Source organism: Lissotriton helveticus, chromosome 7 (genome assembly GCF_964261635.1).
Source record: "Lissotriton helveticus chromosome 7, aLisHel1.1, whole genome shotgun sequence".
NCBI lineage: Eukaryota > Metazoa > Chordata > Amphibia > Caudata > Salamandridae > Lissotriton > Lissotriton helveticus.
Window position 1 is genome coordinate 1,871,722,871 of NC_136068.1, and position 72,089 is coordinate 1,871,794,959.

General features: G+C 44.9%; 1 protein-coding gene across 1 annotated transcript; it reads left to right on the forward strand.

The window, feature by feature from the left end:
- The first annotated feature begins 15,282 nt into the window (after positions 1-15,282).
- LOC144767808 (olfactory receptor 1G1-like) lies at positions 15,283-16,209 on the forward strand. The gene has a single exon (XM_078651185.1). It carries the CDS (start codon positions 15,283-15,285, stop codon positions 16,207-16,209), a length of 927 nt encoding a protein of 308 aa, XP_078507311.1.
- The last annotated feature ends 55,880 nt before the right edge of the window (positions 16,210-72,089 follow it).

Sequence of the window (72,089 nt, forward strand, 5' to 3'; positions counted from 1 at the left end):
ACTTGCTGGGGAGGATAAGGTGATAGCAGCAACAGGCTGGTGAAGGAATACGAGGATATCTTCTAGACTTACTCAGCTTCAGTACTATATCTTCTAGTAGTAGTAGCCAATGTCAAATAAATTCAACGCAAGTACTAGTTATACTTGCAATACTTTACCATTTGTTAGGCTACATTATGGCACTGTTCTAGTGTACTGTCACCTGCTATTTTCTCGATCGTACCGTAACCGTTGTAATGCTACAGTAAGGAGTACAAACAAGGTTTCGTTTTCTTTTTTTCCATAGGCATGCAACTGCCACTGTGTCACACCACTAGTAACACCGCAATGAGGAAATGTCACCCGCCCAGGAATGACAACGTTAATCCCCATTTCACCTGGAGCCAGCCCTGGGCCTAGCCCTAATTTCTAACACAAATTACAGGTAAGATAAGCGTTTGGTGGGAGGTAGTATAATGGAGTATTATTTCGGAGTAGACAAGAGTTGGACGGTTGTACTACTAAAGTCCTACGACTGTTCAGGAAAACAAAGTTACTGTTACACCCCCGCCCCCCACCCACCAGACTGAAAAGCAGTAAAAAACAGGTATGGTCAGATAAAGTAGTTGAAAAATATATTTATTTATCCCTAACAAAATAATCTCCCTCACCCACCCTAACCCCAACGATTGTCTCTGAAACGTCCCAAAACGATCCCAACTCCCAAATCCCACCCCCCAAAAGTCTATAAAAAAAGGGCAAGGGACACTCCACTACTGGAGGGTGCTGGTGCTGGTGCATGATGCGGCATGGGCATCATACTCCTTGCGGAGGGTGGCAAGCTCGGAGCGGAGGCCCTTAACCAAGGTCTTATACCTCAGGACCTCCTGCTCCAGGTTGGACATGCGGACTCGTAGGCGGTGTTGGCGTTCCTTGCAGCTCCTGTGGGGGGCAGCTGGTGTTTCGGGTGCTTGGCGGTGGCGGTCGGCTTTCTTAGCCCGGCTCGGTCCCGCTGGTTTAGTCACGGAGGAGGATGCAGTGGTCACAGTCGAAGATGTTGCCCCGCTCGACTGCGTGTCCTCCTCCTCCTCCAGGGCCACCAGCCGCCGATACTCGGCGACTGTGGCCTCCAGCCTCCGTTGCCGGGCCAATCTAGCCTGCTCCCTCCTTGTTGTTGATTTGGAAGGAGCAACTATATGAAGAAAGAAAGACATAGTCTGTAACCAATGCTCCTTATTAATAACACAAAGTGATTGAGCCGAAAGTTGGGTCACAGAGTACAAGTAGCAAATTGAAAGCACAGTACATAACTATTGAGGACAGTATCTATGTAACCCTCCCACTTCTGCATCCTTGCTCTAACAGTAGTGGTAGTTTAATGAACTAATTCTACGACCACTATGGACTTCCATTACAGTCGACTATGACAGTACACCAGTCTTATTCTTCTTCTTCTCTCTTGTTTAGGGAAATGGGTACGTTATCTTATGCAAGCCGGCAGAATGACATGGACACAGCACAGTGAAGTTGCACCCGAGAAAAAAAGTTGCACACCATGATGATGGAGACAGACTTGCGTTACTGTACCGGTCCAGTACATGCAGGTGGTGAAGCTATTACTTTTCTATTACTGGTGGCACTGAGAATACTCTGTTACAAGGGCTACTGCTTAATTAATTTACCTTTCACCCTACAGTGCAAATGAGTACTAGAAAAGGAAACTGAAGAAGCTAACTAATTTGATTATCTATCACTTCACATGGGACGTATTTAATGACAGATGAGATGACTTTAGGTGCTTTGCTTAATATTGAGTGAACACAGTGATACACCCACACATGAATGACGTACTACAAGTAAACTAAAGTTATTAAGAGAGGTACGGAGTGTCCACCGTAATAACCAGATATATGCTGTGAATGCAAACGCAATACAAAGTACTGCTACTATTCATGGTAGTATTGGACACATTTACAATTTCTTTTCCTTGCCTTCCCTGCACTGGGACGGACGTGCGGGTGCGGTGGTACATGCTCTTCAAGGTAACACTTACTTCACCTGGCGACCATCTACTCTCTCTAGATACACATTTGCTATGTAAGAGTCAGAGAATACCATGCTCCAGGCATCCATTCATTCAAAGTATACGCACACATACAGTTTCTGTTTCACCCACCCAGGCTGCTGTCCTTCCACCCATCCTTGCTTCATCATTGACCCAGCCATGCACCATACCATATTCTTTCCTTCCCAGCCACCTCTGGGTCCAAGCAAACACATATCGTTCTTCTTTGCCAGCCATCATACAAGTTCGCGTCCCACTTACTAACACCCTTCTTTCGCTTTTCGTTCATCCCATCCATCACGTTCGTCTAAGAACTTATTGGGATTCTTCTCACCAAAAACTTCACAGCTAAGTCGAAGTACATTTCGAGGAGGCTACTACCTGGTTGATTTGTAATTGTAATACACCCGTGCAGAAAGCACACTATGCAGTCTTCAATCTCAATAAGTAAGGAATATATAGCTTACCTGTTTCCGCCACCACCGTTTGATCCCCCACAGGAACGGCCACCAGCTCTTCTACCGCCGCATCCTCCCCAGAGGCCTCCGAGTCCAAGTCCAACACATCAGCCACCTCCGCGCTGGCCCCGTCACCAGATGTTACACCTACAAAGTACATTTAAGAAAGTTAGAATACACCACTCACTACTATATAATATTTGGTCTAGGAGAAATGTTAAAAAAACAGAATACAATGTAATAATTTGTGACTGTCTACTCCATAGTAAAAATGTCCCATTTTCCAGGGAAGGCTGTTGTCTTGCTGCACTTTTATGCACAACTGATGAATGCTTGCTTTTGATTTTTAACACGCACCACTTTTTCTCCTAACAGACAGAAGCTTGACTCCTGAGTCCTAAGAACACGACCAGGATCAAGTTCAAAGTAGGTGAGAGTTCGGCTCGACCACAAGAAATGTGTCCAATTAATCGTCAGCACTAACCACTTTTCCGTTTACAGTTAAATAGTTTTATGACAAAGTAGATTTCAATAAATGTGTTTACTTTTAATAAAGCTTTTACACTTAAATAGACTCTGTGGTTTTTGTTCCTCTAGACTAGAGTGGATGAGCTAAAGGTTTTGGAATTTTTGCAAGCATGAGTGCCTCTGACACTTCTTGACTGTGCTGTGACTCCGTACTACTCTCTTGTCCTGCGTACGATAATCTAGAGATCATTGGGGATCTATAATCGGTGACTTCGGGAGCTGAATGACTCTGCCACACTATCTAGTCAGTAAGGAGACAGTGCATAGAGGTATTGCTGAATATAATGGGAGTCCAATGGAATTGCCAAATGTCCAATCTTAGTTAGCTACACAGACAGACTAATAAGAATAGTCTAGTAATACCACAGGGAGTCATATTCGAGGCAGGATAAGAATTTATATCCAGTCTACAAGAAGATCAAAGACGATTTAGAAAAAATCGAATGAGGAACGCTAGGAAAAAATAGGTACTGTTTAGTAAAATGTAAACTTACTGGGGCCAGCAAAGGAGCCCTCGCCTGCCCGATCCTGGCCTGCATCCTCAGCACCCTCCTCCTGTGTCCTCTTGCCCTTGGGGGGAGCTGATGTACAACATGAAAGAAAGAAAAACCATAAAACATGGATGAGATTTTTCAACCAAATCAAACATTTCAAAAGAACAATAACAACATATTTTGGAAAAATAGCAAATAGATAGACAACTATTCCACGGGATCTATCTCATGTGGTATACTACGTTATTCGTATTGCCTGATTTGCGGAACGTTGACTTAGAAAGTTCCTATGTAACTCAATAAACAGACTACTAAAGAGGTTTGCCTAGGCCTGGCACTGCAGGCAGTAGTGCACAACACGTGACAGACAAAGTCCATCCTGCTTGCAGATCAGTGAATACTCAAACTATCAATCCACCCGCCACCACCGCCACTATTTCTTCTGATAGCCATGTGACTGTCTAAAGGAAGGACACTGGACTTCAGTCTGTTGGGGCTGATTTATAAGTCCCTTGCGGAAGTTGCGGCTGATTTTCCTCCATTGTTGCGTGCCTTTTCTGACGCAGCGGCAGAACAAAAGACTCGCCATGGTGTTGGTGCGGCGTATATATTAAAAAAAAAACACATATGGGCATATGGGCGATGCATCACGTTGTAAAGCCCTGCGCCATCAGGGGGCGTTCCAGCGCAAGGGAGGGCGTACCTGCGCAGGAACGAATCCTAAAAGTGGCTGAGGGAAATCTACAAGATGTCAATCAGTCATTTTTATGACAATGATGCATGACTCAAACCCTGCGCGCTTGAAGCCGACGTACGGCTTGATGCAGCATTGGGGAGATAGGGTACCCCAGAGCATTGCTGGAGCTGCGCCATCGTTGGCACGCAACTCCAGCAATGCGCTGCCTTTACGGCACAGATGCGTAAGGCTTCTGTGACGTTTTGGGCCAATGGGTGGTGGTGGCATGGCACACAATTACTGCCGCATCCCTGCTACTTTGCAGGGATGCGCCGGTAATTGAAAATATGACCCTTACTGTCTAGCATTACGCAGTTCTTTTCTTTACAGTACACTGATACATAATTTCTCAGGCCAATGAAATGCTTCTGAACACAACATACAAAACAAAGAAGCATAGTAGCAAGCAAGGCTACTGAGAAGGAGAGCAGTGCACCTGAAAATGAAATGCATAGAAGATTTTGAAATATAATTTACCTCAATGTAATCGGCAGCATTATTGCTCTTGGTAAAGAACAAAGATTTGCAAATAACAGAGCAGGATAAAACAGAGTAGTAAATGTACTACTACTACTACTCACCAAGCCCGGGGACCTCTACGCCGAGCGCGTCCAGCAAGTCCCGCTCCCGGTCCATGACATCGGTCCAGCGGTGGGTGGCCTGGTTATATGTGCGCCGGACCCCAGAGATCTTGTACATGGCCCGGCACACCTTCTCCCACCGCTGGCGGCGCTCCCGGATGCCATAGCCGGTCGCGATCTTGCCGCCTCCCAGGATCGTCTTGGGGAGGCGGCGCTGGACATGGAAGATCAGTGCCGCCACTTCCTCCGCGCTAAAGATCTCCCTCGGGACCACTTGCTCCCCCCTTAAACGCCCGCACGGGAGCCGGGCACGGGGTGCGGGACCCTTCCCCTTCTCAGGGTGCTTCCCGGCTCCCTTTACCATGGTCTGGGCAGAAATAAACTTAAATGATAAAGAAGAAATAGAATAGTGAAGAAGAAAATAAAAGAGTTTAAAAAAGTAGTTTAAAAGTAACTAAAAGCTGCAGAAAACACAAAAATATAGAGCTAGAAAAATAGAGGGTTAGATAATAAGTAAAATTAGATCAAAAAAACGTCAAACAAGCAAAGGATGGCAGAGATTGAGAGAGGATAGAGAAAGCATGCCCAGAACCATAGCAATGAATGAGAAACAAGATGGCCGCGCCCGTTCACGACCGCGTGGGTAAGTTCGCGCGAGATTTTCCTTGCGAGTACGCGCGAACTTGTACTCGCGAGCAGCACATTTTGCGAGATTACACATAGCGGGCGGAAACGGAATTACGTCACGCCAACAAGATGGCCGCGCCCGTGTACGACCGATAGGGTAACTTGGCAAACGAATAGCTAGAAGCGCCTCGCGAACACGCGCAAGATCACGCGAATATACACGTCGCAACAAAAACAATTTTGTATTCGCACGTATTCGCGGCTTCCGAAATCGATCTCGCACGGATTCGCGCCCCAAATAACGCGCGAAATTGCAAAAAAAACGATTTTAGCTAAAATGAAAGCAATGAGCAGGTGCAAAAGTTCAAACTTAACATTAGTAACATTCAAGGTAGTGCTTCCTGATGGGCCCCTCCAGAGTTTGCAACAATTCTATGACCCTGCTATGACCCAAACAGCAGGCTCATAGAATAGCACCATAAAGGTCCTGTAAAAAAAAAATTTCACTGCAACAAAAAGCAAATTACAGATAAGGAAGGAAGCAGGTGCCAGCCAGACTGGAACTTTCAAAATTACTGACACATTAATGAAACACAAATTAATTGATGGCAGTTGAAGAAGGGCAGGTGTGCTAGCTTTTTTCAACCACCATAATCTACAGTAATAAATAAACCTAATAGGTGCCTGTGAGGATGTACTAGAGGGTGGCATGGGTGTCCCAGAGGGTGGCAGTGGTGAAACAGAGGGTGCTGTGAACCTGTGATGATAAACCAGACGTAGAAACAACATAGTCGCGGCCGTTGCAAGCCGAAAAGTAAGTTCGCAATTGCGAACTTGTCCCAAAATCGGCGCGAACACGCGCCAACACAAAAAACGGAAAAATCCGCAAGTCCGCTAGAGTTCGCGGATCTTCGCGGATTGCGAATCCGTAAATACGCAAGTTCGCGGATTGCCAATCCGCAAAATCCGCCCATGCTTATATGCCACACATTGCCCATCCTGCTAAGAAATTTGATTTCACTTCTCTTTGAACATGTTGCAGTTAGAATGTCCTGGTTTATAAAAAGTCTAGAACTATTGTGTATTACATAGTCTTCTACAAGCAAATAATTATTTTGGCTTTACTAAATTTAAAACGTAACCCTTTTCCAATCTTAAACCATGAATCTTATTGACATAGAACATTTTCAGTTGTGGCACTGAAATGACTGCTTTAAAACATGTTTTTAATGTCCTTGAAATGTCCATTCTGTCTATTTTTTCATGCCATTGGTATTACAGACACTTCAAATGCACCTGATGTCTCATTTTATCCCCATATACTGTTGCTATGTAAGCCCCCCTTGCTAGGCCTATGCTTTGCTCACCTTCCAAATGAAACAAATCTAAACTAAATTAAACTTTCAGTCCACCGTTCATTAGTTTTGTATGTATTAGAGCACACTGAACAGTTAAAAAAAGTTTACAGTTGCCCTGGAAGGAAAATGGGCACCTGGTTAATAAGCATGTTTAAAGTTAAATACAGTAGTGAGAGTATTTGAGAGAAGTGGTTAATCTTTACTTTTTTTCTGTGGGTTACTATGACAGTGAAAAAATTTTCAGTTAATAAAAACCATACAATATCAAAAGAACTTATATTCTATTTCTCTTAAACTTATTATTATTTTTTTTTAAAAGATTTCAAGATTATATAAAAGTGATTTCATACAAAAGTATACAGTGTTGCTGACTTTTTAACTAAAAACAATACATAACTCCTTTTAAAACCTATCTAACCTATTAAAATCGGCATACCTAGACCAATTTATATGCAGGGCTTCCGTTGCTATTTATTTTTGTTGCAATATTATGGTCAATAATACAGTCCCTACTACCAGTTCATATTTGTTTTTGCTAATGGACACTACCTGATCAATGGCATGGTGGGGTTGTTATCCTTTTTCATTATTATCTGTTCGTATCATATCATAAATTTCGCCATCTTGCAATTTAAATGGGAATCTGTTGCGTCCAAACCCTTGATTATTGCGGTTCTACAAGACCTAATGCCTCTCTCATTAAATACCTTTTTCAAAAACCACACCTGAGTCAACCTTAAGCCAGGACATATACAAATAAGATGAACTGAACATCAAGTATGGGGTCCCACAAGGGGCCTCATTGAGCCCAACCCTATTTAATGTGTTTGTCTCATCATTAGCCGATATAGGGAGAAAGTGGGGTGTTGGGATCTGCTCTTATGCAGACGACACCCAACTAATGATTTCATTAGATGAAGAAGACGACCCTAAGAATAGGCTACTGAACTGCCTGACCGAACTAGCCAATTGGATGCATAGCCATTGTCTCAAATTAACCGCATACAAATCTGAGATTCTGCTGTTTGGTAGACATACACACCTATGGGATAACAGCTGGTGGCCCACAACTCTGGGCACCGCTCCTATCCCAGCATCAACGGCCAAAAATGTAGGTGTGACTCTAGATAATACCCTGAGTATGAAAACCCATGTATCCACAATCTGTGGCAAAGGCTTTGCAATACTCAAAATGGTCCGGCGAGTTTTTCCATGGATCCCCACTGAATGTAGGAAGATACTGGTCCAGTCTTTATTAATGAGTAGGCTGGATTACGGAATGTCCCTGTTTGTGGGAATGGCGGACTATCTGTTCACGAAACTACAAGTCGTACAGAACGCTGCAGCAAAGCCAATTTGCAATAAAAGAAAGTATGACCCAGCCAAAAGCTGCCTGCATGAGCTTCACTGGCTACCAATGAGACAGAGAGCTATCTTCAAGCTAATGTGCATAACGCATAAATAATTTCACAATACGGGCCCTCGCATCTTAAAAAATAAAATCAGATTCTATGCTCCAACGAGGAACCTGCGTTCCTGTACGGCTGCTAGAGCAAGCAACACTCGTGTGAAAACAGCTAGGATGGGTGGACGTGCGTTCTCCCACCTGGCCCCAAACAACTGGAACAAGCTGCCGCAGGAACTCAGACTAACAGACTGTTATTTGTCCTTCAGGAAGCAACTAAAAACATTTCTTTTTCCAAAATCTGACTAAACATAATCCCCACTCTATTATCTGTTAACTACTCACTATTGTCAGGACAGCGCTGTGATATCCCATTGGGGATGATTGTTTGCGCTCTATAAATACCATAAACATAAACATAAACATGAATTCGGTCTTGCTTCTCAGTGCCACACAGTGCGCATGATGTAGGCCCATTGTATCTCCATTCGGACCGATCCGCTAAACTTGGTAATAACCGAAACATTGTGGCCATGAGTTTCCGTTTTAGATAGTATGAATATTTTGTACTCAAATATTCAGCCGGATGTAATTTTGTATAGGTCTGTATTACCATCCATGCGTGAGACCTCTTTGAAAATGTATTTGTATCCTCTATTAATGCATGTAGTTTTTTCATTTTGTTTACCACTTTACAAAAAACGGGAAAAGAGGGGGACTGTGCCCAACGTTCTTTGGACTTTGTTTCTTCCATGGCCAATTTAAAAAACTTGCCATAAATGGAGTGCTAATCTTCTTCCTGGGCTCGCCACAAGGCATCATGTAAAAAGTTGGCTCGATTCAACCAGATATTATACCAGCTCTTGACATGCCTGCCGGTTGCTCTGAGTGTTTGTTTAAATTATTTCCCTTGACTTTGTGCTTTCTCCTTTTTGCCTGTCTCTCTTTGTAATTGTGCCCGTGTTTTTTGCTCTCTCCTTCCTGTCTGCCCGCCTACCTCGCCGACCTCCGCTCTCCCTCCCCGCTTCCCGCCACCGCCGCTAAGCCCCGCCCCTTTTGCCTTCTGTATCCCTCCCCGCTCCCGCCTCCCAGCTGCCCCGCCCACCCGCGCACTTGGCCTTATATGGCGACCGTGCGACGCAGGTGAGTGTGACCCACTTGTGGGACACCCCCGCGCCGCACGGCCACCAGCTGCTGCGTGTGCCCCTCTGCCCTGCCTAGCTGCCTCGCTGCCTGTCGCACTGCCGCTGACCACGCCCCTCCTCCGAGAGGCGCGGTCCGTGCCTGCCTGCCGGTTGCTCTGAGTGTTTGTTTAAATTATTTCCCTTGACTTTGTGCTTTCTCCTTTTTGCCTGTCTCTCTTTGTAATTGTGCCCGTGTTTTTTGCTCTCTCCTTCCTGTCTGCCCGCCTACCTCGCCGACCTCCGCTCTCCCTCCCCGCTTCCCGCCACCGCCGCTAAGCCCCGCCCCTTTTGCCTTCTGTATCCCTCCCCGCTCCCGCCTCCCAGCTGCCCCGCCCACCCGCGCACTTGGCCTTATATGGCGACCGTGCGACGCAGGTGAGTGTGACCCACTTGTGGGACACCCCCGCGCCGCACGGCCACCAGCTGCTGCGTGTGCCCCTCTGCCCTGCCTAGCTGCCTGTCGCACTGCCGCTGACCACGCCCCCTCCTCCGAGAGGCGCGGTCCGTGACTGCCTGCCGGTTGCTCTGAGTGTTTGTTTAAATTATTTCCCTTGACTTTGTGCTTTCTCCTTTTTGCCTGTCTCTCTTTGTAATTGTGCCCATGTTTTTTGCTCTCTCCTTCCTGTCTGCCCGCCTACCTCGCCGACCTCCGCTCTCCCTCCCCGCTTCCCGCCACCGCCGCTAAGCCCCGCCCCTTTTTGCCTTCTGTATCCCTCCCCGCTCCCGCCTCCCAGCTGCCCCGCCCACCCGCGCACTTGGCCTTATATGGCGACCGGATCACCGACCGACCCCTGCCCTCACCACGTCTTCAACAAGGCCGACGCTGTCATCGCACCCCACCTGCGAGACATCATCAACACATCCTTCGACACCGCCACCTTCCCTGAGAGCTGGAAGCACGCCGAACTCAGCGCTCTACTCAAGAAACCAACAGCGGACCCCACCGAACTCAAGAACTACCGCCCCATCTCGCTCCTCCCGTTTCCAGCCAAAGTCATCGAGAAGACCGTCAACAAGCAGCTGGCCGCCTTCCTCGAGACGAATGGATCCTTCGACCCCTCACAGTCCGGCTTCCGAGCCAATCACAGCACCGAGACCGCCCTCATCGCCGCCACCGATGACATCCTAGCCCTGATGGACAACGGAGAAACAGCGGCCCTCATCCTCCTAGACCTCTCCGCGGCATTCGACACTGTCTGCCACCGCACCCTAGTACAGCGCCTCAGCAACGTCGGAATCCAGGACAAGGCGCTGGAATGGATCATCTCCTTCCTCGACGGAAGAACACAGAGAGTCCGCCTACCACCGTACAAGTCAGAGGCCTCCGAAGTCATCTGCGGCGTCCCTCAAGGATCCTCTCTGAGCCCCACCCTCTTCAACGTCTACATGAGCCCCCTCGCGGCCATCGCACGCCAACACAACCTCAGCATAATCTCCTATGCCGACGACACCCAGCTGATCCTCTCCCTGACCAACGACCCCGCCACCGCCAGAGCCAACCTACACGAAGGGATGAAAGAGGTAGCCGAGTGGATGACGACCAGCCGCCTGAAACTGAACTCGGACAAGACGGAGGTCCTCATCCTGGGCTCTTCACCCTCCGCCTGGGACGACTCCTGGTGGCCTCCCGCCCTGGGCACCGCACCCAAACCGACAGACCATGCACGCAACCTGGGCTTCATCCTGGACTCCTCCCTCTCCATGACCAGGCAAGTCAACAACGTCTCCTCGGCGTGCTTCAACATCCTACGCATGCTACGGAAGATCTTCTGGTGGATCCCCACCGAGACCAGGAAGACCATCACCCAGGCCCTCGTCACTAGCCGACTGGACTACGGCAACGCCCTCTACGCCGGAACCACCGCCAAGCTCCAGAAGAGACTCCAGCGGATCCAGAACGCCTCAGCCAGACTCATCCTCGACATCCCACGACACAGCCACATCTCCGGACATCTGAGAGACCTTCACTGGCTCCCCGTCAACAAAAGAATCACCTTCCGCCTCCTCACCCACGCACACAAAGCCCTACACGACCAAGGCCCGAGCTACCTCAACAGCCGGATCAACTTCTACGCTCCCAAACGCCACCTCCATTCAGCCAACCACGCCCTCGCCGCCGTCCCCCGCATCCGAAGAGCAACTACAGGAGGATGGTCCTTCTCCTACCTGGCCGCCAAGACCTGGAACTCCCTCCCTCCCGACCTGCTCCTGACCCACGACCACCTCTCCTTCAGGAAGAAGCTGAAGACCTGGCTGTTCGAGCAGTAACGGCACCCCCCCTCCCCTCAGCGCCTTGAGACCCTACGGGTATGTAGCGCGCTCTATAAGTGTCATTGATTGATTGATTGATTGATTTAGGTTGATTTCCAAGGCGTTGACCTTTGCATATTTTGCTAGCTCGTTTAATGATCTTTGTAAGCCAACTCGTGTCTGACTGAGTAGGACTATAAAACAATGAAGAGGGAAAAGAAATAATAGTTCATTCTGCTTCCTTAGGCTAGAGCAAAGAATCAATGAGGGAGAATGAACCACTTGTCCTGTGTTTCCAGGGTCTATGATAACGTGGGGTGGGGCATCTTTCTAAAAAACCCTCATATGCGAACACAGGCGTTTGGCGGTATATCTTGGTTCTCCACCACTCAGTGTCGCAACAGCATTATCATTGTGTCTTTTCCTTAGTATGTTATACTGACCTCTTCAAGGAGGAAGACCAACTGGTTTGACAGTAGTGGCCAGAAATTTAAAAAAGGGTATGCTAGTGCTGTTGATTGTGAACATTTAAATTTCTTATACCATGACTTTTCGTGTTTTATTCAGCAAATCGCTAGTATAGGAAGCTAAAAACAAGGACGTGCATCTTGAAGGCCTAGTTACTAGCCTTACGCACTGGTGAATAAGGTCAACATGTTTCAGCCTTCTGGTTACTCTAGAGGCTTTCTTCAGGACCAACATTTTGGCTCCTAATTATATAAAGAGTGGTATACTCACCACCTTTTATGTTTGTACAGAGATAAATGTATCTGTACCTGAAAGGAAAAGAAAGTAAAACATACAAGATATGCAGTAAAGTTAATATGCACTACTGTAGCTGTTGCAGTTTCATTTGCACTGATTTGGAATGACATTTGTTCATGATGCGTACATAGCGTGAAGTTTATGCTGCTTGTCTGTAAGGGGGTAGAGAGAAGGGATTTGGGTATAGATGTAGTAATCACGAGGCAGAGTGATTAGGTTTAAAAAGCTAGATTGCCAAATAGGTAGGCTTGGTACATCAGTAAATCATGGGGTTATTCGTGTCATGTGCATGAGGTGATCGTATCAGAATGTATCCTCGCCTAAGCACAGTTGATAAAATATGAGCTCATGTTTGAGGAGATTAGTGATCAGTAAATCTGCAAAGCTGTGTAGATGATGGCGGCTTTCATTATGATTGTCATGCTTTTTGTGCGGTAAATTTCAAAATTAGCATATGGTTGCTGACCCCATGGTATTCGGTAAGCAGACTCTAGCTCGAGTCAGCGGTGAGCAAGAGAAACTTAAAGAAAATGCATAATCATTTGTTAGCGTTCGGTATTGGCTAACTTAATGTAAATGTAAATGTAGTATACTTGTAAAGCGCACAGCTGCCCCAGCAACGGGGCGTCCCGGCGCTGTATAACTCTGGGGAACCCGTCCTGGCTTTCCCTGTGGGATGGTCCCTTGCTGGGAGTCCCCAAGGTGGAGCCAGGCATCCCCGGAATTGTTGGGGCCGTTGTGGAGATTAGGCAAGCTAATGCCCAGAGTTGCCGAGTGTGATCTCTGATTAGAGTAAGCACCGAAGCGAGAATTATCGAGTCCGCTGACCAAGGTCCACGACCCTGCCGTGTCGGGAATCGAACCCTGGTCCCGGGCCGACTTCTGCTCTCGGGTCTGCCGCCTCTAACCAGTGAGCCACACTACTAATAACATGTCCTTGGTGAGAATATTTGTACAGGGTGTAGTTAAACTGTGGCTGTCCGTGAAACTACATCGTATGTGAAAATTTACACATTGGAAGACATGAAATGCCACAGATTTTCGTGGTCAGTTGGAGGTATAACCGCATGTGCCAAAATTATACAATGTCAAGTTCGTGATTTCGAAAAATGACCTCAATCGGACTGGAAGGGTGGGGCGTTATTCAAAATTATGAGGGCACTGTCAATGTTCGCCGTCGTCATTACCTTAGATCATTAGAATCATGGCTCCATCGCGGAACACAGCCAGCTCTGCAGACCTGTTGCTGGTGTTCAAACAGACAGAATATAACGCTATCAGTCGTTCAAACATTACTTACAGTTCGTGCTGCAGATAGCCGTTGCGCGTCTTACTGCCGTAACTGGAGCTTGTGCTGGCTCTGGTTCTTTGGGTGACGTGCACCCGTGTCAGAGTGGTTCCTACCTCCTTTGCCAGGAATATGTTCATGGTAAGGTGTGGCTGGCCTGTGGTGGATGCTAAATGTGCCTTCCTTTTCCCCATTAGACTAGGGGGATGTATAAGGGCCAGTACGTCCACAAGCCCACAATAACTTGGAAATGTGCAGCTACAAACTGAATGTGCAAGTCCCCCAGGAATCCTGCCAAACAAAAATGCACTCACTGATACCCCAGTGTGTCTGGCCTTTAATCAGTCCCTCCGTTTCATAGGAGTAGTGGAAGTTGTACAGGGATCCAGTCTCCATCTTCTAATCACCAACCAAAGATGTAGGCCCAGCCCAGCCTTATACAGGTGCTGACGGGATTAGTTGGGCCCGCTCTTGGCCTGGTCTGCACCCAGGCACGTGCCGGATATGCCCCGCACTCCGGGAGCCCGAAGCAGACTTTAAACATGCCTCTGGGTGTGAGAAACATGAGGCTGGTGGCAGCTGCCGTGAGAAATGCTGGGGCTTGTAGTTTGCCCCCTCCTTGTAGTAAAGAAAAACCAGCTCCTGCGCTACGGGAGCCCGAAGCAGACTTTAAACCCACCTCCAGGGCGGGAAATGTAATGTTGGTGGCGGCTGCCGCAGGAATCTTCTCTGTAAAGAAATGTAATAGACTCTTAAAAACATCCTAAAAGGTGGTGGTTATGATGTTATTGACATCTGCTAGTGAGGTAAGCATGCCAGGCAGATCAGATGTTACTCTTTACGTTGGATGGATTGTTTAACAAAAGGTTCCTCTGATGTTGCTGCAGATGTAAGTTCAGCAAAACTGCCCAATTGTTGCATTACTCTTGGCACTCTTTTTTCATATCTAAAACATATGCAGGAGTTTGTTTTCGAAAAAAAAAAAAAGAAGTGGCCTAAATATGGAGGAGTTTTTCCTATTCCATTGTTTTCCCCACTAGGTTCACCATGCCTTGCAGATCTCTTCTGTAGCCGTGTGCAGAACAAATATGTCACCAGTTCACAGTCATCATTTAGAGGCCAGGGAACTGGCAGTGTGGTGAGCAGGAGTGCCAACACTTTATGGTACAGCTCAAACTTCATTCAGGATGTGTGTTTTATTGAACAGTAACAGCACACAGCTTTGTACATCTGAGAGACATTTTTCAGTGGCATCAGCTTCCAGAATGATTTAATATTGTGGATTAGCTCTCTTTAATACATGAAATTTAGGAACTGTTGTTGAAGCAAGTGTTAGAGACTGCCTTTCCCAGTTTTGTGAGCTGCACTCTCAGTGTCCCAGGCCTAGGAAGAAAATGCAGTTCATCAAGAAAAGTGGTATTGCACTTTATATGAGCAGAGAACAAATAATAATACATGTTTCATTTAATAGTTTTATTTGTTGTTAATGCCTAGTAGCAATCAATCAAATCAATTAACTTTTTTTATCCACAGGATATCTTCAATTTCTAGCATTGCTGGATAAATGAATAAAGAAAATATGAGCTCCCCTGAATATTTTTTAATTGTTGGATTTTCAGATATTCCGCAGTTGCAAATTCCACTTTTTGTTGCATTTTTAATATTTTACCTGTTAACTCTAGTAGGAAATCTTATGATCCTTACAATAACTTACTCAAACTCACATCTGCACACACCTATGTACTTCTTCCTGACACATTTGTCCTTTCTTGATATCTGTTACGTCACAGTCCTTTTTCCACAGATGCTAGCCCATTTCTTTCTGGAGGGCATACTAGTGTCTTTTACTGAATGTCTGCTACAGCTGTTTTTTTTCCTAGGCATGTTAACGGTTGAGATCCTCATTCTTACAGTCATGGCTTATGATCGGTATGTCGCTATCTGCAATCCTCTGCGTTACATGACCATCATGAACAAGGCTGTGTGCATGTGGTTGGCTGCTGGAAGCTGGGTAGTTGGTCTTATACATGGAGTGCCACATATTTTGCTTGTGTCCAAGCTCTCTTTCTGCAATTCCCACATAATTAACCACTTTTTCTGTGATTTGGCAGCCCTGTTAAAGATTTCATGCAGTGACACTTTCAGCAATGAGACTCTCATTTACATCAGTGGAGTTGGAATAGGAATTACGTCATTTATTTTAATCATCATATCTTATAGTAAAATTGCTTCCTCAATTATGAAAATCAAATCCAAGAGTGGGAAGGACAAGGCCTTCTCCACGTGTGCCTCCCACCTCACTGTGGTTGTTTTATTCTTTGCATGTCTCTGTTCTACGTACATGCGGCCGACATCCACATATTCAACTAAGGACAACAAGATAATGTCTTTGTCATATGTCGCTGTTACTCCACTGTGTAACCCAATTATATACTGTTTGAAAAATACAGAGTTTAAAAAAGCTCTGAGGAAACCAAAGAAAGAAATGTAATGTATGATACTGCAAGAAGGCAGCATAATTTCAAAGTGCTAAAGCAATAAAAAAGAAAGTCATTTTCCAAACTGCTATTGTAATACAATTACATCCACTGATGTATTGATCCCAATCTGTCTTGTTGCAAGTGTTTTAGAAGAAGGCCTATTGAAAAAAGGATTTCCAAAGACACAACCATTTAATTGCAGTACGGTTTCAAAACAGGAGTGGTTGCAGAAATGTTAATAAAAGCAACATTAGTATGTTAAATCATGAATACAAAGATCCAGTGTCACAGCAACCTAACATTTGACATAATAAGGTTTGAAATAAAAAGTTGGAATCTATTTAAGGCTTTTAAAGTGATTTTGAAGGCATACCTTTAATTACAAAGGGATATTTGGATATATGAACATAAGTTTTTTTTTTTTTGTGTAAAGTTTAGATGTTTTACAACATGTAAACAAAGTATACAGTTTTCTACATCATCTATCGTTTTGTTACTTGTTGAGTTGTTTCATTTCTATTTTCCTAATTTTGCATGCCTTACAACATTTTAGAGATGAACTGTGCAGCCACCATGTCTTCTCTCTCAGGAATCCGCTGTTAAACTAGAAGCGCACAGCAGCTTAGAGGCTTCAAAACACTAGGATACTGTCTGTTCTCTGAGATAGGTTTGCAAACATGAGTCTAGTGTGAAGGCTTCAAAAATCATAACATGCACATAAGAGGATTGATGGCCACGGTGCTCAGCTCACTCATCATGAGAGCAAGGCAGTGTGACCCTGCAATCGTAGCTTAGTCATCTAAGTAGAGTTATACAAAACAGCAATCCCTGTGAATTACATGAGGGCCAAGAGCCCCATTCTCTGTGATGTTTTTCACAGTGTTGTCTCTTTTGTGTACTGTAGTCTATAAAATTAAAATGTGTCTTTATGTTAGGTGGTAGAGAGGTTGTTCAAAAAGTAGGTACTCGTCTAATTTTTTGTTGTTTGCCTCTATCCCCTCACCCAATTTTATTTAGTCAAGGGTTAGTTGAATTTGAGGATGATGTGGCGATTTTTTCAAAATGCCTGCAGAAACAGCAGAATATTTTGAATGGGAATGTGCTTGATAATCTGCTACTTGTGTCATTGGTGGACAAAATATTTACTCGGATTGGAGCCATTCTGTTGAAAGCAAATACCTCACAGGAGTCCACTGTAGTAATTCCATGAAGTATCTTTATTCAAGTTGAAGTACAGAGGTGGTAAAAAGGGAGGTCAGGGAAGTATGTGCGAAAAGATGTAAGTTTGTAAGAAGGCCCCACCAGGAGGTGCTTCCATCAGCTCAGCCAGGAGTCAACTGACTTACATGAGTCACACCACATTCTGTGACATCATTAACATTCTAGATGCCCCCAGACTGAACAGGATGGAAAGAAAGAAGACAAGAAAATACCTTACAACATGTTCCATATGAATAGTCCGAAAAGAAGACAACACTGTTGTGTTAAACAAGTCTCCAAAATGTAGGCATTCAAGCCTCCACTGTGCCCCTTTAAAAGTCTTCATGACAATTGTTAGATTTTAAAGTAATGGATGTGCGGGGAAGTCTAGCACCAGTGCATTGACAATTAATCCAATAAGGTGGCATGACATTACAATGAAAACCTTTTGCATGCATGCCTTTAACACGCAGTGACTTATCCATGCATTGCCTTTAAAACTCAAGTCTTTACCACACATACACCTTTACAACGCACATATATATTCACTGATAAAGCTAATGTTACATAGAGGTTATAGTTATAGTCAGATTTCTTAGGCTGAACTCCACTTGCAGCACTGCCTACACCGATATAGTGGCTTTGTTCAATCAGAATCAAGGTGGGGAGGAGCCAGTTGTGCCCACGGCCATTTCAGCTCATAGCATGGATACAGTAATCTGCTCTTAACTGACTGAAGCAAATGCCTGTGTTCATTGTTGCGGACTACAGCCCTGTTTTTCAAATCTGCTTTTAAATTTCACTGCACTTTGCTGCTATAGTCGTTTGTGCTCATTTAGGCTGAACTCCGCCTGCGGCACTGCCTACATTGATAGGGTTTGCATTGCACAATCAGATGCAAGGACGAGAGGAGCCAGTTGTGCCCCCCGGCCATTTCAGTACAGTCACAGTGTGGACGCATGCTGCTGGCATGCTGAAGAGCGCCAAAGGCAAGGCCGTCTGCATCTGTCCATGCCAGGACGCCGCAAGGCACCAGGCACTTTGCTCATTTGGACACTCACAGACAGGTATACCTCTTAAGGAATTTCACTTACTGAGAACTGCTTTGAATCCCTCTCTTAACCAGGTCTGGGAACCAGTTGATCACATGTTTTTCTATGAATATTGCCATTACAAAACCATGATTGATGGCCATGTTGCAATGCCCTCCTCCCATGCTTTAAAGTTCCTCAGTCTAGACTGTCTCTCCTTAGCAAAACGCCATAATGAGGTGTTTGATATTATCCAGGCAGAAAGACCCAATCTCCTATTTCTCACAGAGATCTGGCTTACTTACGTTACTGAGGCTGCGCCACAGACAGCGCTATCTCAGGGATTTATTTAATAAAGACACTAAATAGAGTGGACGGAAGTGATGGAGGTATAGCAATCATCTATAAAACCTACTATGCATGTAGTCTAACTAATGAGTTGATCACAGATTGTGAATGCAGACTCTTTAAAATCTCTCTAAACCCCAATTTCATTTTGACAGGACTGCTTATCTATCGCCCTCCCGCACCATGCAAAAAAGTTTAGGGAACCGCTAACCAATTTCATTACCATCCTGGCCACTAAATCTGATCACCAGTTTTCTGGCAGACCTCGCAGCCTGTCAACTACCACAGTTTGTTACTAGCTCAACACACTATGCCGGTCACCTTCTAGACCCAGTGTTTTCTAACCTTCCTTTAAAATCCTTTCCCCCTGCCTATGGCCCAGACATATCATTTTCTTATTTCCATGGCACTCCTCTGTGAAATGCTGCGACCACACACTCACCCTAAGCTCATCTTAAAACGCCCCTGGCATAAGTTAAATGCTACTCTCCTCTAAGCCACTTTATGTTCCCAAGCACCACAATTGTCTGGTGATGTTTGAAGCAGCTGATAGCCACGTCCAAGAATGGCTCACACATTACCTTGATAAACATATCCCTGTCAAACTTACGCATTGTCACAGAATATACACAATCCCTTGTTTTAATGAGATCCCAGCCCAGATGAGGAAAAACCGCAAAGTTCTAGAATGTTCTTGGAGATACAAATATGATCTGGAAAGACACAATATTGCTCAGCTATCAAGGCCTACCATATAGCTATAAGGGAAACACATGCTGAATATTTTGCAGTAAAAAATCTAAAATAGTAGCAATCTATCCAAAAGTATCTAATTGCTGAATGCTATTGGAAATCCCCCTTCAGCGGGGGCACCCACCATTGAATCCAACTCCCAATGCGAGGCCTTAGCCACTTTTTTTGATAAAAAAGATGAGGACATTTATGAACTTTTCCCAATTGATACTAATGCTGAAGGGTGTATTTATCACACTAGCCGTTTGGACCATCTTCTATCCTCCTTCCTGGTGCTATACTGTGAAACATTAAGGACTCTCTCTGCTATAAAATTAAATCAGGATCCCCAGCTGATCCTTTCAAACTCGATCAGCTTTACCCTAACTCCTATCTACACTCTGTGGACTGATAAACGTATCTTTAGCATCTGAAGTCATACTAGCCTTGTGGATGCATACCAAGTTCATTCATCTGCTAAAAAAGCATAACTTGGATGCCTCCAAACCAGAAAGCTTGTGCCTGATCTTACTACTTCCTTTTGTGGCAAAAGTCATCGAGTGCGTAATAACAAAAAAGGGAGAGTAAGGGATTTTCCACGGAGGTGGAAGTTAAACTCCTGGTCCCCTGGACCTAAATTCAATAAAAGCACTCAGAGCCCAGGTGGGGGCGGTGATTTCCACTTGCTTTTTCCAGTTATGCAAAATCAGGAAGATCGCTCACTTGCTCACCCACGCCGCCCTTATACAGGTGGTGATCGTCCTGGTACTCTCCCATCTTGACTTCTCAAACTCAATCTATCTCGGTCTGCCACTATCCTTACTCAACCCCTTGCATGCATGCTGATGATGGCCCCCAGCCGTCATGCACTACGGCGCTCGTGTGCTCCACACCACTGGAGTCAAGCTATCCAGGCTGATGAAGGCTGATAGTCAGAAACCGGTCCTTGGATGCTTGATTCCGGTCTGGGAAAGACATGGCTTGGTAGTTCGGACTGGACTGTTCCCATGAGGCACAGGGTCAGAGCTGATTTGCATATAGCCAGTGTCTAACCCAGGGTGGTGTGGAGTGCGAATAAACGATGGATTTAGGCCCAGATCCTTGTACTGGGGTGAATGTATGACATTGTTCTACATTCTGTCCATCGACTGTGTTTTTTGAAATTTTCACCCGAGTGGACTGGGTATGCTCAGACGTGAGTCCCAGGCTCTCCACACCACTGGAGTCAAGCTATCCAGGCTGATGAAGGCTGATAGCCAGAAACCGGTCCTTGGATGCTTGATTCCGGTCTGGGAAAGACATGGCTTGGTAGTTCGGACTGGACTGTTCCCATGAGGCACAGGGTCAGAGCTGATTTGCATATAGCCAGTGTCTAACCCAGGGTGGTGTGGAGTGCAAAAAAACGATGGATTTAGGCCCAGATCCTTGTACTGGGGTGAATGTATGACATTGTTCTACATTCTGTCCATCAACTGTGTTTTTTGCAATTTTCACCCCGAGTGGGCTGGGTATGCTCAGACGTGAGTCCCAGGCTCTCCACACCACTGGAGTCAAGCTATCCAGGCTGATGAAGGCTGATAGCCAGAAACCGGTCCTTGGATGCTTGATTCCGGACTGGGAAAGACATGGCTTGGTAGTTCGGACTGGACTGTTCCCATGAGGCACAGGGCCAGAGCTGATTTGCATATAGCCAGTGTCTAACCCAGGGTGATGTGGAGTGCAAAAAAACGATGGATTTAGGTGCAGATCCTTGTACTGGGGTGAATGTATGAAATTGTTCTACATTCTGTCCATCAACTGTGTTTTTTGCAATTTTCACCCCGAGTCGGCTGGGTATGCTCAGACGTGAGTCCCAGGCTCTCCACATCACTGGAGTCAAGCTATCCAGGCTGATGAAGGCTGATAGCAAGAAACCGGTCCTTGGATGCTTGATTCCGGTCTTGGAAAGACATGGATGGTAGTTCGGACTGGACTGTTCCCATGAGGCACAGGGTCAGAGCTGATTTGCATATAGCCAGTGTCTAACCCAGGGTGGTGTGGAGTGCAAAAAAACGATGGATTTAGGCCCAGATCCTTGTACTGGAGTGAATGTATGACATTGTTCTACATTCTGTCCATCAACTGTGTTTTTTGCAATTTTCACCCCGAGTGGGCTGGGTATGCTCAGACGTGAGTCCCAGGCTCTCCACACCACTGGAGTCAAGCTATCCAGGCTGATGAAGACCTGACTGAAGCAAATGCCTGTGTTCATTGTTGCGGACTACAGCCCTGTTTTCCAAATCTGCTTTTAAATTTCACTGCACTTTGCTGCTATAGTCGTTTGTGCTCATTTAGGCTGAACTCCGCCTGCGGCAATGCCTACATTGATAGGGTTTGCATTGCACAATCAGATGCAAGGACGAGAGGAGCCAGTTGTGCCCCCCGGCCATTTCAGTACAGTCACAGTGTGGACGCATGCCGCTGGCATGCTGAAGAGCGCCAAAGGCAAGGCCGTCTGCATCTGTCCATGCCAGGACGCCGCAAGGCACCAGGCACTTTGCTCATTTGGACACTCACAGACAGGTATACCTCTTAAGGAATTTCACTTACTGAGAACTGCTTTGAATCCCTCTCTTAACCAGGTCTGGGAATCGATTTATCACATGTTTTTCTATGAATATTGCCATTACAAAACCATGATTGATGGCCATGTTGCAATGCCCTCCTCCCATGCTTTAAAGTTCCTCAGTCTTGACTGTCTCTCCTTAGCAAAACACCATAATGAGGTGTTTGATATGATCCAGGCAGAAAGACCCAATGTCCTATTTCTCACAGAGATCTGGCTTACTTACGTTACTGAGGCTGAGCCACAGACAGCGCTATCTCAGGGATTTATTTAATAAAGACACTAAATAGAGTGGACGGAAGTGATGGAGGTATAGCAATCATCTATAAAACCAACTATGCATGTAGTCTAACTAAGGAGTTGATCACAGATTGTGAATGCAGACTCTTTAAAATCTCTCTAAACCCCAATTTCAATTTGACAGGACTGCTTATCTATCGCCCTCCCGTACCATGCAAAAAAGTTTAGAGAATCGCTAACCAATTTCATTACCATCCTGGCCACTAAATCTGATCACCAGTTTTCTGGCAGACCTCGCAGCCTGTCAACTACCACAGTTTGTTACTAGCTCAACACACTATGCTGGTCACCTTCTAGACCCAGTGTTTTCTAACCTTCCTTTAAAGTCCTTTGCCCCTGCCTATGGCCCAGACATATCATTTTCTTATTTCCATGGCAATCCTCTGTGAAATGCTGCCACCACACACTCACCCTAAGCTCATCTTAAAACGCCCCTGGCATAAGTTAAATGCTACTCTCCTCTAAGACACTTTATGTTCCCAAGCACCACAATTGTCTGGTGATGTTTGAAGCAGCTGATAGCCACGTCCAAGAATGGCTCACACATTACCTTGATAAACATATCCCTGTCAAACTTACGCATTGTCACAGAATATACACAATCCCTTGTTTTAATGAGATCCCAGCCCAGATGGGGAAAAACTGCAAAGTTCTAGAATGTTCTTGGAGATACAAATATGATCTGGCAAGACACAATATTGCTCAGCTATCAAGGCCTACCATAAAGCTATAAGGGAAACACATGCTGAATATTTTGCAGAAAAAAATCTAAAATAGTAGCAATCTATCCAAAAGTATCTAATTGCTGAATGCTATTGGAAATCCCCCTTCAGCAAGGGCACCCACCATTATATCCAACTCCCAATGCGAGGACTTAGCCACTTTTTTTGATAAAAAAAATGAGGACATTTATGAACTTTTCCCAATTGATACTAATGCTGAAGGGTGTATTTATCACACTAGCCGTTTGGACCATCTTCTATCCTCCTTCCTGGTGCTATACTGTGAAACATTAAGGACTCTCTGCTATAAAATTAAATCAGGATCCCCAGCTGATCCTTTCAAACTCAATCAGCTTTACCCTAACTCCTATCTACACTCTGTGGACTGATAAAATTATCTTTAGCATCTGAAGTCATACTAGCCTTGTGGATGCATACCAAGTTCATTCATCTGCTAAAAAAGCATACCTTGGATGCCTCCAAACCAGAAAGCTTGTGCCTGATCATACTACTTCCTTTTGTGGCAAAAGTCATCGAGTGCGTAATAACAAAAAAGGGAGAGTAAGGGATTTTCCACAGAGGTGGAAGTAGAAACTCCTGGTCCCCTGGACCTAAATTCAATAAAAGCACTCAGAGCCCAGGTGGGGGCGGTGATATCCACTTGCTTTTTCCAGTTATGCAAAATCAGGAAGATCGCTCACTTGCTCACCCACGCCGCCCTTATACAGGTGGTGATCGTCCTGGTACTCTCCCATCTTGACTTCTCAAACTCAATCTATCTCGGTCTGCCACTATCTTACTTAACCCCTTGCATGCATGCTGATGATGGCCCCCGGCCGTCATGCACTACGGCGCTCGTGTGCTCCACACCACTGGAGTCAAGCTATCCAGGCTGATGAAGGCTGATAGCCAGAAACCGGTCCTTGGATGCTTGATTCCGGTCTGGGAAAGACATGGCTTGGTAGTTCGGACTGGACTGTTCCCATGAGGCACAGGGTAAGAGCTGATTTGCATATAGCCAGTGTCTAACCCAGGGTGGTGTGGAGTGCAAAAAAACGATTGATTTAGGCCCAGATCCTTGTACTGGGGTGAATGTATGACATTGTTCTACATTCTGTCCATCAACTGTGTTTTTTGCAATTTTCACCCCGAGTGGGCTGGGTATGCTCAGACGTGAGTCCCAGGCTCTCCACACCACTGGGGTCAAGCTATCCAGGCTGATGAAGGCTGATAGCCAGAAACCGGTCCTTGGATGCTTGATTCCGGTCTGGGAAAGACATGGCTTGGTAGTTCGGACTGGACTGTTCCCATGAGGCACAGGGTCAGAGCTGATTTGCATATAGCCAGTGTCTAACCCAGGGTGGTGTGGAGTGCAAAAAAACGATGGATTTAGGCCCAGATCCTTGTACTGGGGTGAATGTATGACATTGTTCTACATTCTGTCCATCAACTGTGTTTTTTGAAATTTTCACCCCGAGTGGGCTGGGTATGCTCAGACGTGAGTCCCAGGCTCTCCACACCACTGGAGTCAAGCTATCCAGGCTGATGAAGGCTGATAGCCAGAAACCGGTCCTTGGATGCTTGATTCCGGTCTGGGAAAGACATGGCTTGGTAGTTCGGACTGGACTGTTCCCATGAGGCACAGGGTCAGAGCTGATTTGCATATAGCCAGTGTCTAACCCAGGGTGGTGTGGAGTGCAAAAAAAACGATGGATTTAGGCCCAGATCCTTGTACTGGGGTGAATGTATGACATTGTTCTACATTCTGTCCATCAACTGTGTTTTTTGCAATTTTCACCCCGAGTGGGCTGGGTATGCTCAGACGTGAGTCCCAGGCTCTCCACACCACTGGAGTCAAGCTATCCAGGCTGATGAAGGCTGATAGCCAGAAACCGGTCCTTGGATGCTTGATTCCGGTCTGGGAAAGACATGGCTTGGTAGTTCGGACTGGACTGTTCCCATGAGGCACAGGGTCAGAGCTGATTTGCATATAGCCAGTGTCTAACCCAGGGTGGTGTGGAGTGCAAAAAAACGATGGATTTAGGCCCCGATCCTTGTACTGGGGTGAATGTATGACATTGATCTACATTCTGTCCATCAACTGTGTTTTTTGCAATTTTCACCCCGAGTGGGCTGGGTATGCTCAGACGCGAGCCCAGGCACTCCACACCACTGGAGTCAAGCTATGCAGGCTGATGAAGGCTGATAGCCAGAAACCGGTCCTTGGATGCTTGATTCCGGTCTGGGAAAGACATGGCTTGGTAGATCGGACTGGACTGTTCCCATGAGGCACAGGGTCAGAGCTGATTTGCATATAGCCAGTGTCTAACCCTGGGTGGTGTGGAGTGCAAAAAAACGATGGATTTAGGCCCAGATCCTTGTACTGGGGTGAATGTATGACATTGTTCTACAGTCTGTCCATAAACTGTGTTTTTTGCAAGAAGCACAAGCTTACCTTCACCCTGCCGACGCTGCCAGGGGCACCCAGGAGGAAAAGCCGCCACCGCCGAGAGTCACTCTGCTCCTAAGTCTCGCGCCGCCGCTCCGGGAACCACAACACCCGGCAGGCCTCCCGGCGGCGCGGAATTGACGCGCTGTGAGAGCGCCGACGGTGCCATAAAGAAGGGGACACCCCGGCAGAGCGGGGGAGAAGCACAAACTTACCTTCACTACGCCGACGCTGCCGGGGGCACCCAGGAGGAAAAGCCGCCACCGCCGAGAGTCACTCTGCTCCTAAGACTCGCACCGCCGCTCCGGGAACCACAACACCCGGCAGGCCTCGCGACGGCGCGGAATTGACGCGCTGTGAGAGCGCCGACGGTGCCATAAAGAAGGGGACACCCCGGCAGAGCGGGGGAGAAGCACAAACTTACCTTAACTACGCCGACGCTGCCAGGGGCACCCAGGAGGAAAAGCCGCCACTGCCGAGAGTCACTCTGCTCCTAAGACTCGCGCCGCCACTCCGGGAACCACAACACCCGGCAGGCCTCGCGGTGGCGCGGAATTGACGCGCTGTGAGAGCGCCGACGACGCCATAAAGAAGGGGACACCCCCGCGTCGCGGGACGCTAGCGGGACGCCCGGGGTGAAGCCCGGGCAAAGGGCGGGCCCTCTACGGCCCTCATCGGCATGAAGAAGCAGGGGCAGGGCCTAGAACTCTGTGCAAAAATACCCAAGTGAGTTACATTCTCCCACATCCTATTGTATGTGCCTGTGATACCACTTTGACGTAACACCCCACGGACCTGCATAGTTGTATCCTGGTAAAGCTGTTTGGAAAATGTCTAAAACTAAATCTTCGATAGTTTCCATCAACACCATAGATAATTACATGGTCCAGAAAGTTGCCAAAATTAACTATGACAGGAGATCATCCCTGGGATTGAGTTATTCGCCAGATTTGCTTATCGATAACACGCCTTTATCTACTCCTGCTCTTGATATCAGTAATGAGGTGTTTCAGATCCCGGATAACAATCCACTGACCCAGCTTCTAGTAGCCATCTCTGAACCAGCACCCGAGAGTGTGCAAGATATTGACATTATTGCTCTAGAAGAGGAGCCCTCTATACCGGTCCCATCCCCAAGAGTAACAAAGGGGGGGGAAAAGAACATACCTAAACGGGGTGGCCTTCAATCAAGTAAAAAGCGCCCCGATGCTTCCCCTCAGGGAAATAGTGGAGATGATATAAGGGGCAATGCAGGAGGAAAGATCCACCTGGATGAAGACCAATTTAAGAAGTTGCTGAATGCTGTGGATAACAAGATCAAATCTATAACCAAACCGCTCTTAAGCAAAATAGACCAGCTCACAGAAGAGGTTAACAGACTGGGGGTACTTTTGCAAAAATCATTAGAGGAAACATCGAAAACCCCTCTGTTACAATCACCTAGAGTTGATCTAAAAATTACCCAAATTGTTCCTGGGTCAGACTTACTTGCAAACACTCCCTGAAATATCACAAGGAGACCAGTGCAAGGGGGGGGGGGGATTTGAGAGACCCAGATCCAGATATTAATAATGGGGACTTTGCAGGGTCGAGCTCCAGAGGTACTAAAGAAGATGACAACTCAGAGAAGGGGCCCGTTGAATTAATCGTGGAAGCCTCCCCACTAATATTGGTCCTAGCAAATGTCCCTCAACTGGAACCAGGGCAAGTAGAGAACATTCCTTCTTTGATAAACAAATCACTTCATAGGTTATCAAAGAACATGGCTTTTAAACCGGGTGGCAGGGACCAGCTGGCACAGGAAGTAGTTAAAGCTAGAAGAGTCGAATGGATTGGGGGTGGCAGCAAAAAATTTAAGGGGGATTGCGTGGTGCTACATTTCTCAGACCCAGAAGTTTTGCCAAATATTCTAGCTAATATATACCCCCCTCAGCGTAGATCCACTGAAATAGTGCCACTAACGTTGGATTTCTTTTATATAAAAAAAGGTAACATCTTAAACCCAACAATGCTGAAAACGAAGTGGAACCCTGTACTTGGAAAAGCCAAAATCCCAGAAAATAGAAATAATTAGGGTATTTTGACCGATAATAGGTTCTCGGCCCTTTCGGGTCTAAGCCAATGTGATTGACTGGAAGAATCGTGGAGCATAGGAAAATTTAAGGTTGTAGAGGTTAACCACGGAATCAATAACACTCTAATGAAGCCAGAAACAGATTGTTGTGAGGGTAAGATTCCCGACCATAGAGATTATACTCCTAGCTTAGTAGTGTATAGTCCACCAGCTATTCATACCATTACCAAAAACGAGGAAATTATTTCTCTATCCCCCTTGCTCCCCTTTAATCAGAGTATATTTTCACAAGAGGGAAATACTGAATTGAAAGGTAGTATCAAGTTCATTTCATGGAACATAGCGGGTATCCACCATAAATTAGAGACTCCCGAATGGTGCGAGTTCATTGACCATCATGATGTTATCATGCTACAGGAAACATGGTCAGTGGCACCAGTTTTTCGCCAGGGCTTCCTAAATTTTTATGTACCTGCGAAAAAGAACACTAAGGGGCGGCCTTCTGGGGGTCTTATTATATGGATACGCCAATCCCTACAATGCACCATCAAGCAGAGTCATATTATTAACAGTGACTTACTCTCTGTAGTGCTCACCTGGGTTGATGGTTATAACCTGGCAATATATAACATCTATGCCAGGGGAACCCAAGGGGGCACACTTTCTGATGTGATAGGAGCATTAGATAATGACTTAGAGACTCCACCAACGCAGTATACTATCCTGGTGGGGGGAGACCTGAACACAACATTTGAACCTCTAGGATGCGAGGATAACGACCTGGCACAAGAGGAAGACACTAAATGGGGAATCCCCCAATTAGACCTCCCGCTGGTAAAAAAGTGGACAGAAGTGGCAATACAGGCTAAAAGCTTATGCCTATCCAGAGGACTGAGGGCAGTAAATGGCCGCACCTCCTCTGACTCACAGGGTAAGCACACCTTTGACAATTTAAGATCAAGTAGTAGGATAGATTATATCCTTATAGATGTCAGAGGTTGGCATAAAGTGGTCGATATGCAGGTGATTCCAAGAGTGGAGAGCGACCACAATCCTTTGTGCTTGCTCTTCAACCTGGAACAAGGTGTAAACTCAACAAACCCGGTTAGGGATCTCACGTCATTAGACGTTGTTACATCTAACAATCTCCGACACATCAAATGGACAACTCTGGTAGACAAACCTGGGGATATGCAGGCCCTAGAGGGGATAGTTACTGAAGAGGTAACCAGACTACAGACCCTTATTAATGAAATACATTTTAAACAACTGATTGAAGAGTCACAGCCAAAGTTTTTTGCTAATATACAGAAGTTATTTTTTTTAAAAACCAAGCAGAGGAAGGGAGTTAGACTACCAATAAAAAGAGGATGGTATGACCATTCCTGTAGATTAGTGCGACAAAATCTTAGTGTAGCGCTGAGATCTAAAACAGGAGTTTTAAAGGCCAGGGATGAATACAGAAAAATACAAATTAAGGCAAAAAAATTGTGGGATGAGAATATATGGTTAGACCTGAAGAAAGCATGTGCCGATAAACATCAGAAAGAGTTATGGGCCATTTTAAAGTGGGGCTCTGGGGGAGTAGCTGATTGTCCGAAAAATCATGTAGCTAAGGAGGCTTGGGTGGACTTTTTTAAACCGCAATATGCAGCCAATTTGTTACTACAAATTGAACCCCTTCCAGTAAGGGTATTTTATACCCATGAACTATTTACATTGAAAGACGTGAATGAGGCAATGGATGGAGTAACCAGAGGAAGGGCGCCAGGAATTGATGGAATACCGGCGGATGTGTTTTTATCGGACAGGGCTAATTGGTGCAAATACTTTGCATGGCTTGGTAATGCCATCGCACAAGGAGCAAAGATTCCAGCAACATGGAAAGGAGCAGAAATAATACCTGTTTACAAAAAAGGGGACAAGGCTTTACCAAGCAACTATAGGCCCATTAGCCTTATCGACTGTGCACAAACACTGATGGGCAGGATGGTACAAAACAAAATACAAGCCTGGATAGATGATAAGGATATCCTCTCCCCGTATCAAGCTGGTTTCCTCCCTTTAACCAGCTCTGTCGACCAGGTATTCCATTTTTTAACTATGTACTGGAAAAACGTAACCTTGCTAAATGGTCCACTATTTGCTGTTTTCGTTGACCTGAAGTCAGCGTTTGATTTAGTTCCCCGACAAAAGTTATGGGTTGTCTTGCGGGATCTCGGAATAAGCCCTGAACTATTGACTTTGCTTGTAAGGATGCACGAGAACAACTATGCCCGGATTAGATGGGGTGCACAGAACCCTTCCCTGTGGACAGAGAGTGAGGCAGGGTTGCGTTCTGGCCCCCACTTTATTCTCCATCTATATTAATGGCATAGTTGACTTTTTGAAGCAATTTCCAACAGATGCCCCATTATTAGATGGGGAGCGAGTTCCAGTATTAATGTTTGCAGATGACACCTTGCTGGTCTCGCGGACCCCTAGCGGATTACAAAAGTCAATAAACGCTTTTGGTGACTTCTGTCGGATTCGGGGCTTGGAAATAAACACATCAAAGACTAAATTTATGAACCTGAATCCCGCAAAGAAATTCAAGGGGAAAATGAACTACAATGGGTCCTCACTGGAGGAAGTGAATGCTTTTACCTACCTAGGCATCTCCTTAAATGCCAACATGAACTGGAAATCCCACATGGATTTTGTGGTGCTAAAATTTAAACAGCTGGCAGGGGCAATAGCCCAAAAACACAAATCTTCATTTACAAGACCAATCCAGCCAATAATGGAGATTTACAGCATGAAAGTGTTGGGCGCCTGTCTTTACGGATCAGAATTATGGGGTTTCACCAACTTGAATTCATTAGTAGTTGCAGAAAATAAATGTCTTCGCCGAATAATTGGTGTCCCCCAGAGCACCCCCTCGACCCCGCTTCAATATGATCTCGGGAGGAAAAAGATCGAGGATACGGCCAGACTGCGTCCCCTCCTTTATTGGAGGCGTGTAAAAACTACTCCTGAACTGAGTCACTACGCAGCTGCCCTTTTGGATGTTGTTAATTCTGATAGGTTCCATAAAGTACCGTGGCTCAAAGAAGTAAGGAAATTACTTCAAAAATTGCACCTTGAGCATCTGTGGACTGCAGTAGACCCACATGTTTTTCCATCTAAGATTTTATTGAAAAAAATGTATTGGGACATGATAAATAATACTGTATTGATTTCCAATCAACCATCCGTGTTGACATCCCAGTTTCTGGAATTTAAAACTACTCCAAAATTTGAACAGTACTGGGATTTGATTGCTAAGCCTCTAGACAGGAAATTGTATTTTCAGTTTAGAATTGGCTCTTTACCCCTTAATGCTTTTACGGCCAAATGGTCTTCCGGTAATGTAAATACTTGCTTTTATTGTAAAGCACATGTAGAGGACATCCCACATTTTCTGTTTGTTTGCCCATTATATGCTGCCCCAAGAAGCAGATGGTTAAAGCCAGCTTGCAGGAATTTGGGGACAAGGAAATATATAGAGGCGCTAAGGATTTTAAAAACAAATTGTGCTCCCAATCTTGCAATCGCTGTAGCCAAATATATGGGGTGGGCTTGGATAATACGTACGCACACTTTAAAACTGTAATTAATTATCTACAATGACAAAATTTATTCCCCTAAGATCTTGTGCTGTGACTTGATTTTACAAATGTATAATTTTACTGAGTTATTCGTCAACAAAGTATAACATTTAACATGCATTTTAATTTGTTCTTAAAAATCTAGTGTAGTATTTATTCTGTTTAGCTTAGGGATATATGCTTTTATGACAAAGTTGTCGAATAAAGTATTTAAACTTGTAAAACGTGCAATTTTCACCCCGAGTGGGCTGGGTATGCTCAGACGTGAGTCCCAGGCTCTCCACACCACTGGAGTCAAGCTATCCAGGCTGATGAAGACCTGACTGAAGCAAATGCCTGTGTTCATTGTTGCGGACTACAGCCCTGTTTTTCAAATCTGCTTTTAAATTTCACTGCACTTTGCTGCTATAGACGTTTGTGCTCATTTAGGCTGAACTCCGCCTGCGGCAATGCCTACATTGATAGGGTTTGCATTGCACAATCAGATGCAAGGACGAGAGGAGCCAGTTGTGCCCCCCGGCCATTTCAGTACAGTCACAGTGTGGACGCATGCCGCTGGCATGCTGAAGAGCGCCAAAGGCAAGGCCGTCTGCGCCTGTCCATGCCAGGACGCCGCAAGGCACCAGGCACTTTGCTCATTTGGACACTCACAGACAGGTATACCTCTTAAGGAATTTCACTTACTGAGAACTGCTTTGAATCCCTCTCTTAACCAGGTCTGGGAATCGATTTATCACATGTTTTTCTATGAATATTGCCATTACAAAACAATGATTGCAATGCCCTCCTCCCATGCTTTAAAGTTCCTCAGTCTTGACTGTCTCTCCTTAGCAAAACACCATAATGAGGTGTTTGATATGATCCAGGCAGAAAGACCCAATGTCCTATTTCTCACAGAGATCTGGCTTACTTACGTTACTGAGGCTGAGCCACAGACAGCGCTATCTCATGGATTTATTTAATAAAGACACTAAATAGAGTGGACGGAAGTGATGGAGGTATAGCAATCATCTATAAAACCAACTATGCATGTAGTCTAACTAATGAGTGGATCACAGATTGTGAATGCAGACTCTTTAAAATCTCTCTAAACCCCAATTTCATTTTGACAGGACTGCTTATCTATCGCCCTCCCGTACCATGCAAAAAAGTTTAGAGAATAGCTAACCAATTTCATTACCATCCTGGCCACTAAATCTGATCACCAGTTTTCTGGCAGACCTCGCAGCCTGTCAACTACCACAGTTTGTTACTAGCTCAACACACTATGCCGGTCACCTTCTAGACCCAGTATTTTCTAACCTTCCTTTAAAGTCCTTTGCCCCTGCCTATGGCCCAGACATATCATTTTCTTATTTCCATGGCACTCCTCTGTGAAATGCTGCCACCACACACTCACCCTAAGCTCATCTTAAAACGCCCCTGGCATAAGTTAAATGCTACTCTCCTCTAAGACACTTTATGTTCCCAAGCACCACAATTGTCTGGTGATGTTTGAAGCAGCTGATAGCCATGTCCAAGAATGGCCCACACATTACCTTGATAAACATATCCCTGTCAAACTTACGCATTGTCACAGAATATACACAATCCCTTGTTTTAATGAGATCCCAGCCCAGATGGGGAAAAACTGCAAAGTTCTAGAATGTTCTTGGAGATACAAATATGATCTGGTAAGACACAATATTGCTCAGCTATCAAGGCCTACCATAAAGCTATAAGGGAAACACATGCTGAATATTTTGCAGAAAAAAATCTAAAATAGTAGCAATCTATCCAAAAGTATCTAATTGCTGAATGCTATTGGAAATCCCCCTTCAGCAAGGGCACCCACCATTATATCCAACTCCCAATGCGAGGACTTAGCCACTTTTTTTGATAAAAAAGATGAGGACATTTATGAACTTTTCCCAATTGATACTAATGCTGAAGGGTGTATTTATCACACTAGCCGTTTGGACCATCTTCTATCCTCCTTCCTGGTGCTATACTGTGAAACATTAAGGACTCTCTGCTATAAAATTAAATCAGGATCCCCAGCTGATCCTTTCAAACTCGATCAGCTTTACCCTAACTCCTATCTACACTCTGTGGACTGATAAACTTATCTTTAGCATCTGAAGTCATACTAGCCTTGTGGATGCATCTGCTAAAAAAGCATACCTTGGATGCCTCCAAACCAGAAAGCTTGTGCCTGATCATACTACTTCCTTTTGTGGCAAAAGTCATCGAGTGCGTAATAACAAAAAAGGGAGAGTAAGGGATTTTCCACAGAGGTGGAAGTAGAAACTCCTGGTCCCCTGGACCTAAATTCAATAAAGCACTCAGAGCCCAGGTGGGGGCAGTGATTTCCACTTGCTTTTTCCAGTTATGCAAAATCAGGAAGATCTCTCACTTGCTCACCCACGCCCCCCTTATACTGGTGGTGATCGTCCTGGTACTCTCCCATCTTGACTTCTCAAACTCAATCTATCTCGGTCTGCCACTATCCTTACTTAACCCCTTGCATGCATGCTCATGATGGCCCCCAGCCGTCATGCACTACGGCGCTTGTGTGCTTCACACCACTGGAGTCAAGCTATCCAGGCTGATGAAGGCTGATAGCCAGAAACCGGTCCTTGGATGCTTGATTCCGGTCTGGGAAAGACATGGCTTGGTAGTTCGGACTGGACTGTTCCCATGAGGCACAGGGTCAGAGCTGATTTGCATATAGCCAGTGTCTAACCCAGGGTGGTGTGGAGTGCAAAAAAACGATGGATTTAGGCCCAGATCCTTGTACTGGGGTGAATGTATGACATTGTTCTACATTCTGTCCATCAAATGTGTTTTTTGCAATTTTCATCCCGAGTGGGCTGGGTATGCTCAGACGTGAGTCCCAGGCTCTCCACACCACTGGAGTCAAGCTGTCCAGGCTGATGAAGGCTGATAGCCAGAAACTGGTCCTTGGATGCTTGATTCCGGTCTGGGAAAGACATGGCTTGGTAGTTCGGACTGGACTGTTCCCATGAGGCACAGGGTCAGAGCTGATTTGCATATAGCCAGTGTCTAACCCAGGGTGGTGTGGAGTGCAAAAAATGATGGATTTAGGCCCAGATCCTTGTACTGGGGTGAATGTATGACATTGTTTTACATTCTGTCCATCAACTGTGTTTTTTGAAATTTTCACCCCGAGTGGGCTGGGTATGCTCAGACGTGAGTCCCAGGCTCTCCACACCACTGGAGTCAAGCTATCCAGGCTGATGAAGGCTGATAGCCAGAAACCGGTCCTTGGATGCTTGATTCCGGTCTGGGAAATACATGGCTTGGTAGTTCGGACTGGACTGTTCCCATGAGGCACAGGGTCAGAGCTGATTTGCATATAGCCAGTGTCTAACCCAGGGAGGTGTGGAGTGCAAAAAAATGATGGATTTAGGCCCAGATCCTTGTACTGGGGTGAATGTATGACATTGTTCTACATTCTGTCCATCAACTGTGTTTTTTGCAATTTTCACCCCGAGTGGGCTGGGTATGCTCAGACGTGAGTCCCAGGCTCTCCACACCACTGGAGTCAAGCTATCCAGGCTGATAGACAGAAACCGGTCCTTGAATGCTTTATTCCGGTCTGGGAAAGACATGGCTTGGTAGTTCGGACTGGACTGTTCCCATGAGGCACAGGGTCAGAGCTGATTTGCATATAGCCAGTGTCTAACCCAGGGTGGTGTGGAGTGCAAAAAAATAATGGATTTAGGCCCAGATCCTTGTACTGGGGTGAATGTATGACATTGTTCTACATTCTGTCCATCAACTGTGTTTTTTGCAATTTTCACCCTGAGTGGGCTGGGTATGCTCAGACGTGAGTCCCAGGCTCTCCACACCACTGGAGTAAAGCTATCCAGGCTGATGAAGGCTGATAGCCAGAAACTGGTCCTTGGATGCTTGATTCCGGTCTGGGAAAGACAAGGCTTGGTAGTTCGGACTGGACTGTTCCCATGAGGCACAGGGTCAGAGCTGATTTGCATATAGCCAGTGTCTAACCCAGGGTGGTGTGGAGTGCAAAAAATGATGGATTTAGGCCCAGATCCTTGTACTGGGGTGAATGTATGACATTGTTTTACATTCTGTCCATCAACTGTGTTTTTTGAAATTTTCACCCCGAGTGGGCTGGGTATGCTCAGACGTGAGTCCCAGGCTCTCCACACCACTGGAGTCAAGCTGTCCAGGCTGATGAAGGCTGATAGCCAGAAACCGGTCCTTGGATGCTTGATTCCGGTCTGGGAAAGACATGGCTTGTTAGTTCGGACTGGACTGTTCCCATGAGGCACAGGGTCAGAGCTGATTTGCATATAGCCAGTGTCTAACCCAGGGTGGTGTGGAGTGCAAAAAATGATGGATTTAGGCCCAGATCCTTGTACTGGGGTGAATGTATGACATTGTTTTACATTCTGTCCATCAACTGTGTTTTTTGAAATTTTCACCCCGAGTGGGCTGGGTATGCTCAGACGTGAGTCCCAGGCTCTCCACACCACTGGAGTCAAGCTATCCAGGCTGATGAAGGCTGATAGCCAGAAACCGGTCCTTGGATGCTTGATTCCGGTCTGGGAAAGACATGGCTTGGTAGTTCGGACTGGACTGTTCCCATGAGGCACAGGGTCAGAGCTGATTTGCATGTAGCCAGTGTCTAACCCAGGGAGGTGTGGAGTGCAAAAAAATGATGGATTTAGGCCCAGATCCTTGTACTGGGGTGAATGTATGACATTGTTCTACATTCTGTCCATCAACTGTGTTTTTTGCAATTTTCACCCCGAGTGGGCTGGGTATGCTCAGACGTGAGTCCCAGGCTCTCCACACCACTGGAGTCAAGCTATCCAGGCTGATAGCCAGAAACCGGTCCTTGGATGCTTGATTCCGGTCTGGGAAAGACATGGCTTGGTAGTTCGGACTGGACTGTTCCCATGAGGCACAGGGTCAGAGCTGATTTGCATATAGCCAGTGTCTAACCCAGGGTGGTGTGGAGTGCAAAAAAATAATGGATTTAGGCCCAGATCCTTGTACTGGGGTGAATGTATGACATTGTTCTACATTCTGTCCATCAACTGTGTTTTTTGCAATTTTCACCCTGAGTGGGCTGGGTATGCTCAGACGTGAGTCCCAGGCTCTCCACACCACTGGAGTAAAGCTATCCAGGCTGATGAAGGCTGATAGCCAGAAACTGGTCCTTGGATGCTTGATTCCGGTCTGGGAAAGACAAGGCTTGGTAGTTCGGACTGGACTGTTCCCATGAGGCACAGGGTCAGAGCTGATTTGCATATAGCCAGTGTCTAACCCAGGGTGGTGTGGAGTGCAAAAAAACGATGAATTTAGGCCCAGATCCTTGTACTGGGATGAATGTATGACATTGTTCTACATTCTGTCCATCAACTGAGTTTTTTGCAATTTTCACCCCGAGTGGGCTGGGTATGCTCAGACGTGAGTCCCAGGCTCTCCACACCACTGGAGTCAAGCTATCCAGGCTGATGAAGGCTGATAGCCAAAAACCGGTCCTTGGATGCTTGATTCCGGTCTGGGAAAGACATTGCTTGGTAGTTCGGACTGGACTGTTCCCATGAGGCACAGGGTCAGAGCTGATTTGCATATAGCCAGTGTCTAACCCAGGGTGGTGTGGAGTGGAAAAAAACGATGGATTTAGGCCCAGATCCTTGTACTGGGGTGAATGTATGACATTGTTCTACATTCTGTCTCATCAACTGTGTTTTATTTGCGTCGGCTGACGGCTGTCATGAACCCGCCCACTTGCGATTTTGCCCCACAGGCGCAGAATCGCGGCCGCATGGAAGGGGTTAAACGTCTCCAGATGTTGCAGAACCAAGCTGCGAGACCCATATACAAACAACCAAAATGGCTATCTGCTAGACCTCAATTAGTAAAACTCCATTGGCTCCCTGTCACTCAACGTGCAGCCTTTAAGACAGGGTGCCTTATTTTTAAGGCCCTCCACGGCAAGAGTCCCAAATTTATAATCTGTCTTATGTCAAGACATGTTCCGTCCCGTAACCTGCGTTCAGCGCATCTCCAGTTGCTAACCATCCCGACCTTCAAGCTCAAATGCCAGGGAGGATGCAGGTTTTCCTATCTGGGTCCTAAATTATGGAACTCATTACCGTTCAGAAAAATGCTCAAGACATGGCTGTTCGAGCAAGCTCATGCGTAATCTGCGGCTGCATTGATATGGTCTGAGTGAAACGCCAAGAAACCCTCCGGCGTACGCGCGCTATATACATTTTTATTAACATAACATAACATTTGTCGGAAGGTGCCAAGTGAAAGCACGGGGGTGCACCAGGGATTTGCAACCTCAGCAGACAGGGGGTGTGGTCTGATAGAGAGCGTGCCAAATGTAAGACCTCTGAGGTCCATGCAGCTTTATCTCGTGAAACCAACCAGAAGTCCAACTGAGACCAGGTACTACAATGGCTAGAAATACACGTACCCTCCCTGATTAGGGGGTGTCGCCTCCACCAGATATCAATTAAATCAATTGGTCTGGGTGTCGAGCCAACAGGAAATTTTGGCCTCAGAGATCTATGTGCCCTTCCCACCATGAATACGGATGACAAATGAGGATCATGCAACCGATCCGTCACAAAGGTCTCCATCCTAGAAATGGCGGTAACCTCAGGGATTCCAGTAATGCGATGATTGATTGATTGATTGATAAAAATTTATAACGCGCAAAACAATAACCCGCAGGTATCAAGGCGCCTAACAATACGATCAGAAATTGAAGCAGACATCCTTACATATAGGCTTGCTGAAAAAGGCAAGTTTTGAGGGCACTACGGAATTTCTGTAGGGAGGGTAGGGATCTAAGGTCCAGAGGAAGGTCATTCCACCATTTGGGGGCCAGAGTGGAGAAGGCCCTGCCACCCCACTTAGCTCTTCGTATGCGGGGAGCTGTCAGAAGCGATTTCCCGGAGGAACGCAAGTACCTTCCAGGAGTGTAGTGAGAGATGATGGAACCAACTCCTGTGTCGCTGTTTTTTGCAATGGCTCTAAATGTCATGCATAAGACTTTGAACCGTATTCGGTGTTCTACCGGTAGCCAGTGCAGCGTTTTCCTGGCCGCCGTGGCCGAAGAGCGTCTGGGAATATCCAGAACAAATCTGGCTGTGGCATTTTGAACTACCTGTAAGCGCTGCAGGAGGCTCCTGTTTAGCCCCGCATACAGCGCATTACAGTAGTCTAAGCGTGAACCAATGAGTGCGACAGCTATTTGCTTTCTGGACTGCAAGGAAAGGTATTTCCTAATCCTTTGAAGAGTGTGGATCAAGCCCCAGCAGGTGGAGATGGTTCTACTCACCTGTTTGCTCATATCAAGGGCAGGGTCTATCATCACCCCGAGATTCTTAGCAGATGTAGTGGGGGAAGGACACTTTCCCAGCGAGTCAGGCCACCAATTGGCTGACCAGATGTTTTCCTTCCCTCCAAACACCATCACCTCAGTCTTCTCCCCATTCAGTTTAAGAGAGTTCTGAATCATCAAATGGCCAACCGCCTCCATACAAGATCTAAACTTGGAGGCGGTTTGCACATCTGAATGGGAGAGAGAGACGAGTATTTGGGTGTCATCTGCATAAGAGACTACCTCCATCCCGAAAGTTCTTATTAGTCTGGCTAGTGGGGTCACGTAGATGTTGAATAGGGTCGGACTAAGCGCCGACCCTTGAGGGACCCCACATAGCACTGGTGGGGATGGAGATAGGAACTCCCCCAGCTTGACTCTTTGTTCCCTCCCATCAAGGAAAGAAGTCAGTAGATCTAGGGCTGCGTCCTTCACCCCCACATCCCTCAGGCGCGATGTAAGTACTGAGGGGGAGAGGGTATCGAAGGCCGCAGTTAGATCTAGTAGGACCAGGAGGGTGGTCTGGCCCCCATCGACTGTCGTGCGGATTTTATCGCGCACGATGGTGAGGGCAGACTCGGTGCTGTGTTCCCTCCTGAATCCATGCTGGGAGGAGTCCAGGCAGCCCGAGCTCTCCACAAAGACAGCGAGATGCTTGTTAAGATGTACCTCAAGCATCTTCGCTGGGGCCGGAAGCAGCGAAATAGGACGGAAATTTTTTAAGACCTCCGGATCGAGAGAGGCCTTCTTTAACAGGGGTTTCACTACTGCCTTCTTCCACTCCAGAGAGAAAATGCCGTCTCTGATGGCTAGATTCATCCTTGACCTCACCTCCAAATCGTCATTCTTGGCCTTGATGATCCCCCTCAATGTATCCATATGTAGCAACTGCTCTTTTGTGTCCACCTGGAATTTATGGAACTCCGTCTGCCGATTGTCAAGGACATCTAGTCGAGTCTCGTGCGTCGTCACTTGCGTCTTGACTGAATCGAGTTGGGCAGTCAGGGTGTCTAACTTGGTGTCTATATTGCGCAGGCTGGAGCGCATCTCCAGCATTAGGGTCCTGTGAAAGATAACATCAGGAGGCTCTTCTTAGTAATTATGAAGATTTATTAAAGACAGGGACACAGATACGTGTCTCAACTAAACGGGGCCAGAGAGCGACTGCCTGCCATGGAATCTGACAGGGCAGATTCCATGACATAGCAGGGCTCTCAAAGACGCGTCACCACACATCTCCCCTTTTTCAAACAAGAGATGAATAGACAATATTACAGCAAGAGGACAATAAAATGTACTTACATTTATAACAATATTACAAATAATAATATGCACTTATGTTTATAGTTCAACTGTAGACCGAATACTGTCTTTCCTCCCTTCTAAAGAAAAGAAAAACAATTAACCACAGACAAAATCTTCTAATTTTTTTGGCGTAAATTTTGTACGCAAACTTTTCCTCACATTTTTTTTTTCAATGTTCCCATTACTTACATTGTAGTGATTATTAGAATGCTTGGAATTAACGTAACCAGAACTTGGGTCAATCGCTAAGCGAGAAACATTCCACCAATTCCCATCAAATAGATTTGCAGCATTCCTTCCTAAATCTACTATTTGCAATGGTGTTTTAAATTTAGAGTAACCTTTCCCAACAAGACAAGGATTTTTGACCCGTACCCAATCTCCTAATTCCAGTTTTGTTTTTACAATATCCTTAACAATTCTCTTTGCACTGGAAACATCTGAATTATATTTAGCTACATCCCATGTATGTGTTGATATCTACATTTTTGTTAAGATTAGAAGACATCCAAGAAGGACATAATTCAGTATTAGCTTTTCTTCCTCGCATTAACTCAAACAGAGTTTTAGTTGTGACACTGTGGGGTGTTGTCCTGTAACTCCAGATCAACTCCTTTAGGGCCATTTCCACATCCATATTATTTTTCAAAGTAGACTGAATACATTCAACTAAAACCTTATTAAATCTTTCTACTTTGCCATTACTTTGCGGACTATATATTGGTGTTTTAATGTGTTTGATGTTACATTTTCTAAGAATAGTTGCATCTCACAAGAAATAAACTGTACACCATTGTCAGTAAGTATTTCATTCGGGATACCTTCTCTTGCAAACACATCTTTAAAAAATGTTGATGACATTTTTCGTTGTTGGTTCCATTACACCTCTGACCTCAACCCACCTTGAGAGATGGTCAATTAAAACGATAAAATATCTCATATGGCTGGGTAAGACATGGTATGGCCCTAGAAAATCCACCCCAACTCGCTACCAAGCTCTTTCTGGACATACAGTGGAACAATCAATTTCCTTTTCTGTTTTTAACACCTTGTCGCTAAACATGCATGTTCTACAATCACGTATATACAAATCAACTTCTTGGTCCATTTTGGGCCACCAAAAATGGTCTCTTATTTTCCTCTTAGTAGAAGTTGCGCCTAAATGGCCAGGATGTGCTAAATTAATGATTCTTTCATGGAAACAGGTAGGTGGAACCAGCTTATCACCACGCATTAACTTGTTGCATTACAATGACAATTCATCAGATACCTTCCAAAAACTTTGTAGCTTCTCATCCAAACTTTTTTTCCTTCGGCCAACCTGAGACCACCATTTTTAAAACTTGTTTTAAAACAATATCATTTTGTAACTCTTGAGTCCACTCATTCTCATCCTTGCCGATATTAGAATCACCAATAAAGGCAATGAAGCACTCCTCTATTTCTGACTCCCAATCCCACTCGTCACAATCACTAATAGGTAATCTCGAGGGACAATCAGCTCTTGAATTTTTCCCTCCTGGGATGTATTCTACAGAGAAACAAAACTCTAAAAGTCTTGCTGAAAGTCTGGCTATACGTGCAGTGGTGTGCTTTAATTTTTTCCCTGACAAGATTTCTACTAAAGGACGATGATCTGTCCTTAAAACAAATGATCTTCCACACAAATAAGCCCTACATTTTTCCACATTCCACACACACGGCAATAATTATTTTTCTATAACGGAATATTTCCATTCGGGGGGACGCAAAGTCCTGGAAGCAAAACCCACAGTAGTTTCATGACTGTTGTTAGACTGAGTTAATACCGCACCTAAGCCGTATTCTGAAGCATCAACAGTCACACAAGTTTTCCTTCCCTCTACAAATTGTTGTAGTGCAGGTGCTGAAGTGATATCTTTTTTAATTTGTTCAAATGTCTGCTGGCAAATCTCGGACCAAACAAATCTTTCTCCTTTCTTGAGTAAAACTTTAAAACATTCAGTAATGGTTGCAAAATTACGCATAAATTTGGCATAAAATTCACACAACCCTAGTAAAGACAAGAGCGTGTCCCTATTCTGAGGTGCAGGAGCATCTACAATACTTTTCACAAGGCTTGGTCTAGGCTTGATCCCTTTCTCAGAAAATACGTGTCCAAGATATTCAATTTCTTTTGTCTTAAAGATGCATGTATCTTTCCTTGCTACATGATTATTGCCAATGAACATTTCTGACATGAGTCTTTAAAATACTGCCGCAGCAGATGCGATGCCAAAAGGCATACGACAAAATTGAAAAACTCCATCTGGAGTTACAAATGCGGTCAAATGTCTAGAACTATTTTCTAATTCAACTTGGTGGTAGGCTGCTCTTAGATCCAGCTTGCTAAACCATTTAGCTGTTCCTACTTTAGTTATTAAATCCTCTATTCTAGCCAGGGGATAGTTGTCTACCCAAATAGATTCATTTACACTTCTCATATCAACACACATGCGTAATTCTCCATTCTTTTTCTTCGCCAAAACAATTGGGGATAACCACAAAGTTCCATCCGTTTTTTCGATGATGCCCTGTGAGCACATATCATTAAGCATGGCAGAAAGATCACTTCTCACGCTTAATGGTATGTTCTGTAATTTATGTTTCACCGGAATTACATCACTTTTGACTTTAATACAATAAGTGAAATCTGAAATTTTACCAAGTTTGTCATTGAAAACCTTTGAAAACTTCCTCTTCCAGAATTTTTCTTCATTGGTTACTAAACCTATTCTTTTTTTTTCAAACGAGATGGGTTGTTCTAAACCTGGTCCAATTGTGATACCAAATTCAGCTTGATGAATGAGACCTAGCACATTTATTCCTTTTCTTGCAACATAAACTTTGCCATGTATTAATTCATTCAAAATCTGTATGTTTGACCAAAAAAACCCAATAAGATCCACTTTGCTTCCTTCAAACGCCACTGTAGAAATGTCTGGGGGAAACAAAACTTTGCTATGCCAATTCTTATCGAAAATATCCTTTGAAATAATAGTTATGCGTGCGTCAGTATCAACCAATAACTGTATAGCATGCCCTTCAATTGAGACATTAAGATTTGGATCGATCACAAGCTCTTCATCAATAGAGTTGACACACCTTACGCCCAAAAGCAATTCTTGATTACTTTCAAGATTTTCTTCATCAAAATTATTTCCAAAATCATTCAAAACACATCGAACATTAAATGGTTTGCCAGTTCTACACATTTTCAAAAAATGACCAAATTTTCCGCATTTTTTACATTGTTGTCCAATAGCTGGACAGAATTTAAATGATGAGACATTAGAAGGTGAACCACATCTAAAACAAAATGTTCTTTGGAATTGTTGACTACTCGAGTTAGACTTGACGAAAGGTTTATATTTTAAGTTTTGTTGCGGATTCTTTTGCAAGTTCGATTTATTAATAACTGCTCCCGAAAATTGATGTTTTGGATAATGAGTCTTCCAGTACTTTAGCTTCATTAGAAGAACCTTTGATGCTCTTAGCTCAATCTATGGCTTTATCTAAAATCGGGTTCTTACAAGCGAGAAGTCTTTGTTGGATATTTGTAGAATGACATCTAGCTTGCAGTTGGTCGCGTATTAATTCTCCAGTAAAATTGTCAAAATCACATTTGGATGCTAGCATCTTAAGTGCCGTGACATAAGTGTCTATGCTTTCATTAGGCTGTTGTGCTCTTGTGAAGAATTTTTACCTATGTACAACCATGTTTTTAGTTTTTGTAAAATATTTATCTAATTGTGCAACAGCTGTTTCAAATTCGTCTAAATCTTCATTCTCTGCAGGTTCATGTTCGGGTAAGTGGTCAAAGACGTTTTACCCTTCTACTCCCAAATGGTAGTACATAAAAAATTTTCGTCTTTCAGGTATGAATTTTTGTGCGTCGATTGCACCTAAATAAGCTTTAAACGATCTTAACCACTCTAAGGGTGGATCTCCTGGTTCTTGCAGGAAAGGTGCTGGCGCTTGTACACTTTGCATCTCGTCCGTACAATACTTATGTTCAAACTGGAGTCTAACTGTATTTTAAATAAGAATAAAGAAGAAAAAAAACGTGCAAATCGTTGATGTAATTTGCACTTATTCTTATTTCCCTTACTTTTCCAATAGATTTCATTCAAAAGTACTTCCTTAAATGTGAAATGTGAAAGAGACAAAAAAAATTAAAAAAAATAATCCTTTGGAACAAGTAAACAAAAGTTCAAGACTTGAAACTTCTTTTTTGTTGCTCATTTCACTTCTTTTGTCCCAATCGTATCCCAGAATGCAATGGGTGAAGAGAGGCTGTCTTTTATTTCTTGTTTTTATAGCCTTAGGTTTCCCAAAATGCACTGGTAGTCGTTGTGGGCTGAGTGACGGTGAAGCTGCTTCTCAATCACTAGGGTAAGACTCTTGTTCCCCTGTTTTTATTTACTTTACATTTATCTTTGTCTTGCGCGTGCATAAAACCTGGTGTTGATCTTGTGCTGCCGAGTTCGCGCTGTACTCGCACTGCTGTGCTCGTGTGGTCTGCTTTGAAAAGCTCACGCTGGAGGCTCGCGCTGCTGTCGCTTTGAAGCTCGCTCTGCTGCTGCTCACACGGTTCGCGTACACAGGCTCGCGCTGCTTTCAGCCGTGAAGAGAGTTTTAAGCCGAGTTTTTAATTAAAAAAGTACTATTTTCCCAAGAAGTTACGTTTCTTTGAAAGATGCGCATAAGTAAAAAAGGAATAGTCTCACCGCTTCTCTGGCCCCTTTTTATACGTCAAACTTCTGACTTAATTTCATGTTCGTCTCTTCCTCCGTGTTCGTTCATTCAGGGTGAACTCGGCTGTTCTTCCCAGTCATTGCCAATGTGAAAGATAACATCAGGAGGCTCTTCTTAGTAATTATGAAGATTTATTAAAGACAGGGACACGGATACGTGTCTCAACGAAACGGGGCCAGAGAGCAACTGCCTGCCATGGAATCTGACGGGGCAGATTCCATGACATAGCAGGGCTCTCAAAGACGCGTCACCACAGGTCCGCAGATCTTCCCGATGATCTTCCGCCAGCGACTCATGTTGACCATCCCCAGGTGCATCAGAGTCAGGGTCTGTATGCCTTGTAGTACGTTTGTTCTCAAAAGTAAATTTTGTCTGCTTGGCATCCTGTTTTCCCATGTTGTTAGCAGCTCGGAATTTACACAAAGTGCGGCAGCGTACGCACCCCGGCCTGTCAGGCACTACGACACACAACCCGACGTGAAGCAAGGAGCCCAACCCAGGACAACGGGGCCCCCAGCCACCAACGCAGACTCACACCGTACACCACACTTCAGGGACCTCCAAGGTAGGGGTATAGCAGGCACCTCTAATGACCCTGATCCAGGCCAATCTCCTCCAAAGCCAGCAGCGGGGCAGCGCCGTATAAGCAGCGTCAAAGTCAGGAAACAAAGCTCCCAAGTGAGCAGTTGTCAGGGAGTGCCACACCCTAGCATCGCGTTGGGCTCATCCCGCCTCTCCAAGTGTCACGCACTGGTGCACTAACCCGCAGTGATTTTATAGCACCCGTGCAGTCATCAGCTGTATAAAGTTTGTACCAAACTTCGCAGCAGTCCCAGCCGCCCCCGAGCTCTGGCCTCGAGTAGCATGGCTTCAGGATGATGAATGAGTCCAATAGTAGGGGCAGTGAGTGTACAGGGCCTCTGCAAGAATGGCGGACTCACTGCTAATGTCTCTTCCCACTTCTCCAGGCACCCCTCACAGTGGCACAAACCCACAGCCAGTCCACAGCACCCGTCTAGCCAGCCGCGGCTGCAGCGCTTCTCCAATGGTCCAGCAGGCTCCACCGCACCCGATATCTGGCCTCGGATATCACGACCTCAAGATGGCGGCCGCGGCCTCAGGGACAGTGCGTCTTGGGCACCTGCAGAAACTGCTCCATGGCATCCGGTCACACCACAGCTCTCTACACCCAGTGGGCTCCTGTCACGCTTCAAACCCGCCAGGGCGATTCAGACAGGGTCACCACAGCTTCACCTCCAGGGTGTGGCCTGAGGCCCGGCAGAAGCCACGGGCTCGATTTCCAGATCAGCCCAGCCGCAGCAGGAGGTTAGGATCATCAGACCTCCAGCGGTGCAGCAGCTGGCCTCACAACTCAGTACCGGAGCAAGCCTGAGCCACAGTAGCACCAGAGCCAGGGTCCTCTGAATCTCCACCACCCGAGGAGCTCTAGTAGGCACCGCAGCAGCTCTGAAATGTAAGAATTATTAAAGGATTTCGTCCGGGCCGGCTGAGCTCACTCTCAGAGCGGCTATTCCGCAGCACAGCAGATTACACCCCTAAAGAAAGGTCTTTATTAATTACATGACATGATCTTTGTGAGAAGTTGGCCTGGTATCTACTGTCCACTAGTTATAGCGGGCACCTTGTACCAGTCCAAATAACCCCTTATTGGTTATAGGTTAAAGACAACTGTGGCATCCTGAGATTCTACACCTGTTGCCAGGTAATAGAGAATGTTATAATGTAAGTTGGTTTAGAGATCAGTTAGAGCCTTGATTAGATCTTTGTAACAGGCTGTTTATGGATGGGATCCTTTTCCTAGAATAAACCCTACTTTTCTTCATTACTGTGTACTTGGATTCTTACATTTGGTGACAGAGGATGGCTCTACTCTTCTAGGAAGGATCAAGAAGGATCCCAACACTACTTCTATGGCATATTGCTAAGGAAAGTGATTTATACTACCTACTTGCCAAAGGTACTGTATGTCCTATTACTCAGCTGTCTGCATGATTTTGACTGAGAAGAAATTTATATTGAAGTTCTTCTAGCTTATTCTACATTTTTCTCAGTGAAACTCCATCTTCATTTTCAAAGTGAAGAGATGCATTTGTGACTTTTAGAAGTGGAGTTTTCCTGCTGGATTAGTTCTATCAATTTCTGTGTGATGCAGCACTATTAATTTCCATGTGATGCAGAGTGTCAGGTTTGGGATTGTACATCAAGTTGAGACTTTATTCACGCGAGCGTTATAGGAATGGTTGGAGCAAACTTCTTCGTTTAAATTTGCACACTTTTGCGTTGGAATGAACTTTTAAGAATATTGAGTGATATACTTTGGTTCTTGTCAGCCAAACGTCATCTTCAATTCACATTTCAAGGCTTCTCCATACATTTATTATCAGCCTCCCCATCTTTTAGTGTTAGTGCATTATTGACAAATTGGAGTTCGTTTGTCTCCTACCTTGTAACCCAGCGCTGCTTGTGTACAAGAGTTCCAAAGCATCTAACGCTCGCTCCAGCATTGTTTCCACATAATTGCTTCCCAACACCAGCTAACATAATTGAGCATTTCATGCCTTACTGCACAACGTAACTGCCATCTTGAAAGTTGGTTAGTTACCGACGGAGTAGAAAATAGCTTGCGTTCCACACTTGTGAAACGAACCCTTTCTTACAATTATGCGCAGCTTGTCATTTCAGTGACACGCACACTTTTGAAAGTGCAATATATTTATTCTGCACATCAGTGACACGCTCACTTATCTTCAATTTAATAATGGCGTGCACTGAACGAATTTCTTATGTGTATGCGCAGAGTGTCATATCAGTGACACACACACTTTTGAAAGTGCAACATATTTAATCTTCTCATCAGTGACACGCTCACTAATCCCTAATTCAACAAACAGCGTGCACTGAAAAAATTTCACCTTGTGTGCCACATCAGTGACATGCACACTTTTGAAAGTTTAACACGTTTTGTTCATCAATTTGTGTGCCATTTCATTGACACGCTCACTCTCGACATAAAGATTTTACCTGCTAATCTGAACACGCTCATGTGTATATTGTATACCTGCATGCACACCATTTCAGTGGCACGCACACTAGTATTATAAGGTTTATTAGTACAAAATGTGCATTTGAAAGAAAATGTTAAATTAATACAAGAAGGAGGTAACAATAAGTCTGCACAACACTGGTAGCTTATTTAACTTTATTGTTAGTAATTGTTAATTTAAAATAAGCTTTACTAAATTTGTATTTTATTTGACAGCAATATTTACATTAAAGTTTTCTTTGACTTGACAACATATTTTTTTATGTAATGTCATTGTGGTAGTGTTATTCTTCTAGATGTGTTACAACTCTTTTAAAAAGGGGTGTTTCAAATATATAAAAAAAGAACACAACAATGCAAAATGTGACTGCACCTCTGTTCTTTTTGTCATCACCAGGAGTTCCACCAATAAAATGGCAAAAATGGTGCAAAGTCTTTGAAAGGTATGCCAGGGTATGTGAATCCTTCTTAAGTGCTGAGAGAAAGACGGCTTTGTTACCACATTGCTTGGGATCGGAATGTCAGGAGGTTGTTGACCATCTTCCTGAGCTTGATGATCATAACCATAATGAATTTGAAATATGCATAGCTAAATTGGATAAGCATTACTTACCAAAAGTCAGTACCATTCCTGAGAGGTACCACTTTGGTCGCATGTAAATTTGGGTCTACTCTTGATGAAAGAATTAGAGACCAGTTTATGTAAGGTTGTAGCATTGACCAGGTTAGGGAAGAGCTGATGAAGTAGTTACTGCAAAAAGAACTGACCATTCCTTAAAATGTGTTGAGGTTATTAAGAAAGACTCTGAAAGAAAAGAGAAAAATCCCATGCAACTCGTTAAACAGAATTCAAAGGAAATTAATGGGCAGAAAGATTTTAAAAAGAAAAGTACATTTTCTGAAGGTAATGTTAAATTGAATTTATCCCAAGCAAAATGCTTCCGCTGTGTAAAGTTAGGTCATTTAGCGAATGACAAACAATATCCAGGTTGGAAAGCTACTTGCAGTCAAGGTAAAATAAAAGGTAATTTTACTGTTGCATATAAAGAGAGAAATTACAAAGGGGAAGTTAGCAAAATATATTATGATGTGAACGATATATATGAATCTTGTGACGAGGTGGATTGTGGTCAAATTCAAGTTCAAAACGAGGGAAGCAAGAATTGTCCTACTGATGAAATCCTTGTGGATGGGAAACCAACAAATGTTGTCTTTGATTATGGTGCGAAATCAACATAATATCCAAAGAATTCTATCTCAAAGAAATCAAAGAGAAAACTAAGGTTTATTCCCCTGACATTAGATCTTTTGCTTATGGTGGTGAACCAATGAAACGCTTTGGTTATTTCTGGGGTTTGCTTGATTACAACAACATATTGACCAATGCGAATATATATATATATATATATTACCTACTGGCGGTCGCCAGTAGGTATATATAGTTAGGATTTTTTCTCTATGGGTTTTTTGAAAATTCTATGTCTAATAACTTTGGCGTTTGTGGACGGAATTGGCTGAAATTTTCAGGAAAATGGCACATTTTGTTTCTGAGCAGCCCTTAAAAATTTGGGGGGGGTTCGTCCAGTGGGGGCCGAGAAAAAAGGGGGGTCCCAAAACGCGTTTTTCCCATGTTAATTTCCATAGGGCGGTTGGCCTCACTTTTAGCCCGAACGGCTGAATGGATTTGCACGAAACTTGGCACAATTGTAGGGACTGGTAGCCCGATGTGCCTTTTGTAGGTCTCAATATATGTGCTCCAGTGGATTTTGAGAAATTAACGTTTAAAAAAAGATATATATCTGTAACAGCGGACTGGGCAGCGGCCCAGGACGCGGACTTTTCGCGCAACGGAGCTTTGTGAAGCGAAGCTGATTGGTTCTCCGGCGTCTGTCAACATTCCAAACAGTCCGTAGCGGCCGCCATCTTGTCTCTCGGTAGGATCGAGAGACAAGAGGAGGTCAAAACAAAGGGGGAAATAACTATAAGGGGGCATAGTAGATCCTCGCTGACCCCCTAGGTTTGATGTGGAGGTTTTAAAAGGGCCCCGCGGGGCAAAAAAAAAAAATAATAATAATAATCGAACGGCTGAATGGATTTGCACGAAACTTGGCAAAATTGTAGGGACTGGTAGCCCGATGTGCCTTTGCTAGGTCTCAATATATGTGCTTCAGTGGATTTTGAGAAATTAACGTTCAAAAAAAGATATATATCTGTAACAGCGCACCGCTTTGCGTACTTTTCGCGTTACGGAGCTTTGCGAAGCGAAGCTGATTGGCTCTCCGGTGTCTGTAAACATTCCAAACAGTACGTAGCGGCCGCCATCTTGTCTCTCGGTAGGATTGAGAGACAAGAGGAGGCCAAAGCGAAGGGGCAAATGACCATAAGGGGGCATAGTAGATCCTCGCTGACCCCCTAGGTTTGATGTGGAGGTTTTAAAAGGGCCCCGCGGGGCAAAAAAAAAAAATAATAATAATAATCGAACGGCTGAATGGATTTGCACGAAACTTGGTAAAATATTAGGGACTGGTAGCCCGATGTGCCTTTGCTATGTCTCAATATATGTGCTTCAGTGCATTTTGAGAAATTAACGTTCAAAAACAAGATATATATCTGTAACAGCGCTCCGCTTCGCGGAGATAAAATTATATCTGTATTACCTAGCTGTTGCTAACACCAGTTAGCGACGGCTAGTAGGAGATAGCGACCATCTTGGGTCCCACTTTGCATGTGAGTGATATTTATCACTAATGACATGCAAAGTGGGCATGCCAAGATGTTAGCGACTGGAAACAGTCGCTAACATCGCTATCTCCTAGGGACTGGTAGCCCGATGTGCCTTTGCTATGTCTCAATATATGTGCTTCAGTGCATTTTGAGAAATTAACGTTCAAAAACAAGATATATATCTGTAACAGCGCTCCGCTTCGCGGAGATAAAATTATATCTGTATTACCTAACTGTTGCTAACACCAGTTAGCGACGGCTAGTAGGAGATAGCGACCATCTTGGGTCCCACTTTGCATGTGAGTGATATTTATCACTAATGACATGCAAAGTGGGCATGCCAAGATGTTAGCGACTGGAAACAGTCGCTAACATCGCTATCTCCTATTATCAACTTTTGGAAATATTCGAGATAAGCGCGAATATCTCCAAAAAGTAACAGCTGCCCTGAGCAGTTCTTAGCCATGTTATCCAATGGGAGGTGGATAACATGGCTAAGAGCATTAGCTCGGTAATGCATGAATATCGCTGAGTTTTCAGCGATATTAATGCATTGCGGTCGTTTTTTATCGTATTTGCGATAAACCTTGATAATAGCAAGGTTTATCTGCGATAATTTCTGACGGTAAAAAAATCTTTGCAATGCATCGTTAGGGATAAATATCGCTTAACTTTGGTAATATGCCCCAACGTCTGTTAACGTTCGATTCGAAGGAAATCAGGAATTGTTGAAAAACATTGTGTGCGCCATCTTGTCTTTTTTCAAATGCCACACTTTTGTCGTGCACGGCAGCCATTTTAGATGCCTTGACCAGACCCACTCTGTGCACACTGTCGATCCTTAGCATGGCTCCCCACCCTCGCAAGCATCTCACCCAGGCAGTGGTCACCCCCGCTCTCTGTCTTATGCATGGGTAATAAACCTCCCCCCATCTGCGCTGCTCTTCCCTGAGAATCACACCCTGTGCCCGCCCGACACCTCCCTTTCGCCCTATTCACTACCGCACCCTCTGACACTCCTTTTCCTCTGTGTCCGATTGTCCAGGCCGGTCCTAGGCTATCAGCTAGCCCTGCAGATGTAGTTTATGGCCACAGCTGTAAAGAATCACCCCTCTTCAAAGGAGTTATAGTAGATCAAGGCCCACACTCGATGAGATCCGTCACAGCAGAAGCGTTGCTATTATCTGAAAACCATCCTGTATTGTGATTGGGGAGGGGACCGAGCGTGAAGCGGAAGATTCCAGGGATGACTCTTTGTACATCAAAGTTTTTACAATTATGTGTCACATTAAAAATATATAGCACTCCGACAAAGTAGTAAGATTATAAAACTTTAATAATTTATAAATATATACAAGAAAACAAAAATAGTAATAACATATAAACATTTTTAGGGAAAAACAACGAAGTAGCGGTCGGCTGTGCGAATAGTCCCAACGCAGCACAACGTCCAGATTTCCGGCGTGGGTCATCAGTAGCAAACTGTTGTGCGAATAGTTCCAAGGCAGCAGAACGCGCCGAAATCTAGATGACACGAAAGTGATGTCTAGTAAGTTGCCACCCAGCAAATAACGGCGTGGGGCGTCGCGGGGGGTGGGTCATCAGTAGCAAACTGTTGTGCGAATAGTTCCAAGGCAGCAGAACGATGGCACCAAGGTGATGTCCAGTAAGTTGCCGCACTGGTTTTGGTATCCTACAATGCTGCTCCGAATAACGGCGTGGGGCGCCCCGGGGGAGTCGGCGTGAACGGGCCTCTCCAGGTGGAGTCTCATCTGTTTTAGTGGGGCGCCCCTTTACCGTTTCAGTTGCCATTCCGTCCGCTTTTGGTCCACTGTGTCAAAATCCGCCATTCAGCTGAGTTGCGCCCACTCTTGCGGTGCAGCGATAGGCGGCTGCCACAGGACTCTCAAAATGGCGGCAGGCTCTTTCCTTTTTGGGCGTGGTCCACTGAAATGGCCCTGGGACACCTTGGAAATCGGACGCTTGTCTGCTAGGTCTTGGACCCCATTCTCGAAAGCGTCCCCTCCGCCTTGAGAATTCATCAAAAGTTTTGGGGGCCCCGACTCCTGCAGGCTTCTGGTGGGGAGCGGCTGCCATGATTGCTCGCGGAATGACCACGACGGAGCTACGAGATGGTGGTGCTCTCATGCTGACGCCAGTTTAGTCTGAAACATCCAGAAACAAGGTGGGGCTTTCATCGTTTGGGGGAAAAAAAAAGTTTTCATCCAATGAAAAGTGTTGTTTTTAGGTCATATGATCAAGCCTTCCATCATTAGAAAACCAAAAGTAAAATGAACCAATGAAAAGTTTTATAAACAAGTCACATGACCTGTTATGCGGCATAGGGTATAAAATGCGGAGAAAATACGTTGGCACGTGAGGCGGCGTCAGTAGCGGACCGATGTGCGAATAGGCCGAAGGCAATACAACGCGCCAAGATCCGGATGGCACCGAGGTGGTGTCCAGCAAGTTGCAGCACTGGTGTGGCCATCCTACAATGCTGAAAGTCGGCGTGGGGCGCCCCGTTGGCCTGTGAGTTTGCGTCAGTAGCGGACCGATGTGCGAATAGGCCGAAGGCAGCACAACGCGCCAAGATCCGGATGGCACCGAGGTGGTGTCTAGTAAGTTGTCGCACTTCTGTGGCCATCCTACAATGTTGAAAGTCGGCGTGGGGCGCCCCGTTGGCCTGTGAGATGGCGTCAGTAGCGGACCGATGTGCGAATGGGGCCAAAGGCAGCGCAACAATATTTTCTGACTGACACCACAAGGCGCTGAGATGCCAAGATCCGGATGGCACCGAGGTGATGTCTAAGTTGCGGACTGATGTGCGAATGGGGCCAAAGGCAGCGTAACAATATTTTTTGTATGGAAGATACCACTAGGCGTTGAGATGCCAAGATTCGGATGGCACTGAGGTGATGTCTAGCAAGTTGGTGTGGTCATCCTACAATGCTGAAACTCGGTGTGGGTCGCCCCATTAGCCTGTGAGATGGCGTCAGTAGCGGACCGATGTGCGAATAGGCCGAAGGCAGCACAACGCGCCAAGATCCGGATGTCACCGTGGTGGTTTCATAGTTGAGAGGCACTTCATCTGCAGTGGGGCGCCGAGATCCGGATGGCACCGAGGTGATGTCTAGCAAGTTGCTGTACTGGTGTGGTCATCCTACAATGCTGAAACTCGGCGTGGGTCGCCCCATTAGCCTGTGAGATGGCGTCAGTAGCGGACCGATGTGCGAATAGGCCGAAGGCAGCACAACGCGCCAAGATCCGGATGTCATCGTGGTGGTTTCATAGTTGAGAGGCACTTCATCTGCAGTGGGGCGCCGAGATCCGGATGGCACCGAGGTGATGTCTAGCAAGTTGCTGTACTGGTGTGGTTATTCTACAATGCTGAAACTCGGCGTGGGGCGCCCCATTAGCCTGTGAGATGGCGTCAGTAGCGGACCGATGTGCGAATGGGGCCAAAGGCAGCGCAACAATATTTTCTGAAGAGAAGACACCAAAAGGTGCTGACATTCCAAGATCCGGATGGCACCGAGGTGGTGTCTAGCAAGCTATGCAGTTGAGTTGTGTGCGCACTTGCGGCGAATAGGTGGAAGGCAGCATAACAATGTTTTCTGAATAGGAGACACCACAAGGCGTTGAGATTCGGTTACCACCGAGGTGATGTCTAGCAAGTTGCCGCACTGGTGTGGCCATCCTACAATACTGCTCCGAATAACGGCGTGGGGTGCCCGAAGGGGGGGGGAGCCGGCGTGAATGGGCCTTCCTAGGTGGAGGCTCGTCTGCTGTAGTGGGGCGCCCCTTTACCGTTTCAGTTGCCATTCAGCTGAGTTTCGGCTGCTCTTGATGCTACAGCGACAGGCGGCTGCAAGAGGACTCTCAAAATGGCGGCCTGTTCTTTGGATTTGGGCCTGGTCCACTAAAATGGCCCTGGGACACCTTAGAACTCGGACGCTCGATTTTTTTTTCCTTTCCTGTACATGCAAAAAAAGGTAAATGCCCGGTACGTTACACGCTTCATCTGCCACGATGAACTCTCCAGAGGAACCGAAAAAAAATATAGTTGTGGTAACTATACCATGCATCGTCATATGGAGAGGTGGCACCAATTAATTATAGTGCTGCATAAAAGAGAGATTTGGAGGAGAACCCCTGACCTGCTAGTACATTCATCAAAGAAGTGGCACTGAGAGCTTCAGAGGCAAGGGAAACGGTCCCAAATATTTAGAAGAACTTTGGAAAGATTAAAATGACATGTTTAGATTGTGGCAAATTAATTTCATGTGGACAGATGAGTGTTACTCTAATAAATACAGCATATGAACATCATCATAGTCGATGGTTGGTAGAGACATTTTGACGATATCCTGGACCTGCCCGTCCTCGCCCAAAATGGCGCCGGAATAAATGGGACTCGTAACTCCTTGTTGTGTACTGGTTGCAGAACCTTGAAATCACGAGGTACGTATGCAGTTTTGAAGCACATGGCGGGCGGGGACGAGAATTGATTGAATATTTCGACATCCCTATTGATATTAAGTTCTGATGTGTTATTGATTACTGTACTGTTGAAAGTTCGAATTAACGTCACCCATGGTACTTGCCCGCAAATGTATATCTAGATAATTTTATTGTAACTGGCCCTGTCGTATTTTAATTATAAAATGTACGTCCACCGATTCCGTAACTGTTAGACACCTTAGTTCTTGCAACCTAATGGCCCGCCCGTTACGTTCCTCTACAGTGTAAATGTCTATTCATCATATACGATTACAGTTTGCTCTGTGGCAGGCCCACGTGGTTATAGGCTCGTATTTGTATAATGAAATTTTCACAATAAAGGTTTTTAAAAGAAAACATGGTAGTAGTATATACATTGGTAAAGTTTTTAATAATAGTGACTGTTTTAGAATCATTAAAAGGCAAGTGAAATAAAGCAGACCAATTACATGAAGGGTAAAAGGTATAATACGAAGGAACGCAGTAAAGATAAATGGTCAAGGGCTGTTGTGTTTTCTATTCCTGCAACATAAAGTGATCGATAAGAATCTCATATTCAGGCGTATCGGCGACTAAGACAGCAGGTCGACCCTCTTTTGCTCAACGGCTCCGTCATGGGACGAAGAAACGCTCTTTTTCTCGAAAAAAGAATATATTTTACTTGCAGGACAGTTGTAAAATTTCCGGGAAAGTACATTAGCCTGGAACATTATAACATATATTTAAGAAAAAATAATGTTCGGAAGTAATGAAAAGCGTAATTTTTAGGTCATATGACCAAGCTGTGGAAAAGTAAATTTTGCCATGTTCTGTGTCCCTACGCCTCATCCATCATATGTTATGTGTGCATGACCAATATGCATATGTTATTCCCCATGTCCGATTAAAGACGCAATTCCAGTTGTGTCCACCTTTAGTATGCTAGTTTCCAGTCCTCGTGAATACTACGAATATCAGGCCTATGTAAAGCTACGTTGCCACGTTTCCCAGTGTGCACGTTATTCCAGTATAAAGTCCCCGTTTCCAGGCCTCAAAAGGGCCCGGACATCAGATTCAGCTCCTGTCTCCTGAAAGCCTCGCTGAGGAGCGATACAGCCCCCACCTGTATCCTCGACCCTTCACTTACTTCCTGCCTCGCAGTGCCCGGTGCAGCTTGGCTCTGCCTCTGAGTCTGCCAAGAGTATGTTATGATTCCAGCTATCAGTTCAGTCCTTCTTCTCTGCATTCCTAAACTACTGAACTGCATCAATAGTTTCCGTCATTGTCTAGCCTTCTCGTCTCCACGTTAGAGAAATACTGTATTTAATGGTCATTTAATATTCTTCATCACGCACTACATGTAGAATAATGCATGGTCCAGTCTTAGAATCAAGTTAGCTTTTCCCCTCATGACTCCTAGTTTATATCAACATGTTCCCTAAACATCAGATACCAGATAGGGTTTAGGTACATGTCGCTCCGACCCTCCAGACTTTAGTCTCTGCTCCTAGCACAGAGTTCGTAGCCCCCAGCTTCTCCTAGTAATACGTCATTGCCAGTTTTCGCGCACCATTAGGTTAGAGGTCCCGGCTCCTTAGGTAGCCCCCTCCTATGTTTCCGCCCATTCATGACATATTCTGTTACGTTTGCATCACATGTCCATGTATACTCTCAGTTACACCTCTTTTTACTGTTATCTTTCGCGACTGCTACGCGTCACGCCTTCTGCTCCACCCACTGCTACGCCTACTGCAATGTAATGCTATGTGTTTGCGCTATGTATATAAGTCAATGTATTGTTATTAAAAGTTAGCGCGCTCATCCCAGATCAAGCCCCGGCAGCTGCTGGGCCCCAGTTGTCCTGCTGGGCCCTGTTACCTCTGTTCCTATGCAGGTTGTCCTGATCCTGTCCTTATGCTGTAATAAACCTGCAGAAACTCCTACTACCTCGAATCTTGACTCTTATTTTATTGAGCTATCTGTTATTCATTCATTCATCCAAAAATAGATCCGGTATTATTTATTTATATACCACATAATGGCGCCCGAACAGGGACTTGCCCTTTCCCCACGCGTCGGTGAAGCCACGCCGACCCCCTGACCCTCTGCAGTCGTGACGGAACTCTTCTGCGCAGTGGCAGATATTTCTGCTCAAGTATCCCTCAGGCCCACGGAGGAGACGGAGGAGGCGGTCCAGCATCCAAACGAGACGGTGGAGGAACGCGGCGAGTCCCGACCAGAGCCCAAGCCGAGAGTCCAAGGTCCGAGGTATCCGGAGGCCCACCTGTAACTGAAGTCCGAAGTTCGTCGTCCGTCGTCCAGTCCAGTCCGAGGCCTTCCGTTCCGTGCTGCCCGGTGAGTACCATTGCTGGGGTAGTATCTAGACAGGACCAATCTAAATTGACTCCTGGTCCGTGGGTTGGTGGTGCCCAGACTCACAAACGAAGTGTTCACCTAGGTGGATACGGGTCTTGATGCGTCCCTTTGTGGGACCGGTATGTTCCGTACTGTTACAGCAGTGCATCCAGTAACTCTAGTCTGTTCCGTTCTCGAGAAATTCTGTTCTGTTCTGTTCTCAGTATTTCAGGTAATATTCTGTCCGAACTGTTATTTACAATGTTCTTCATGTATTTTAATGTTGTGGTATGAGTGTGATGTGATTCCGTGTTTTTATTGTGTATTGTATTGTGTCCAGATTACAGTTCAGTCATGCCTATATTTTCCAAGTTACGTCAGTTAAAAACTAGAAAGGGTTTATTAGAAGAAGCAGTTCCTGTTCCGCCTAGGGACAGTCCAGGTCACTTTATGTATCAGAAACATGGCATAAGCGCCATATTATATCTAGATTTATGGGTAGAGTATACCAAACAGTTAGAAGAAAAGTATAGATGGCCCGTATCGGGTACATGGGATCCCGAATGTATCATGCGAGTAGAAGAAGCATTATGGAAAAAGAAAGCCAGACAGTCACAGAAAGATGCCATCGAGTTATGGCGTAAAGAAGCGCATAGAAGAACTGAAAAGGAAGTCAGAAAGTCAGAGTTAAGTAGAGAATCCCAAGAACGAGCCCAAGAAAGAGAATTAATCGAGATAGGTGAACGAGTCAAAGCCGAACAGTCAGACAGACAGAGGCATGCCCTTATTAAGGGTATGTATCCTCTCCTTGCCGAAGGCTTGCCAAAAGCGACCCCAGAGGCATCTAGTAATTTCCCGCCACCATTAGTTCCGACCAAGCTACGTCACAAACCGACCGCAGCTGATATTTTTATTTCGTCCTATCTGGACGACACAGTCCCAGAATATGCAAATCCTGTTCGCGCTCCGCCAGTCCCTGTAAATCAGGCACTTCCCGCTCCTCTAGACACCGGAGTACCTGTTACGGTACCCCCGGTCCAGCCTACAGTTCCATTTCCCACTCTGCCAGGACGTAGAGCCTCAGTAGACGACTCCCGTCTAGGGGCCGCAGGAGGAGCTACTCCTCAAACCCCGCCGCCACACAAGCGTTTAACGTTAGCCGAATTACATGCACAAGCATCACAGCGTACGCCTAGATATCAGTCTGTTGCAGAAATAAGAAAATCCCTTGCCGAATGTTGCTATGATCCAGTCCCAGGCGAGGATAATATGGTTTTATATTCATTCCGCGTAAGAAAGGTGGCCGAGTATCTGGTCACCTTACCGAATATGAAAGAAGATCTAGACAGAATATATCGTTTCATCCGTACAGGGGATGATCCAGAAAGTATTAGCGAGACTATGTCTCAAAGGAAAGCCGAGATCCAGCTCATGATATTAAAGTTCCTGATCAATTGTCTAATAAGAGAACAAGATTACCCGTCTAAAGATTCCGCCGAAATGAGAATCCTGACAAGGTGGAGTGATAATATAGCCGAGGGTAAGCACAAGACCGTCGGTGCTATGGAGAGTATGTACAAGAAAATCCGTAAAGAAATAATAAGGTTACACGAACAACGTAAAGCAGCACAAGTAAGCGAGAAAGAAAGTATCTCTGATCCTGAAGAAGAGGACGAGAATCCCGCCAGAATAGCGTATGTAGGAAAATCCAGATTTCCAGATCGCCATTTACGTCTAGAACGCAAGTCTATTTTTCATCATCCAGCACCAGAACTAGGTTCTCTAGAACAAGTATTTCAAGCTACCGATCACATTCTGAAATCACGAATCGGTTACAGTGAGTTAAGTACCATGCATGAACAAGAACTAGCCCGATCAGCAGTCCGATGGATTACTGATTCTACCACTTTTCCAGACGAAATAGTGGCACAAATGTTCCTGAAACTGCCCCCAGCCGAGCAACGACTGGTGGGTATGTATATGATCCAGCACCTCATTACTCTGTATGAGGGTCAACATTCTGATCCAGGTCCGTTGCATGATATCCTGAACGAGTTACTCCAGTATAGATGGAGAGGTCTAGGTACCGATTTAATTAGTGTCATTCTAGAACAGCGTCACAAATATAGAACGTTTTTGAACCCGCATTTTGTTCATGTCTCACCCCCAGAAAGTAAATCATTCTGCATAGACAGACAGAATCCGTTACGAGAAGTCCACCCAGTCCAAGGGGCGGGTGGCGTAATGCAACGAGTGTTTGTATACACTCCGATTTCAAAGATGGAACTTCTTGAAATGAAGAAATTAATTCCCTGTCATGACAAAGATCCAGCAGGGTTCCATAGAGAATTAAAAGACATGCTCCGTATGGGAGAATACACTTACCCAGATATCATTAAAATGTTAAAGGTCCTGTTACCCGCAGGGGTGTATGAAAAGTTAAAGGAAAAAGAATGGGAGGTGGGAGAGAAAAAGATCGATTGGGCAGCTCTAGAAGCTGAAGACAAGGCACGAGTACCAGGTACCGGTCTTGGAGATAAATGTAAAGAATTACCAGAATTATTGATTCAAGTTTTACCCAGATTATTGACAACGAGAAAAGAAGACTGGGATGCAATCTCAGCCTGTAAACAGAAACAAGATGAAGATATTAGTGATTTTTATTCTAGATTTGAGAAATGTTTCAGTATCAATAGTGGTCTCAAGACAAGTAGTGAGTCATACCCTCACCTTTTCGTTACCAAATTAGTCGAGAATTCAAGTCCACAAATTAAAAATCGAGTTTTGAAAGTCGAAAGCACCTGGCAAGCTAATACCCCGTCCCAGATGCTCCAGATGCTCCAGTACCACCAGAATAGAATCAGAGAAGAGCAAGAACACGAGAGAAAACGTATGAAAGACACAAAAATGAAAGTGCTAGTTGCACAATCTGTTCCTCAAGACAGTCAGAAGAGGGGTCCGAATCAAGCCAGTCATCCTGCAGCTCCCGTTAAAGGGAACTGCAATTATTGTAAACAGCCAGGTCATTTTATAAACGAGTGTGCAGTTCTGAAACACAACATAGCTACTGGTAAGACTAAAGAAAGACCACGTCCGCCTAGACAAGAACAAGTTTCACAGATTCCTCAGCCACAGAATGCACAACAGACAGTTCCCGCACCGCAGCCTATTGCTGCAACACAGCATGTCACATCACAGATGTACCAGTATGCACAGTCCGAGTATCCAGAGTACCAGCCATATTCATGAAACAGCCTAGAGAGGGAGGTAGGCTTGCCTCTCATCGAGATACCTGTAGATCAAGAAGGTCCCTATGTTCACAGTCAAGTATTAGGGAAAGACAGAAAGTTTTTGATCGATACAGGGGCAAGTAGGACCACAATTAGTCATGCCGAAGTTCCAGGGGCTCCGCTCTCAGGCTCAAGAAATGTTTCCCTTGGATTTTCAGGAAAGCCAATAGTTAATGAGATATCAAAGCCAGTCACTCTAGAAGTAGGTCCATTGTCCCGTACTACTGATCTGTTACTTACTAAGTCATGTCCAGAAAATCTGTTAGGCATTAAGACACTGAAAGAGTTAGGTGCAGTTATTTGCTGCTCCCCAGAGGGAATACGATTGTTCCTACGTGACTTCAAGGGTCACTATGTATTACGAGATTTTGATTCGAGATTGTCTAAAGTTCCACAGCATTTATGGGCGCAAGGTCCAACTGATGTAGGTTACACGCAAATCACACCCCATCGTGTGACTCTCAAACCAGGTGTAGTGTTACCCCGAATCAGACAGTACAGATTGCCACCCGAGGCTGTAGCAGCCTTATCCAAAATTATTGACGAGCTCATGGCTCAAGGAGTAGTTGTAGAAACTGACTCCAATGTATGCAATTCTCCGATCATTCCAGTCATGAAACGTACTGATCCAAATGCACCCCCAGTATATCGATTAGTGATTGATTTACGAGAGCTTAATAAATGTATTATTCCGCAGTACCCAGTTGTCCCAGACATCTCTTCCCTGTTAACTGCTATTGATTCCGAAGCCATGTTTTTCACTGTCATAGACCTCAAGAATGCATTTTTTAGTGTTCCAATTCATCCAGACAGCCAGTTTCTTTTCGGATTTTGTTTAAATGGAAGGAGCTATATGTTCACACGCGCTCCTCAAGGTTTCACAGAAAGTCCTAGTATTTACAGTCAAGCACTCAAGAGACAACTAGACAATATTCACATGCCAACTGACACTGCCCTGCTCCAGTATGTCGATGATCTACTGATCACAGCCCGTTCTGAACGTGCTTGCGAGCGAGCATCACTTACAGTTTTGTATTTTCTAGCCGAGATGGGGCACAAGGTGTCCCCTTCGAAGCTTCAATTCTGTGTCCAGCAAGTGGTATACTTAGGACACTTGCTGTCCAAGAGGGGTAGGCAGTTGACACCCGACCGTATCCAGTTAATAGCGAGTCTTCCCCAGCCCAGAACCCAGAAGGAGGTACGTGCCTTTATCGGCCTTACTTCTTATTGTAGACAATGGATTCCTCAGTATGCATTTCTAGCCAAGCCACTGATACAGTTAACGACACAGGAGGCAGCCGTATCGACTGTCCTCCCTTGGACATCTGACCATACACTTAGTTTCAATGAGTTAAAGAAAGCCCTATGTCAAGCTCCAGTTCTAGCCACACCGAACTACAGTAAGCCTTTTACACTTTTCGTTACTGAACGCGAAGGTACAGCATTGTCTGTTCTCACACAAGATCAAGCAGGACAATACAAGCCCTGTGCTTATTTTTCGAGCACATTAGATCCAGTCGCCCAGGCGTTGCCTGCGTGCCTCAAGTCAGTTGCAGCCACAGCACTAGCTATCAGACAAAGTGATTCCATAGTTTTAGGGCATTCCCTGACAGTACAAGTCCCACATTCAGTAGAAGTTCTTTTAAACCGAACACAAACTCAGCACTTGACAATTGCACGTTTAACAGGTTATGAATTGACACTGTTCCAGCCACACATAGAAATTAGACGCTGCAACGTTCTGAATCCTGCTACACTGTTACCATCAGTTAATTCAAATCCAGACCCACATGATTGTGTGGAAGTAGTTAATATTACGACAAAGCCAAGACAAGGCCTGACAGACATTCCGTTACCAGATCCTGACCTGACACTCTATGTGGATGGTTCATGTATGAGAACTAGTACAGGAGAACTAGTCGCCGCATATGCAGTAACTACTGACACCGAAGTTATTGAGACACACCGTATTGACACCCTGTCCGCTCAAGCAGCAGAGCTAGTCGCTCTGACACAAGCCTGTATACACGCCAAGAACCAGAAAGTTAATGTTTACACAGATTCACGTTACGCATTCGGAGTTGTACACGACTTCGGAGTGCTCTGGCAGGAGAGAGGTTTCATGACTTCTCATGGAACCAAGATTCAGCATGGTCTCCTTATTCAAGCCCTGTTAGATGCCATACATTTACCGACATCCATTGCTATCATGAAATGCAAAGCACATACGAAAGTTACTGACATTATTTCTCAAGGTAATGATCTAGCAGATCGCACAGCCAAGCTTACAGCACAGACTCCAGACATTCCAGTTAACATGACACATACTCCAGATCCGACTACATGCATGACAGTTAAGGACCCTACACAAGATGTCATAGATATCCAGTTACATGCTACTCCCGATGAAATCAAGAAATGGTCTGAACAAGGAGGGGTCCAGACAGATCAAGGATGGTTAACGAAGGGTAGAGCCACATGGTTTCTCCCCGATTCTATGGTTCAAGTCATTATCAATACCGCACATAGTCCAGCACATTTAGGAGAAAAAGCTATGTTAGACAGTATCCAGAACATTTGGTTCAACAAGCATTTACGAGCTGCAGCCAAGCAGAAAGTCCGCACCTGTATGATATGTTGTCAGTTTAATCCAGGTAAAAGTGTCCCGGTGGAACAAGGTGGTTTCCAGCCCCCTGACCACCCTTTTGAGGTCCTCCAGATGGATTATATTCAAATGGAGCGATGTCGAGGTTTCAAGTATGTCCTTGTAGTTGTATGCGCTTTGTCCAGGTGGACAGAAGCATATCCAGTCCCAGATTACACAGCCGCGACCACTGCCAAGCAGTTGGTTCGTGAGTTTTTCCCTAGATATGGACTCCCTAGAGTCGTATATTCTGATAACGGTCAGCCATTCTCCTCAGAGTTAATGAAGCACGTTTCCCTGTTGTTAGGGTACCAGTGGAAGTTCCATTGTGTACGCCATCCTGAAGCAGCCGGTCTAGTCGAAAGACATAATCAGACCCTGAAAATCCGTATTGCCAAAGTTTGTAAAGAAAAAGGTGTGGACTGGCTAGTAGCTCTGCCAGTCGCCCTGTTTTATATGCGCATGGTTGCACATTCCAGATCAGGTCTGTCCCCGTATGAGGTCGTATTCGGCCGCCCCCCTAACATGTGGGGTACTCCTAGACCCCGAAGTATTACTGATGTTTCATGTAATATGCTGACAGATTACCTAGCTTCCTTGATGTCTGCCCTCAACTCATGTCGTTCACAGGTTGCCGCCGCATTTCCAGACAATACCGAGGTGGCACCGCACGAGATCGTTCCAGGCTCCTTGGTGATGATCAGAAATTTTGACAGATCAAGTCCGCTGGAACCACGTTGGAAGGAGCCACGTCAGGTCCTCTTGACCACCCGTACTGCCGTCAAGTTGGAAGGCAGAAAAGGATGGATCCACCTGTCTCATGTTAAACTTTTTAAAGGACTGAAATCCGTTTCTAAAAACATTTCCCAGGATTTGAAACATTGCCCGAATATTGCTCTTAAGGACTGTCCCGCACAAGACATTATTACAACCCCTCCCTTGTTAGAGAAAACTCCGCAACAGGAGTATAAGTTAAAGCTCAGGTCTAGTAAAATAAGTCAGTCAGTTTGATTGTATAAGTCCTCCCCTAGGTGAAACGGTTAGACTGTTTCTGACATGTATAAAATAGACCCCCATAGTGAGAGAGTCAGTCAAAGTTCAATCAGATGTATCGTTTTTCTAAGTTTCATATTATTCATCAGCATAATGATTTCCTGCACCAGCTATGCGTTCTATCTGTATTTTCCAGTTCCTCATGTAAATATGTCTGCTAATGCTACAGTAGAGCACACGTTTAGTGATCTGCCTCCTCACGAATATTCATACCGCCTCGCTATGCGCAACAACACATTTATCCGTATGTTACATTATTCACACCAGACCAGCAATGCCACTAATTGTTGGGTGTGTGGTCGACTCCCCCCTTTCCAGACACCGAAGGGAGTTCTGCCACTCTTTCCTTATCCATTCTCACACAATGGTTCGTGTGGAGCATGGTCCACGTTAACGTCATCCTCAACAGATATGTCTTTTCTTAACAGTACATGTTCCCCAGACAAGCAAGGTCCCCCCCACAGAACAGGTTTAGATCTAGAAAATGAAGTATATAATTTAGGTAATTATTCGTCGAATTTTATGGTCCTGAATGTCCAGTCTGACACTACTCCAGACTTACCTGCTATTTCAGTACTACCAGTCAAAGGCGAATTATGTGTCCGTAGTTATGGTTCCGTACACGTAGGACATAGTGAATGTACTACTGTTGTCCAGTATAGTGACAGTGGGAAATCTGTTTTCAAAGCTTCACGTCATTCTTATTTTATTTGTGGTCAAACTGCATATGTCCGTCTGCCCCTCGATTGGGAGGGAACCTGTTACATTGCCTTCCTACTGCCACCTGTTTTCCTAGCCCCATCTGATTATCACAGAAACACACATTTAGTACACATTAGACATAGAAGGGAGTCCCCAATTGTCGATTATACTGAAACTACTCTAGAACAGTATACAGATTTCAATAAAGGTTTCTTCTTCTTTGTTGGACCTGTCCAGAATAGTAAACTGATCCGTAGGTTAACAAGAACCCTTGAAGCTGTAGTAAATGAGACTGCCTCTGCTCTAGGTAATTTAACCGAAGAACAATCTGCTATGAGATTTGTCGTTTTGCAAAATCGTCTCGTCCTTGACGTCATACTGGCCGATAGGGGCGGGGCCTGTAGAGTCATCGGATCTAGTTGCTGCATTTTCATTCCAAATAACGCGCCGTCTGTTTATTCAGCTATAACCAGACTCCATAAAATTGCCCATCTGTTACACCAAGATCCAGGCACCTGGACATGGTCCGGTTGGTTCTGGAATATAATTTCCGCCTGGGGATGGAAAGTCCTGTCCTTTTTAGGTATTGCAGTAGCGATCATATTTAGCTGCTGCCTCTGTATACAATGTGGCCCTGCGATTTGCAGCATGTGTGCTACCTCTTGTATTCCTAGTCCCAAGCCCCGTTCTAAATCCCGTTCCAAGACAATTCGAGACGAGCAAATGGTACTGTATGAAATGATAGATGGTATCATGAAAATTGATGTTTCCTGATGGAAACGTAGTGACAAGGAGGGAATGTGGAAAAGTAAATTTTGCCATGTTCTGTGTCCCTACGCCTCATCCATCATATGTTATGTGTGCATGACCAATATGCATATGTTATTCCCCATGTCCGATTAAAGACGCAATTCCAGTTGTGTCCACCTTTAGTATGCTAGTTTCCAGTCCTCGTGAATACTACGAATATCAGGCCTATGTAAAGCTACGTTGCCACGTTTCCCAGTGTGCACGTTATTCCAGTATAAAGTCCCCGTTTCCAGGCCTCAAAAGGGCCCGGACATCAGATTCAGCTCCTGTCTCCTGAAAGCCTCGCTGAGGAGCGATACAGCCCCCACCTGTATCCTCGACCCTTCACTTACTTCCTGCCTCGCAGTGCCCGGTGCAGCTTGGCTCTGCCTCTGAGTCTGCCAAGAGTATGTTATGATTCCAGCTATCAGTTCAGTCCTTCTTCTCTGCATTCCTAAACTACTGAACTGCATCAATAGTTTCCGTCATTGTCTAGCCTTCTCGTCTCCACGTTAGAGAAATACTGTATTTAATGGTCATTTAATATTCTTCATCACGCACTACATGTAGAATAATGCATGGTCCAGTCTTAGAATCAAGTTAGCTTTTCCCCTCATGACTCCTAGTTTATATCAACATGTTCCCTAAACATCAGATACCAGATAGGGTTTAGGTACATGTCGCTCCGACCCTCCAGACTTTAGTCTCTGCTCCTAGCACAGAGTTCGTAGCCCCCAGCTTCTCCTAGTAATACGTCATTGCCAGTTTTCGCGCACCATTAGGTTAGAGGTCCCGGCTCCTTAGGTAGCCCCCTCCTATGTTTCCGCCCATTCATGACATATTCTGTTACGTTTGCATCACATGTCCATGTATACTCTCAGTTACACCTCTTTTTACTGTTATCTTTCGCGACTGCTACGCGTCACGCCTTCTGCTCCACCCACTGCTACGCCTACTGCAATGTAATGCTATGTGTTTGCGCTATGTATATAAGTCAATGTATTGTTATTAAAAGTTAGCGCGCTCATCCCAGATCAAGCCCCGGCAGCTGCTGGGCCCCAGTTGTCCTGCTGGGCCCTGTTACCTCTGTTCCTATGCAGGTTGTCCTGATCCTGTCCTTATGCTGTAATAAACCTGCAGAAACTCCTACTACCTCGAATCTTGACTCTTATTTTATTGAGCTATCTGTTATTCATTCATTCATCCAAAAATAGATCCGGTATTATTTATTTATATACCACAAAGCCTTTCATCATTACAATAAGAAAAGTAAAATGAACCAATGAAAAGTTTTATTAACAAGTCACATGACTTGTTATGCTTACGTTACGCGCTGCGCGCCCCGGATGACTTCCGGATGCGCTAACGCGGCGCGTCATATGACGCATTACGCGACAACGCAGGTACAGAATATAGTCAAAATGTCTCCACCAACCAGCGGTCGGAACACAACCCCTTTCAGCAGGCTAAATAGTTCTGTTAAATGACAACAGAAGGGACAGGCAACAAGAACCATCAGTCAAAGAGGGGAGGGCTAGTTCTTCTCTACCGGGTTACATTGGGGCGCTACCGGAACTGATCGAATTGGTAGTCTACAGTGTTTCTGGATGTTTCAGACTGAAGCTGGGGTTAGCATGAGAGCAGCACAATTTCGTAGCTCCGTCGTGGTCATTCCACAACCAATCATGGCAGCCGTTCTTTATCGTTATTTTGGGCGGGGTGGGTGGCGGAGCCGAGCTGTTTTGCAGCCATCATTGTGTGGAGTTCAGTTCATCTCACTAGTTTTGTATTTGTCATGAGGGGTTGTTCCTAATGTTTCTATTTTAGCGAGGTCAAAAAGAGATCCCATTAGTGGCCTACTGATTTTGCTCGATTCCTTTTCTTTTTTTTTACACGATTTTTCGTTATCTGCAAAGACTAAACAGAGTATTGCGACTCTGTGTTTGTTTGTAAATAGAGAATGAACCAAAGAGAACTAATTCTAAAACAGTAAATACTTGGATAACAATCAATCAAATGGAGAGAGAAGCAGGCACGACGGATTACAATGGGGGCAAAGGCCTGCGTTAACTACCTTTCACTATCTGCAAAGAGAGAGTACTCCTAATAGAAATGAGGGGGGGGGGCACCATTCAAAGCAGATCAGTGTGCATAAACACGAAAAGGTTTTCACTTACCACGTACTTGACATTCGACAGCTTATGATATTTGCTATTAAAAAACCATTGAAATTCACTGAAAAAACCATAGGTTATAGACCATATATAGTTAGGAATTAGCATTTACAAAACCTTGAAAATTCACTGAAAAAACCATAGGTTATAGACCATATATAGTTAGGAATTAGCATTTAAAAAACCTTATTTTACTCACACAAAACCATTGAAATTCCATATATAGTTAGTTGCACTAACTATATATCGCGCACCCGCAATCCACTGCTGATCATGTCACATATTACATCATTCATGACATGGTCAGTGACATCACTGATGACATCACTGATGACATCTCAAATGACATCACTGATGACATCACTGATGACATCTCATTTGACATCATTCTTGTGCTAATACGATAAACCTCTTCAGACTCTAATATAACCTTAGATACACTCAGTGTATACAGACACTCACACACTGCCACTCATCCATGGAGTTACTCACACACCCAGTCAGTCATGCAAAGAAACAATCTCACCTCCATTTCTTCAACTATACAGTTAAACACACCTTACTTATTGAAACATATACTAACACATATTTACTCTCTTATACAATCCCTGATACAAGTTCACAATGATCGATACAACTACTCACTCATTCAGTGGCTCTCATGCACAGTTATTTATATATGCCAACTCTCACATGTACTGTGTTTTACATATGTACTTACTATGACATGTAGCATTGAGATATCCATTCACTCATCAATACACTCATGCACACAGTCAACTGCCCATGTAGCTGTTTCCACATGCACTCTTGAACTCATACACCTAGTGAATAAACTGCTCACACATCTATGCATAGAGTCACACACCTTCCAGCCACCCCTACACAAACTCAATCTCCCATAGAAATACTTGGGCAACCAATTAATAACACATATAGCCTCTCGTATAGCTAATGATCAACACATGCAGCAGTTTACAGAACAACAGACATAATGATGCACAAATTAAGACAGTTTAGTCACTAACCCATGCATTCAGTGAGACACATTTAATCACTCACTCATACAGTCAGTCACGCACCTACTAAATCCTTCATCCAGACACTTATACATCCACTCATTCTTCAATATGTAAAACATATTTAAACTTTACAAAAACACACAGACACTAGATGATGTCATCAGTGATGTCATGTGAGATGTCATCAGTGATGTCATTTGAGATGTCATCAGTGATGTCATCAGTGATGTCACTGACCATGTCATGAATGATGTAATATGTGACATGATCAGCAGTGGATTGCGGGTGCGCGATATATAGTTAGTGCAACTAACTATATATGGAATTTCAATGGTTTTGTGTGAGTAAAATAAGGTTTTTTAAATGCTAATTCCTAACTATATATGGTCTATAACCTATGGTTTTTTCAGTGAATTTTCAAGGTTTTGTAAATGCTAATTCCTAACTATATATGGTCTATAACCTATGGTTTTTTCAGTGAATATATATATATATATATATCAAGGCTCCAATTTCCAAAAAATGCCCAGCCGGGCTTAGAGGAAAACACAGCACTCACACGGGCAGCAGCAGTTTAGCAAGACGGTTTATTCAGAAAAGCAAAGCAGACGCATTTCGGGAGTGGAATCCCTTCGTCAGTGTTGTCATCAAAGCGCCAATAATTACACCCTTATCTATGTTCATGCCAAATGCCGGCATCAACAAAGGACTAATGCATTTTCGGAAAAAACGGCGCGCTAACCAACCAACATACCATTTATCAATAAGAGTAGCGTTTTTCGCTTTAAAAATGCATTCTTTGTATTGCACTTTATCTCAGATATGTGACTATTTAAGACTTTACTGTCTCTTATATCTGTTGCCGATACACGGCGAGATTTTGAGATGCTAACGCACTAATGTCTTTATTGACGTTCTGAATATGATGCGAATATTATGCATTCTTATTTCCCATGTTGATAAAATGTAAAAATGTAAATAACATAGGCGTTCAAAGATGGCGCGCCGTTTTTTCCGAAAATGCATTAGTCCTTTGTTGATGCCGGCATTTGGCATGAACATAGATAAGGGTGTAATTATTGGCGCTTTGATGACAACACTGACGAAGGGATTCCACTCCCGAAACGCGTCTGCTTTGCTTTTCTGAATAAACCGTCTTGCTAAACTGCTGCTGCCCGTGTGAGTGCTGTGTTTTCCTCTAAGCCCGGCTGGGCATTTTTTGGAAATTGGAGCCTTGGTATTTCACGCGGACACCACCGCGGTACTTGGCACCCGCCCTGAAGAGTGACTCACGTGTTTGGTGTTGTGGAGCTGGGATATATATATATATATATATATATATATATATATATATATATATATATATATATATATATATATATATATATATATATATTACCTACTGGCGGTCGCCAGTAGGTATATATAGTTAGGATTTTTTCTCTATGGGATTTTTGAAAATTCTATGTCTAATAACTTTGGCGTTTGTGGACGGAATTGGCTGAAATTTTCAGGAAAATGGCACATTTTGTTTCTGAGCAGCCCTTGAAAATTTGGGGGGGGTTCGTCAAGGGGGGGCCGAGAAAAAAGGGGGGTCCCAAAACGTGTTTTTAACATTGAGTTTTCCATAGGGCGGTTGGCCTCACTTTTAGCCCGAACGGCTGAATGGATTTGCACGAAACTTGGCAAAATTGTAGGGACTGGTAGCCCGATGTGCCTTTTGTAGGTCTCAATATATGTGCTACAGTGGATTTTGAGAAATTAACGTTTAAAAAAACATATATATCTGTAACAGCGGACCGGGCAGGGCTCCAGTACGCGTACTTTTCGCGCAACGGAGCTTTGTGAAGCGAAGCTGATTGGTTCTCCGGCGTCTGTAAACATTCCAAACAGTCCGTAGCGGCCGCCATCTTGTCTCTCGGTAGGATCGAGAGACAAGAGGAGGCCAAAGCGAAGGGGCAAATGACCATAAGGGGGCATAGTAGATCCTCGCTGACCCCCTAGGTTTGATGTGGAGGTTTTAAAAGGGCCCCGGTGGGCAAAAAAAAAAAATAATAATAATAATCGAACGGCTGAATGGATTTGCACGAAACTTGGTAAAATATTAGGGACTGGTAGCCCGATGTGCCTTTGCTAGGTCTCAATATATGTGCTCCAGTGGATTTTGAGAAATTAACGTTCAAAAAAAGATATATATCTGTAACAGCGCTCCGCTTCGCGTAACGGAGGTTTGCGAAGCTGATTGGTCATTCTGTCACTGGGCTATAGTTGGGCTACATCTGGCTGATATTTGGGCTACATTTGTTTTTTTGGTCTCTGGTGGCCATCTTTGGGCTACATTGGGCTACATTGGGCTTCATTGGGCTTCATTGGGCTACATTGGGCTACATTTGGGCTCCAACATATATATAGGCCAATGTAGCCCAATATATATTTTTCAAAGTTAATTTTCGTAAAAACCACTGGAGCATATATCTTGAGATATAGCAAAGGCACATCGGGCTACCAGTCCCTACAATTTTGCCAAGTTTCGTGGAAATCCATTCAGCCGTTCGAGCTAAAAGTGAGTCCAACCGCCCTATGGAAATGAAGGAAATGAATGGGTAATTTGTAATTAGCAAATAGCTCATCGCAAACTAGGAATGGTAAAGAATCGCTATTTATTCCTTAAAGTTCGCTATTTAGGAAATGCAAAAAACTTTGATGATACATATGGCGGTTCATCTCTAACAAGATAAGAAGCATAGGGATAGATTTATGATGACTGGCGCATCACCAGGGATGTGTTAGTCATTCTGTGCCGCTGTTCCGTCACCTATGGTGTGCTGCATTTACAATGCGGCGCATCATGGGGCAAAAACAGCACAGATGCGTGATGTATCTGTGCCGTAAAGGTGGCGCATTGCTGGAGTTGTATCGCAAGTGTGATGAAGCTCCAGCAAGGGTCGGGGGTGCCCCTGTCGCAGGGTTTCTGTTCTCACACAGAACTGTGGACAGAGGATTGGAAACTCGGCGAATTAGGGTGTCCCAAAACTCACCTTAG

What these genes read in the sequence shown, in the direction of transcription:
- LOC144767808 (XM_078651185.1), top strand. Translation starts at nt 15,283, where the DNA reads ATGAATAAAGAAAATATGAGCTCCCCTGAATATTTTTTAATTGTTGGA.